The 72,089-nt window shown below is 40.8% G+C and overlaps 1 protein-coding gene and 1 long non-coding RNA gene across 8 annotated transcripts; one reads left to right on the plus strand and one right to left on the minus strand.

The window, feature by feature from the left end:
• The first annotated feature begins 18,431 nt into the window (after positions 1-18,431).
• LHX2 (LIM homeobox 2) lies at positions 18,432-56,140 on the plus strand. 6 transcript variants are annotated; one of them, XM_084649877.1, is made up of 5 exons: positions 18,432-18,827; positions 34,002-34,207; positions 35,439-35,821; positions 45,237-45,442; positions 53,055-56,140. In XM_084649877.1, the coding sequence occupies exons 2-5, from the start codon at positions 34,008-34,010 to the stop codon at positions 53,340-53,342; spliced, it is 1,077 nt and encodes a 358-aa protein (XP_084506003.1). In that variant the 5' UTR covers positions 18,432-18,827; positions 34,002-34,007; the 3' UTR covers positions 53,343-56,140. The 6 variants fall into 6 exon arrangements, with proteins under 6 accessions (XP_084506003.1, XP_084506004.1, XP_084505999.1 ...); XM_084649878.1 differs by having other exon boundaries at positions 34,005-34,207; XM_084649873.1 differs by lacking the exon at positions 18,432-18,827 and adding an exon at positions 30,120-31,120.
• On the minus strand, positions 26,136-29,924 carry LOC311531961. 2 transcript variants are annotated; one of them, XR_014714312.1, is made up of 3 exons: positions 29,687-29,924; positions 27,373-27,698; positions 26,136-26,853 (listed from the first exon to the last, which is right to left on the minus strand). It is a non-coding gene; the product is annotated as an uncharacterized lncRNA (long non-coding RNA). The 2 variants fall into 2 exon arrangements; XR_014714313.1 differs by having other exon boundaries at positions 29,234-29,924.
• Positions 56,141-72,089: the final 15,949 nt, after the last annotated feature.

Consider the following 72,089-nt stretch of genomic DNA (forward strand, 5'->3'; position numbering starts at 1 on the left):
AAAACTCCACCTAAGAAGGCTGCCCCTTGAAGAGAAAATCCCGCCTGAGGTGGTCCAATCACACTAAGATATCTATTTATTAATTAGATTTTTAAAATACACATATCAAATATCTCTAAGTGCATAAAGTTAAAACACATTAATTATATGTGAAATAATGAAGTGAGTCATGGTAAAACAGAAGAAGCAACGCAAAACCCAATTTTAAAGGCTTCAATCAAATCTCCCAAACAATATTCTCCTCCCATTCACTTCCCCAGATAAACACTTGATGAGAATTTGCAGCATCTAAACTTCCAAGTGCTAAACCTATTACTAAATTTTACTAGTGCTGCTTTAAAAGTAAATTTTAATCTATTTCAGTATATTTTTATTAAGAACTTGTTAATATGTTTAAAATGTCTGAATGAAGAACCTAATTCACCACTCTACTACTTGAGTCTTACACCAGTGCAACTCCATTGAAATTGTGGTAACAAAGTGATGTACCAGGCCCTAAGAATTCAGCACCAAAATCTAATTTATGGACTTCAGATACTCAGTGTTCTTAGTTTATCAGCACAAATTGACAGCATAGGATGTATATAATCCTGCCCTTAGGCTTCATGCTGCTCAGAGAGGAATGGTATCCATTTTCTTCAAACCATCAGTCTGACATATTAGAGTAAGAGAGACTGAGACTCCTTATCTCCTCTCTCCTTGAACAAACTCAGAAATCTCTCTGAACACATTTGGTAGCTTCTTTGGGAATGTCAGATTGCTGGGACCAGACAAACACGATGAGCAGAGTCTTCATGCCTGTACTCTAGATCGCCTCAGGAGAGAGCTCATGACTGAGAAAGTGTTTTTCTCATTGTGAAGAGGGACGGAGGCATCTACTAATATACTAGATGTATGTCAATAAAGTGTTAAGCTGTGTTGTATCCCTGCTTATTATTATTGCGTACCACCTAACCTGCACTGTGGTCAAAAGCCATGGTGGGGCTTGTCATGCCCATCAAATCCCACTCTAAGGAATGTTTTGTCTAGACCTTCAGAAATGCCAGACTCCTTTAGCTGCTCACTCTATCAACATCTCTTTCTTTCAATAGCTCAGGACTGTTCTTCCCTCTGGCACTGGAGCTCAACAACTTCTGAGCTCTCTAAAAGGAAAATCCTTGCAGCGGGTCAACTGCTATCAGGTTCCCTCTCTTTGCATATGATGCCTCTCTCATTTCAAACAACACCTCAGACACTTCCATTTTGCCCCCTAAACTAAAACACTGAAGTAGGTCCTACATCCCCTATCTTCATCTATTACGTGACCTCTGTAAGGAGTATATATTGCCTCTAATCAATATCCAAACAGAAGACTATATGTGGCCCTGCATCTTTTTCTTGTACAACGAAGGTGAATTAAATCAGCTTGGCCCGCTCTGCCTGCAATACAGACTCAACCACCGTTGGCAGGACTTTAACATGAGACTTCATACCTGTATGCAAGCTGAAAATGTCCCCTCCATATTTTCATCTCCAGATTTTCTCTTGAGCAATCTTAAAATTAATAGTGAGTTAAGAATCTATACAGCATAGTATAAGATCAACCTTCCTCTGCCACTGGCCTCTCTCTCATCAAACTCAATGTGGGTGTGCTTGCCTCAGCTACCCATAACTGGTCTGCCCTCATAGCCAAATTCTATGTGTTGCCTGCTCCCTGCGCTGAAGCCATTCTGGATTCAATTTCACCCACCAACACTAAAGTAATAGACCTGAGAAGCCGATGTCTACCCAGCTGGCACTGAAGGAGTTTAAGAGTGCTGGCTGTCTTGTACCATTAATGCTGTCCTACAAGTCAAACATCTGAAGCAAAATTGATGGTGCTGTGATTCCAACCGGACAACAAGAGGCTCAGTATGATGATGTGGGACCCCAGGAAATAGTTATTCACAGCTGTGATAGCCCTAGTAGTATGAAGAAAGAAATGAGACCATTGTTGTAGGTTCCGCTACTCCAAGAGACATAGAACAGGAGGAGGATCAAGACAGCTGCTGCAATCCCTGTAGGGTAATGGACTGACTGTACCATACTCTACATCTATCTCTAGCCCTTATTGCAGTACCCTATTCCAGCCTAATCTGATCCCCGTGGTCACTCTCAGATACCTTGATTAGATTAGATTAGATTAGATAGTTTGAAATAGGATTTCATAAAGTACACAGTATATATAGTTTGGTAATGAGTATAAAATAAATATATGATTTTATATTTTGTTGCTATTTATTTAATGCCAGAAATAAAAAGAATACAATCTTGGCATTAATTAATTGTTGGTCCTTTAATTTTTTAATTTTTTTCTATCTCATTGAGTTGGTGGAATCCCAGTTCTGCTGCAAGTTTTTCCATCTTGAATTTTCAATAATAATTACTCCAACAACTTGTTTACACAACAACAAAACATTTTTGGAGCAAGACTTTAAATGTAATAGCAACAACCACTGTAACTCAAAAGACTATGAGCAATGAAAGTGTCTCTGTTCTTCTAAAGAGGCATTTATTTATCTTTTCTGCCATAGCACAAGGTGACATGATCATTATTGATAGTGCACTTCTTATTAAAATCAGACAAGATGTTGTCATACATTATTATTCGGAAATGGTTATTAGGAAGATGTCAGATATCGTTTTTGAGATGTAAACTGATTGTTATGGTAATGGGAAATATCAGATGCTTATAGCACAACTGGACTATATAATGGTTTAATTCAAGAGTTTATTTGATTAACTATTTTAGAAATTTTAAAGACTGGAAACATCAACTGAATAACGATATACAAATAGTTATGTGTCTGAAGCTGATCTCATTTATACTAATTTTACATCAATGTAACTCTACATAACTTCTGTGGTGTCACTTCTTATTCCCACTGGTATGACATAAGAACCCTTTATCTCATACTATTAGTTGATACGCTTAACCTGAAGAAGAGCTCTGTGTAAACTCCAAAGCTTGTCTTGCTCAGCAACAGAAGTTGGTCTAAAAAAAGATATTATGTCACCCGCCTTGTCACTCTTGACATTGTGTTTCTCAAATGTGGCCATCATAGCCCCATGCGGCCACAAAGGGCTTTCCATGCAGCCACACCCTCCTGGGGGTGATGGGGGGGGGGCAAAGCAGTGTTCATAAACATAAAAATATCACTTTTCATAGAAACAGACTTACTAGCTAACGAGTCTAAAAAAAACCAACTAAAAAAGCAAAAGAAACAACAACAAAAAGATAAGAACGTGCAAAGCACATTAGTTGTTTCTATGCTGCTTAGGTCCAGTAAAGAATAGTGACAACTGTACATTATTTTTATTATTTAATCTGCGATAAAAATCTACCTAAATAAATTACAATGATTTGGACATGTATATGTGCATATTTATTTGTTTTTACTAAAGTTAATTAAGTATTAAGGAAAAATTGTCAGAGCAGCCACCAGCAAGAGTTCGTAGTTGCACTCTGAGGCCACTAAAATTTTTCTTGTGAGACCCCAATCTAGCACATATTACAGGCAATGACACCACTTTACCAGACTGATCTGGCATCTGTGCTGAGCATACACATATGAGTGGAAGTGATGGATCACAGAGTCCTCTTGCTGAGGCTTAGATGACATCAACAGAATTCCCCCCCAGATTTGCACTCATGTAAATGAGTTCAGAATCTATCCACATCTATTTACTCTTTGCCTTCACCTGAATGAAGATTTGTACAAGAGGTACCTCATATCCAAATACCTGGGTAGGAATGGAATTTATGGGGTCATTTAAACCATAGTGGTACTTGCTGGTCAATCTAGGGACTGTCTGCCTGCTGCCAGTTATTAGAGTTTGTTGTTTGTGTATGTTTGTAAAAAAAATATTAACTGCACTTAAGAGGTTATATGACGGATGGCTGTCTTAAAATGAAGTGACAGATAGGAGTACTATGCCATAGGGGCAACATCTTCCCAAAATTTTTGTACTGTTTAAGAAAAATACGGGTTCTGCTTCATATCTAGACGTTGCCTTGATGATTCCTGTGAAGTTACTGGTTCTATTCTATATTGGCAAAAAAGAAATCAAAGTGCAGTCGTCATATCATCGTCACTCATTTTATACTTCATAAAAAGTACATTTATTTATTTATTTATTTATTTGCTGACTGACTGACTGACTGCAGCTGTACCACCTCAGGCTGTGATCAGGTAATATTTCATAAGCAAAGTTGGGGCTATTCAATATTTAAATGGGAGACTTCCAGTGGAAAACTAGGGTCTTGCAGGAGGCAGTATTTGCAACTCAGCGAGTAATGCCTTTTCATCTCAGTCAATGCTACACAGATGTCCCAGCATAGTACTGGCTACACTGACTGCCAAAAGTGATGTCTTTCAGATAAGATTTGAACCTGGGGTCCTGACTAAGCGCATGTTAAAGTTATTACATAACATTTATACTGCAGTAATTGTCAGGTACACTCTTACCATGGTAATGGCCATAATACCAAGACAGAAATGAGTATGGAAAAAATCAGCGTTAGGACTCTGCTGTGCTTGGCATATTGCATAGTAAGACACAGTCCCCACCTGCCACTGTTTACAAGCTAAGAAAAGTATAGGAAGTAAAACTTGAAAATATACTCTGTGGGTGTGGGTGTTTGCAAAATGCATATGCATGTGCGTGTGCTCGCATGTGCTAGACTACTTTTTGTTTCAGAAGGTGGAGGAAGTAACCAAAAGGGCCAGCCATTTTAGACTTAATTCTGACTAATAGGGAGGATTGGTTGTGAATCGCAGGCTAAAGACAATTTGGGTGAAAATTGTAATGAAATGATAGATTTCATGATTCTAAGGAAAGGAAGGAGTGACAGCATCAGAATATGGAAAATTGACATAAAAAACCCCAGACTTTAATAAACTCAGAGAAGACTAACCAGAGGCCAATAAGACTCCATCAGGAGCTCCTTAATGACCTTAAAATAAAAAAGAAAGCCTACAAAAAGTAGTCACGTGGACAAGTTGATAAGGGTGAGTAAAAAGTATAGCACAAGCATGTAGGGATAAAATCAGAAAGGCTAAGGTTGAAAATGAGTTACACCTAGTAAGGGACATAAAAGGCACACTGGGAGCAAGAGAATGGGGAAGGAAAGTGTTGGTCCTCTAACTAAGTGGGGAAAGAGAGCTAATAACAGATGACATCAAGAAGGCTGAGGCGTTTAATGCCGATTTTGTTTCAGTCTTCACAAAAAAGGTTAATTGTAACCAGAGACATAACATAATTATTAATTACAAGAAGGGAAAAGGAACACAAGCCAAAACAGGGAAAGAACAGGTTAAAGAATATGTAAATAAATTAGATGTATTCAAGTAAGAAGGGCTTGATGAAATTCAACTGAGGGTATTTAAGGAACTAGCTGAAGCAATTTCAGACCTGTTAGCAATTAAGTTTGAAACTCTCGGAGGATGGGTGGGGCCCCAAAGGACTAAAGAAGGGCAACCATAGTACCTATCTTTTAAAAGGGGAACAAAGAGGACTCAGAGAATTGTAAACCAGTCAGCTGACCTCAAATTCTGGAAAGATACTGGAACAAATTATTAAACTATCAATTTGTAAGCATTTATAGGATAATAGGGTTATAAGGAATAGCCAGCATGGATTTGTCAAGAACAAATTATGCCAAACCAACATAATTTCCTTCTATGACTGGGTTACTGGTCGCACAGATAGGGAAGAAGTTACAGACATGATATATCCTGAAGTTAGTAAGGCTTTTGACACAATTCATTGTGACCATCTCATAAGCAAACTAGGAAAATGTGGTGTAGATGAAATTATTATAAGGCGGGTGAATAACTGGTTGAAAAACCATACTCAAAGAGTAGTTATAAATGGTTTGCTGTCAAATTGTGACAGTCTCTAGTAAGGTCCCACAGGGTCAATTCTGGGTCCGGTACTATTCAATATATTCATTAATGACTTAGTTAATGGAATGGAGAGTATGCTTATAAAATTTGCAGATGGCATCAAGCTGCACTATAAGGTGGGTAGAAAGCTGGCTAGATTGTCGGGCTCAACGGGTAGTGATCAATGGCTCCATGTCTAGTTGGCAGCCGGTATCGAGTGGAGTGCCCCAGGGGTCGGTCCTGGGGCCGGTTTTGTTCAATATCTTCATAAATGATCTGGAGGATGGTGTGGATTGCACTCTCAGCAAATTTGCGGATGATACTAAACTGGGAGGAGTGGTAGATACGCTGGAGGGGAGGGATAGGATACAGAAGGACCTAGACAAATTGGAGGATTGGGCCAAAAGAAATCTGATGAGGTTCAATAAGGATAAGTGCAGGGTCCTGCACTTAGGACGGAAGAACCCAATGCACAGCTACAGACTAGGGACCGAATGGCTAGGCAGCAGTTCTGCGGAAAAGGACCTAGGGGTGACAGTGGACGAGAAGCTCAATATGAGTCAGCAGTGTGCCCTTGTTGCCAAGAAGGCCAATGGCATTTTGGGATGTATAAGTAGGGGCATAGCGAGCAGATCGAGGGACGTGATCCTTCCCCTCTATTCGACATTGGTGAGGCCTCATCTGGAGTACTGTGTCCAGTTTTGGGCCCCACACTTCAAGAAGGATGTGGATAAATTGGAGAGAGTCCAGCGAAGGGCAACAAAAATGATTAGGGGTCTAGAACACATGACTTATGAGGAGAGGCTGAGGGAGCTGGGATTGTTTAGCCTGCAGAAGAGAAGAATGAGGGGGGATTTGATAGCTGCTTTCAACTACCTGGAAGGGGGTTCCAAAGAGGATGGCTCTAGACTGTTCTCAATGGTAGCAGATGACAGAACGAGGAGTAATGGTCTCAAGTTGCAGTGGGGGAGGTTTAGATTGGATATTAGGAAAATCTTTTTCACTAAGAGGGTGGTGAAACACTGGAATGCGTTACCTAGGGAGGTGGTAGAATCTCCTTCCTTAGAGGTTTTTAAGGTCAGGCTTGACAAAGCCCTGGCTGGGATGATTTAACTGGGAATTGGTCCTGCTTGGAGCAGGGGGTTGGACTAGATGACCTTCTGGGGTCCCTTCCAACCCTGATATTCTATGATTCTATGATTCTATGAGAGGGGTTGCAAATACTTTGGAGGACAGTATTAGAATTTAAAATGAGTTTGACAGAGAATTGGTCTGAAATTAACAAGATTAAATTTAATAAAGACAAGTGCAAAGTACTGCAGTTAGAAAGGAAAAATCAAATTCACAATTACAAAATGAGGAACAACTGGCTAGGTGGTAGTACAATTGAAAAGGATCTGGGAGTATAATGGATCACAAATTAAATAAGAGTCAACAAGGTGATGCAGTTGCAAAAAAGCTGATATCATTCTGGGGTGATTAATCATTCTGGCATGTTGTATGTAAAACACACGAGGTAATTGTCCTGCTCCATTCAACACTGGTGAGATCTCAGCTGGAGTACTGTGTCCAATTCTGGGCACCACTCTTTAGGAAAGATGTGGACAAATTGAAGATTGTACAGAGGAGAGCAACAAAAGTGGAAAAAAGATTTAGAAAACCTGACCTGTGAGAACAGGTTAAAAAAACAGAGCGTAATTTATCTTGAGAAAAGAAAACTGAGGGGGGACCTGATAACAGTCTTCAAATATATTAAGGGCTGTGATAAAGAGGACAGTGATCAGTTGTTCTCAATGTCTCGTGTAGGACAAGAAGTAAGGCTTAATGTGCAGCAAGGGATATTTAAGTTAGATATTAGGAAAATCTTTTTAACTATAAGGGTAGTTAATCTCAGGAATATGCTTCCAAGGGAGATTGTGGAATCCCCATCACTGGAGGTTTTTAAGAACAGGTTAGATAAACACCTGTCAGGGATGGTCTAGGTTTACTTGGTTCTGCCTCAGTGCTAGGGGATGGACTAGATGACTTCTTCAGGTGCTTTCCAGCCTTACATTTCTATGATTCTATATATATATATACACATACACATTTGCATTTTATGAATAAAGAAAGAGTCAGTTATATCCCCAGCTGTCTCTCACCCATGCCATCATTAATTGGCTTATGTCTTATGAACTTGTGGTTAATGAAGATTATATGGCATTTCACACATGTATTGGGATGTTGGGTCTGGTGTTCTGACTATAATTCACTGTGGATAAGAGTATTCATTTCCCTACATTTCCCATTTAGTTTCACTGGGATATGGTGTTTTTCCATTTTTTGTCCTGAACTGTTTGTTGGTTAAATATGCATCGGGACATTTTTAAAAAGCAGTTTTTTAGCATCTTAATTGATTGTTTTTTGGAACAGTTCATTCTAGTGCCCACAGAGGAGAGGCTTTTCTTGACTTGGTCCTAAATAATGCACGAGAGTTAGTTTATGAAGTAACTAAAGTTAAGCCACTAAGTAATAGTGACCACAATATAATTAAGTTAAACATCCTCGGGGGAAGGATTGTACCAAAAATGAGGAAGCTAGTTAAAAAGACCCTAAAGTCAAAAGTGAGGAAATTAAAATCCTTGGGCTCAGCATGGTGGCTACTTAAGGAAACATAACAGAGTAACGGAAGGCACGTATAACCCTAAACAAAAAGGGAAGCAGAAATGCAAGAAATAAACAGTATGGTTCAATGGCAAGGTAAAGGGGCTAGAGGAACCAAACAGATATACTTCAGAATATAGAAATCCAGCCCAAGTGAAGCCAATAAAAGGGACATAAACTACAGTAAGTAAAATGGAAATTAGGAGGACAAAGGGCGCTTAGAGGAGCAAATAACCAAAGACATAAAAATAAACAAGAAATCCTTTAAGTATTAAGAAGCCAGCAGAAAAATCGGTAGGTTCACTGGGCTACTTGGGAATAATGGGGGAAGTTAAAGAGAATAAAGAGGCACTGCAAAGAAAGTAAATGACTTCTTTGCATCAGTCTTTTGTACACATAATTTTGAGAAGATACCTATCCCACACCTCTTCTTCTCAGGTAATAAATATGAGGCTTTGTTAGAGACTGGGGCATCAACAGAGGAAGTGCTGGAACACATTTGCAAATTAAATAAAAACAGATCACCAGGACCAGAGGGTACATCCCTGAGTTCTGAAGGGATTTAAGAATGAAGTAGCTGGGCAACTAATAAAAATAAGTAATCTCATTAAAATGAGAAACTATACCAGAGGACTGGAGGGTTTTTATATTTTAAATAGCCAGTTGGGGTAATCCTAGTAATTTCAGAATAGTGAGCATTATTTCAGTATTAAGAAATAATTTAAGATAGAGTTACAAAACATGTAGATGAATATGACATGAGAGGAATTACTCAGCACAACCTCTGTGAAGGAATAACATCCCTCTCCAGTCTTCTAGACTATTTTGCAACTGTCAACTAAATCACAGGTAAAGGAAAACTGATTGAAATAACTTATGTGGATTTTCAAAAACCCATTTACAAATCCTTTGAAAGAGGCTATTAAAGAACCTGAGTAATTATGGGTTGAGAGATAAAGTACTCTCATGGAGTAAAAATAGATCTGATCAAAATTTTTCAAAATTGAACATTTCAACAAAATTTTTAATTTCAAAATTTCAAAATTAAAGAAATAACCAGGATATTTTGACACGATTTTCCTTATTTCCCCAATTTTTCGCCAAATATAGAGCTGTTTAATTGTTTTTAAATTTAATTTAATTTCTAATTAAAAAATGGCTCACAGAAAGTAAATAGTAGGGATAAATGGTAAATTTTCAACATGGCAATATTTTAATAGCAGGGTACCTCAAGATGCACTAACAGCATTATGTTGTTTAATAAATTTATTAATGATCAGGAAAAGAGGATAAACACTAACATGACAAAATCTATACTACAGATGACAAAATTATTCGGGATAATCAAGACTAGAAAAGATGTAAAGAACTTCAGAGAGAACTAACAAAGCTAGATGAATGAGCAGCAAATTGGCAGATTAAATTCAGTATTGACAAATGCTAAGTAATATACATAGAAGGGATCATTTGAACTGCTCATACACATTTGTGGGCTACTAAATTCTCTACAGAAACTCAGGAAAAACATCCATGGGTCACTCAATGAACATCTCTGCTCAGTGTGAAGTAGTGGTAAAAGAAGCATAACTAATGGTAGTAGGTATAAACATGAGGTTGAAAATAATACTGAAAATATGATAATGATATTTTATAAGATGATGGTATGCCCTCCTCTTGAATATTGTATTCAGTTCTGGTTACCACATCCAAAAAAACATATAGCAGATATAGATATTCTATCAGATATTCCAGAGACAAGCATTTAAAATTGTTAGAGACATGGAAAGAATTCCATATAAGAGTGACTGAAAAGATTATAACTAATTTAAACAGAAGACAAATAAAAATGAACACCGTAAAGGTGTGTAAACTAATAATGATACAGCTAAAATTAATCAGTCACTCCTCATACTGCACGAACATTGGACATCCAATATAAATTAAAGGCAACACATTTAAATTTGTTAAAAAGAAATACTATTTTACACAATTTATAAATAATCCAAGGAATTTACTGCCATAAAATAAATTGAATCCAAGCATTTAGCAAGATTCAAGAAAGACTGGACATTTATATGCATAGTAAGAATATCTCCAGTTATATTAATTTGGATTAAAGATATAAGGAATATAAATTCTTCAGTGCATAAGCTAATCACTAACTGACAGGGGCTAGGAAGAAACTTCCTCTATGGGTAGGTTATTCCATAATTGTCCATCCTGAGAATTGTTGTACCTTCCTCAGAAGCAGCTGTTGCTCATCCCCTTTTCAAGAAAAGATACTGAACTAGCTTAAACACTGGTCTGATCTTGTTTGCCATTTCCTATAGTCCTGTAATATTGCTATGTGCTGGTTAGAGGATGCCTGTGTCTTGTGTTTTGGACATTTCTGTTATTTGTTCTAGTAATACAAATACACCTTCTTTTCCTGATTTCGTGGTCTATAGTAGACCCCCTATCATGACATCACCTCTGCTTTTTCCCCTTCTGTCTTCACCCAGAGACTTTCAACTGGTCTGCCTTTCACCTCCTTCCTGAACTCAGAAGAAGTGTATATATTCTTGATGTATAATGCAAAAACTCCTCCCTTTTCCCCTGCCTGTTCTTCCTGAACAGCTATACCTTTCTATTCCAATGTTCCAGGCATGAGATTTATCCCACCAAGTCTCTGTGATGCCAATTAAGTAATCATTTAGCTTATGTACTAATACTTCCAGTTCTTCCTGTTTATTCCCCATACTCCTTGCATTTATGTACAGAAATCTAAGATGCTGAGCAGATTCCCCCACTGTTTTCCCTCTTGATGTGCCTATGACGCTATTGTAATTTTTCATTTCCCCCCAACATCTAGCCCTCTGTTAAGGTTAACTTTTTTATATACTTACTTGTGGACTATTGTGACCTGCCCCCTTTGAAGCTAGTTTAAAACCCTCCTCACTAGTTTGTCAAGTCAGTGCATGAAGATGTTCTTCCCCTTCTTGGGCAAGTGGACACCATCTCTTCCCCACAGTCCTTCCCAGAAGAGTGTCCCATGGTTGAGGAAGCCAAAACTCTTTTATCGACTCCATCTACACAGCCTTGCATTCACCTCAGGATGCGTGTGTCCCTGCCTGGGCCCTTACCCTCAACCAGGAGAATGGACGAAAACATCACCTGCATCCACGACTCCTTCACCCTCACTCCCAAAGCTCTGTAGTCACTGCTGATCTGCTTAAGGTCATATGTGGCAGTATCATTAATGCCTATCGGGATGACAGAATGGCATAGTGGTCTGATGAAACAGACGAGCTTTGGCAACTGTTAGATAGTATGTCGTTTGCAGTCTCTAGGCAGGCAGCACACTTTCTGGGATATCATGTTAGGATGGCAGATGGATACCTCCATCCCCCTGAGAAGGGAATCCCTGACCACTCAGACCGTATGCCTTCTCCTCTTGGGTGTGGTGGCCATGATTCTCCAAGCCCTGTGGGCAGGTGGATCCTCCTCCTCAGTCATTGGTGTCTGCTCCTCTCCTCCTGTTGCCAGTACAGCATACCGGTTCTTGATCTTTGTGGGCTGGGAACCTGTATGGGAGATGGAGTACTGTCTACTGCCCAACATGCCCATCAGCCAATCTCCTCCCTGTGGAGCAGCCAGTTCTCCTTTCTCTTCTGGTGTCGCTGTAGTCATCTGTTGTTGGCTAGCATCCTCCATCCAAGACGTCTTGTTAAAGAAGGTCTCGTGTTTCCAAATGCTAGGCAGTCGAACCATCTCCTCTTGCAACTCTATTGCCTGCTTCCTGAGGGACTCCACCTGCAGACACCTCTCACACCAGGTGGTTCCCCCTGCCTGGCTTTCTTTGACAAGGACATGCAGACTGTATTTCCCAGCAATTCAAGATCAGGGTCTGGGTAGAAGGCTCCAAGGTCAGAATACCTGTCTGGTGGGGGCCCCAACAGGTGCAGGCAGAGGAAGAACTAGGAGTTGTGTTACTGACATGCCATTTTCTTCATCTTCTTTGTAGAGTGCCTGCAAGTTAAGAGGGGAAAAAACAAAACTACCTCCCTGTCTTTTTCCACTGGCAAACTCAACCGGATAACTCCCTTGCTCTCTCAGTTGCCTTTGTCTCACCACCCACATGTCATAAGCTACATGTCTCCACTTTTAAGGCCTTTCACCACCTATCCCCACCCTACCTATCGTCTCTTATTCACTATAAAGATTTCAATTCCCACCTCCGATTGGCCAGTGATGCCAGCCTCCATTGCCTACTTGTTAAATTTTCAAAAAATCATCTTTGTGCTTTCTCCTGTCTGCCTCTCATGCTTGGGTGGAGCTCCCATAAACATCCACAAAGCTTGTACTCCCCCATCTATCTGTCTGTATTCATCTGTTGCCTCTTGTTTTATACTTAGATTATAAGCTCTTTAGGATAAGGACCATCTTTTTGTTCTGTGTGGATCACAGCACAATGTGAACCATGGCTGGGGCTCCTAAGTGCTACAATTGTAATAATAATAATAGTTTTTATTGTTTATTTATTTATTTATTTTCAGGCCTCCAGTAGGATAATTTTACTTTCTTGAACGCCTCTTTACTTATTTTTTCAGAATGTGTTTTTGTTTCAATAACCTTTACATTTTACTATTTTTTTAAACAGGAGACAAAATATTGGTTAAAATATAGAGCAGGTAAAAGCTGTTGTATTGACAAGCCTGAATACTGAAGTCTTCTATCTCCTGAAGAGGTAAAGCAAAGGTAGCAGCAATGTAACCTTCTTCTACACTAACTGATGTGCTTCAGCCCTGACCTGAACGGACCATATCTACATAGGAAAGGGAGTTCAGTTTAGGCCCATTCAATCCTGAGCCTCTCTGCTAAGGCTCCCAGCAAGGGGTCCAATTATTGCCATGTGTGTTGGTGGCTTTTTTGTGCTGTCGACACTTATTCAAAAGAACTGAAATGAGATTCTCAAATTAAATTTACACCGGCCACTGTACAACTATCAGGCCCAGTCTACAGTCCTTATTCAGGCTAGAGTCCTACTAAAGACAACAGGATTTTTTGACTAAGTAAGGATAGCATGAACAGGTCTCATACATAGGCACTGACTCTGTGGGTGCTCCGGAGCTGGAGCACCCACGGGGAAAAATTGGTGGGTGCTGTGCACCCACCGGCAGCCAAGCTCTCTGCCCCACCCCCCCACCTCACCTCACCTCCACCTCCTCCCCTGAGTGTGCTGCATCCCCGCTTCTCCTCCCAGCGCTTGCCACCACAAAACAGCTGTTTTGCGATGTAACAAGCTCTGGGAGGGACTGGGGAGGAGCGGGAATGTGGCTTGCTCAGGGGAGGATGCAGGGAAGAGGCAGGGCCAGGCTGTGGATTGGAATAGGGGCAGGGAGGGGGCAGGGAGGGGCAGAGACTTTGGGGAAGGGGTTGGAATGGGGGTGGGGCAGGGGCGGGAGGGGGCAGGGCAGGGGTGGAGTCTGGGTGGTGCCGGGGACAGAGGGGGGTTGAGCACCCACTGGCACCAGCAGAAGTTGGCTCCTATGCTCTCATATGGTTAAAAACTTCTGATCATCACGCAAATTCTGTTTCTAGCTTTGACATTGGCCTGGTGGGTGACCTGGGGCAAGTCACTTCCCCTTGTTGTTTCCCCATCTGTGAAATGGAGATAATGATGCAGTCTCCTTTGTTCTATAAAGTGCTTTGAGTTCTACAGATGAAAAGTATGATATAACAGCTAGGTGTTAGTAATTATTACCAACCTGGCTTGGATTTGAACTAGCAAACCTAAGGTGAATAGTGCTATACCAGTCCCTTGAACAATCTAGTAGACCCAGTTTCTGCTAGAATAACCCAACAGAAACTAAACACCTGTGCCATCAGGAAGAGATTTTCCCAAGGGAGGTTTATAAGCAGAAATCAAATCAAGTTAACATAAGAAAAAAGAATAACAGGAAACTTGCCCACAATCCTGGCCAGCTCCCAGTCCTGTGACGCCTGGATGTGGAGACCCATGGACATTCTCACTTCTGTGTCACCCAGCCAATTTTCAGACCTTCCCCTAAGTACCTATAAAAGGAAAGGAGAAAGATGAGTTGAAGCTAATCACTTGTCCACAAGTGATTATGTCAGCTTCTTCTACCTAGATAAACAGAAAATACACTGGAAAAGATGCTTAATTCTCTGATTTACCTAAGACAGAGCTTCACTGCTGTTAAATGATTGCTGTGTCCTTTGGACTGAATGTTCTTTAAAATTCAGTAGGAAGCACTAGCATCTTAAAATATTGACTGGTTTTTGTATGACTTCAGGTCTAAGGCAGACATCCCTGGGCTAATTAGAACTTTAGACTGAATTATATAGCTCAGAAAATCATCAGAGGCAAATAATGACATTTGTGAGTAAATGAAATCATTGGTATAAGGGAGAAAGGGATCATATAAAAATAAAAGCAGATTACCTGGAGTTTAGGAGTTGACAATTCTATTTATTTTAAAAGAATAATAATGCAGTGGGTCCTGTCTGGTTCTTGTCTCATCTCAGGTGAGGGGATAGCTCTAAAACCTTTATAGAAAAAAAGCTTCCTAGCCCACACAAATTCATATTCTGCTCATGCTCACCAGTGAAATATTCATTTTAGGAAAGATTGAAGTAAAAGAGGAAATTATTTAGAAGCTGAGGTGGAAAGTGACAAATACCTCAGTGCAGTCAACATGCTGCTGAGTGGGAGAGGGCTCCACCTTGCAGGTGTGCTCAGAAATACTTAAGAGTTCCCATCTCAACCCTCCTGGTGGTCCCTCCAGGTCAGAGTTGATGCATGTTAGTGAGTTTGTGGGAGGCTTACATTACTGCTGCCTGTGCTGGACCTGCTCTGTGGATAAGCAAAGGACTCCAAGTAGTATCTTTCCCTAGCATTATATACAATTTAATAATCAAATCCAAAACCCACTCTGCAATGAAATGTTTATTTTTCTAACATTTCCAAGGAATTAATAAGCAATATCCATCATGTCTCTGTCCTCCTTTTACCCTTCTTCTTGGTCTCTCTTTCTTTTTCTAATCTTTATCTGGCCAGTTCCTGAATAAAACACTGTGACTCTCACAGCATCCTCTGGACAGGGAAACACAGGGCATACTCTATACCTATGGTATTTGCATCTCCGCTAAGCCAACTTGCAGTATATATCTGTATTTTAATTCTGGAAATGGTATATAATTTCCTTATCTTCCTGTCTCCCCACTCCCTCTCCTAATAGCGGAAAGGCACTGGAGGGTCGCATGGGGCTGTGTGTTACAGGCTGCCTGCAGGACCCTGGCGGACAAGGCTGTATTTAATGAGCACATCTTCACTGACAGATTCATTATTTGTGTTCGGTCGCTTCAAGTCAAAACTGATTAGTTACACTTACTGCAGCAAAGATTTAATGATTTTATTGTTTATCTTCAATTTATTTTGATTAACATCTCCGTTCTTTTCATTGCAAGTGCAATTAGGTGTAATATAACAGCGACTACTTTAATTTTGTTGAAATTAAGATGAATAAGTGACGGATTATGGCACTTTGTTTAACAAATAAATCATAGTTAAGAGGATTGTATTAGTAATAAATGAAAAAAGAGACAGTCTAATTAAAATGCATGGATCTGTTAGCTTCAAGTGTACCAAAAACCCAGTGAATTTTCATTTTAAAAATCAACTAAATTTAGGGCTATAACCTGTTCAGTGACAATAAGAAAACAGAAAAGTGATGTATGTTTTTTAAATTATCTGCATTTCTTGTTGTGCGGTATGAGGTGGGAGGAAGTGGAGGCAGTGAAGTGAAGGCTTAAATTATAACCTTTAAGAGTTAGGATTATTGTGTCAGGAAACACCGCAATTAAAGCCTGGCTGAAATAAACAGGCTGAGAGACCAAAAGAAAAAAAATGTCTCATTAGCTCAATTCTCACACGTTCAAACTTCAGCATTTTCTGCAGATGAACACTCTCCAAGCTCCAGCCACAATTCTTCTTTAACTTCACAAGGTGCAATTTGCTGCCATGGCAGAAGTCTCAAGACACATAAAATGGGAGAGAGAGACAGAGCAAGGGAAATTGAACCAACAGTGAGTAAAACAAGATTTCTGTGCACAAGCATCCCCAAATCATAGGGTAGGTATCAGGGCAGCAGTCCTGGAGCCAGCTTAATGTGGGGGTCACATGGACTTTGGCTTCTGCTAGAGAAAAACCAAGTGGAAAACGAACTCTTTGGAATCAGAAACTTTATCCCTCTGATGTTAAAAAGACCTTGTATTTGACAGGACAGCTTTGAAGATAAGACAGAAGCACTCTCCAGCTACAGGCTGTTCAGCACCCTGAACTGCTATCTGCAATACACTTCACTTCAGTTTCACAGAGTTTGCTAGTATTAAAAGGAAGAGAAGGATGGGGTTGTCTTTTGTATATTGAATAGTTACTGTATTTTGAAAAATGCTGCTGAGTCTTGTCCTAGGAGAGTTCAGTCCCATTGGGCTCATCTACATCATCCTTCCTTCTCTTTGCACTGTCAAACTGGCCAGTTGCTCACTGCTAGCCAACATGTAAATGGACTAAAAAAAATTTACATTCCCTTGACTACACATATGCGAGATCTCTAAACTAGAGTGTCTTGGAACTACATCAGGAAAGGGTTGAGGAGGGACTTTTCTCCTATTCTTAACCTGCCAGAGACAAGGAAAAAAATTTCAGATTCTAACAGAAGATTTGGGGTTAGGGAGAATGAGAAAAACTGAATGCAAGTTCTGTGTGCCCCTTACTTTTACTCCCCATATGTGTTTAAGGGTCAGAAAGAAAGAAACAGAGTTAGAGAGTAACCCATAAGACTGCAAGACCTATAGGAGAGTCCTCGGCTCTTGTTTATGCCTCTTACATTTTCTCTATGTGAGTATTTATCATTTTAACTGTTTTATAAAGTACTTTCAGATCCTCAGATGGAAGTCACTAATCAAAGAGCAAATTATTAATTAATTATTAATAATAATACACGAATTTAATTGTTTGTCATTGTAAAGAAATTCTATCTTGGTAAAAAATTGGGTTTGTCTGGCAAACCATAACCATCTGATCATACGGAACAGTTTGGGTCTCTGTGGTTTATTTTGTTTACACTGTACGTTTCTTGGAGAAGGGATTTCATCTTCCTTTTTTCATTAAAATATCTAGAAACATAGGAACTTAGAGGAGCTAAGCCAGTTTACACCAGCTGAGGATGTGTTCCATAAATGGAAATAGGCTCAAAAATTCCTCTTAGCAAATACCTACAAAAAATGATTGAGAGGAGAATCAGGACCATTATCTCTTACTTATACTGATGGAAGTCAGGAATAACTGAAGGCAGTGGACTTGTATCAGTGTAAACTGGTGTAAGTGGGTAATAAACTTCTGAGGCCTCTGGTCTTTGCTTCTGATTATAATACGCTGATTCACTAATCTATCGAAAAAAGTGAGTTTTCTAAAGTCAGTAAAAATCTAACAAATCTGGATGCTTTTCACTCTGCAGTACTTAAATGTATTTACAAGTATTTCTCTGTGTGTTACAGCCACTCTTCTGGTATCTGCTTCCAGTATTTTGGTAAAGAAAATAGACTAAAGGTTCAGTCAGAGAGAAAGGGAGACGAGTAGAAGATGATGCTAATGACCAAATCAACCTGTAAAAAGCAGCCTTGCTCTGACTGGAGCCCCAGTCATCAGCTGAGTGTCATGCAGGAAAGCTGGGAAGAGCTGTGGGAGGTTGGGGAGAGGTTGGCGAGCTGAAGACTGGCAGCATCATTGGTTTGAACAGGCCGTGATTGATTTGTCACCAGAGGCCCATTTGACTGGGTGAAAATCCCTTCTGATCTCAATCTCTCTCTGCCTCCCTACCTTCTCTGTCCCTCTTCTCTCTCTACACTTTGGAGCTGGCACTTGCAGGCTTGGCAAGGGGGCTCGGGTTGAGGCTGACACAGAACTGAAGGGTCGGAGGTCACTGCTGCTGAAGCCCTATAACGAGACGAGGGAGATCCTGGCTCTTCGTACCTTTCACTTTCTCAGTGTCGTCTTTCAGAACCTTAGAGGTTTACAATCCCCCAAAACACACACACACACAGATACACAAACACCCCACCACCACCACCACAGGCACAAAACTGCATCGCCCCTCTCTCTCTGTTTCTCACACACACACACACATTCTCTCCACTCCCCCTCCACCTTCCCATTATCTCTGGCTGAGAGAAACCTCTAGATCTACAACTATTAATTGCAAAAGACAACGAAAGGTAAGAAGGCATCAATTATCCAAAGGTGTTGTGATGTTATTTCAAGTCAATTGCAAATGTGTGAGAGGGGAAGATTTCGCCCCAGTGATTCCTGTCTGCTTGGCTGATAGGGACCGGAGCCGATTCCCTCCCAGAACTGCTGCAGCTATGCCTCAAACCACACACTTTCCTGAAGGAGCCACCAGCATGGGCCTTTCCGAAATCTCTCTTTATTTCATTCATTAAGGGCATTAGGCAAGTTGGAATTTGTATGAGGAGGATCCTATGGGAATACAGTCTCCGGGGTAGGTATTTTCATGACTTTCCACATCCTGAGGCTCTCTCTGTATCTCTTTCTTTCTCTCTTCCCGGTTAGATAGGGTTTTGGAGGGGACTGCACTCAGCTTCCAGTTAAATGAAATGAATTATTTGGAGCTGCAAATGTTGAGTGAGAAAATTTATTTCAGAGAAATGGCAATTACTCGCTAAGGAATTAACAGAACTTTCCAGCTACTTTTGTTAATGGACATTATTATTATTACTATTATTATTATTCCTACCTGGTTTAAGGTTCTTTCCCACACAAGTGTTTTTAATGACAATTGCATTCATTATTCAGGAAAAAGAGGTAGCAAACTGGGCAAGAGCAAAATAATATTAACCAAACAAAAGCATACTTATTAAGTGGGCTGTTGTATTTGTATAAAAGCAGGACAATCACAATACTCCAGCTCATTTCACTTGGCAAAGGGACATGGCACCAATTTTTTAACTTTAAAATAGTTTAATGAACATGAATGGAGAAATAATTTTTCTGTGTGTTTAGCAGTCTATAAAGAAGAGAGAAAGCTTTAACTTTGATCGCCACAATTAGTTCCCTGGGTATCTAGAGGGGAACAGGGCAACCCTGGGAGCCTCAGTTCTTTAGATACAAAAGCATTTAGATCGCTTTAGAGCAGTTAATCCTGAGACTGGCTAGGGTCCCTTTTGTTTTCTAACTCCATTGTGGGTTTTGTTCAGTTTTTTCTGTTCGCATGATTGACTGCCCAATGGATGCTAATTATCCAAATGTCGCTTCTGTCCTTTGAGTGACTTTCTATGTATTATGGGCAACTGTCATGCATTCTGTCATTCTATATCATATTACATGTATTATCATATGAAAATGGTACTCTGCATAAAGAAAGGTGTCTGAACCAGCAGATGCTGCAGATATTTAGAGGACTTGCTTAATTTGTATGGATTTCTTTAGAAAAATCGGTCAGAAAGCATTTAGGGGAAATTCAGAAATGGAAAGTTTATCAGGTAATTATTTTTGTCCTTTTGCTGTTTACATGATCATGTGTAAAACATTTACTATCTCCGCTTTCTGAAATCTGCAACCACCTTCATGCTATTGAACCAGGCAACCCATCTGTATTTATTAGAGTATGACAGCTTAAGCTAATTAAACTGATATCTGTCTGAAATAATAAGCCCAGAAAGTTAGAATAAATATTATGATTATGAGTAAAAAAGGCAGCTATGTAGCACAAACGTTATTTTTTTAATGATAATCTGAAATTTCTGTATGAAAAACACTGGATGTTGAATTACAAACAGTAGATATTAGAATTGCACAGAAATGATAAATTTTCACAGAAAATATTTTTCTATAGAATTTTATCTCTACATGACAATTAAGCAGGATCACAGTCTTGAGCTTTCATATTCATTTATTTTATATGTATGTGAACATATATGTTTTAAAAGATAGCAAGGGAAAGGATTTTATGACAATATTTCCACTAAAATAAACACACCTCTGTGTAACATGCATGCCAACACTTAACAGGAATGCAAGATTTATAACGATAGGGCTTTTTACACATACACTCTGGGGTCCATTGAATCCATAGACACATCCACACTTTCCTCTCCTAAAATGTTAGAACAGTATTTTATGTTTGCTATTGATAAAAAATATTATGGATACATATATAGTATTGTAATTAAGTATCTTGTGCATCAAATACATGAGCAATAAGTTTCCATCAATGATACAGTTAAATTATGGTGCATATAGTCTTTAAGAAACAAAAAAGATACTACAGAATGGCTTGCTCTGCTATACCAAGGTGCTTTGAATTTTTCCAATGATCAAATATACATGATCAAGCTGTGCTTGTTAGGGTACGAGGACCTCAAAACGGTCAATGGTTATTGATCAGACTGTTAAGTATTTGTGCACGATTCTTTATATCCCAAAAGATTCAGGGAAATGAACAGTAAGAAATTGCATTAGAGTCTACCTTTGTTTGACACAGATGTATGAAAATAGTGGATTCATTGCCAAACCGATTGGAAAATGTGTGCTGTATATTATTACACAAGAACACCAAATACTGAGGTTACAATTTCATCTTTTCTACTGTCATTGGTAAATTATAAACAGCAATTTCAAAATTTAGGACATAGTTTTTGTATAACATAAATGCTGAATAATTGATAAGAGCAGATTTACACAGGAAAAACAGAGATGCAATCATAGCTTATCTGATGGCCCTCACACCTTTCCTTGCATTTTGAATTATGCCACAATATATTTCTTTAACTGCACTTGCAATAATATTGGTGTAATAGAATAGATGATAACAGAATTCTTTATTTCTGTCACTACTATAGAATATCAAACCATAGACAAATCCAGCTATTTTCATTTGTTCTGGTAAAAACCAAAAAACAAAAAAATCCTGTTTAGGTTTTTTTTTATAAGAGGTTCTAATTAGATACTTTTTGTTAGTAGATCTGTATATTTGGCAAGTAAACCAGAATATTTAAAGTTGTCCTTTTGTGTTTCTTAATAATTTATATTATGTCCAATAGATAGCTAAAATGTCTTCAAAAATGTATAATTTTGTATCATTTTTTTGGTTTTGGTTTTTAATTTACTGTAGCTAAAAAATTTGTTTTGCAAACCAAATTATTCCACATGGTAAAAGAGAGAGCCTAATGTGTAATTCTTGTAAAATCATATAAGAGGTCTACTTTGAGTTTTATTATGCTGTAAATTAAGTAAATTGACAATCCCTATTCTGCATACAGAAATCTTGTAAGATAAAGTTATTATATATAAAGAAAACTAATGAACCTAAAAATAATGCTCACAAATATTCAGCTTTGAATAAGTCTCAGTATTTCTGTGTCTGTATATATAAACACGCACCTATTTTTTATAAATTTTTTATTTAACATAGAGATATGTTACGTATATGCACATATAAACACACAAATCTATAGCTACAGATTTATATATACAGAAACTGCAACTTATGGAAATATTAACAGTGTACACATTGAATATATCCCGCATATTTTCAATCATTTTCATATTTGGTATATGTAAACATAGCTTAATATTTTTCCAAATTCAAATGACACAAAAAATAACCAGCCCCACTTGTACTTATATGAAAACTTCAGATAGCATAAACTTAGCAAAATGTCACTGATTGCTTGGAAATGGCCTTTCACCTTATTGTGTCTGAACTGCCACTTAATTAATCTGTGCTTGTTTGAGAGCTGACAATGTTCAAGATAAGCAGTATATTGAAGAAAGCACATAACATTTTAAAGGATGCACTATATTCATTTTTTTTAGTGACAGAACTTGAATGAATAATTTCTTTTTACTTAAATAAATATGTCTATAAGATGATCTCATTTTTTTCAGTTTTCTCCTTAGTTCTCCATTATAATTTATTGCTATTGCACATATTTACTTACATATGATATCTGTATCAGCCTTTCCATTTGTACTTTTGTCCGCTCTAATCGCCCGCATTAGTTTTGTAAAGTTTGCATCTGGTTTCCCTACCTGCTTGCTGTATTTTGAAACTGTTTTTCTAAGACATATGGTGGGCATTTGGTTAGTCCAGATAAAGGTTTTTAGTGACAAAATATTGACTGGATTTGGTGTTCACTTATGAAGAATGACATTATTTCCACAGACATCTCAGCCATATACAGGGAATAGTTAATTAATTAAAGGACCTGCTAATTGCTACTTGAGTCACAGTGCAGAGCTGATGAAGAGCGCTTGGTACAAGGTTAGGTTCTCTGTTTTAAAGAACATTTTAAATTAAAAGATCTCTTTAAAGTACATCCTAAAATTTTTTACATTTTTCTTCTGGTTCCTATATCTGGTTCACACTCAAGTGTTCAATTGATCTTCAATTAATGATAATATATAGTCAGGATTCTTCAGCTGGGATAGATTGATGGGAAGCTTTGTTTCATTTGGTGCAGGTGGCACTGTTTAATAAGCACAAGAAAGGGTGAATAATGTAGTGTTTGCAAAGAGAAATAAATGCAAAATCTAGATTTGCAATTAGAGCAGTTCAGAGAAATAGAGAATAAATATTAAATGGCCAGATATCTTGCAAATTTCAAATGAAGTAGTAATCAGTATCTGATTGCAAACTGCCATTTTAATTTATGAATGTTTAAACGTACTGCTTTAAAGTAAATTTGGCGAGCAAGTGTGCTTGCATGAAGCCCACACATTTCATATCTGACATGCACCATAGTTCTCATTTTAAAACACATTGTATGAATTTTTTCTTTGATACTGAAATATAAATTGAGTTCTAAAATCTCAAGTATAAAATCAACACATACTCGAACAATTAGCTTCTGCATTATATTGTAAAGCATCTCAAGCTTTATTTTTATTTAGTCAGGTTAATTATTTATGAGAAAAATTATCCTACAGAAAATCAAAGTATGAAAACTTGCACACCATTGTTCATAATTTAATGGCAAGGGGCTTGCTAATGATTTTCACACATGCAAAAATAAAGTAAAATAAAGTTGCTGATATTTAGGTTTTTTTTAATTAATATAGTGACAAAAACCTGGCCAGGTAGAATCCTTGAAAATGAAAAGCTTGAAAGGACAGATATTGCACATCAAAAAATAAAAACAAGTAGATGTCATTGGAGATGACAAATGACAGAGAAAAGAGAAATGATGTTTGATTTTTAAAAACAGACAAACTTGATTTCCAATGTGTGTCTGCCAGGTAAGAGGATACTGTTATGAACTGATTAACGAAAGAATGTGAATGTTTTAGGCATTTCAGCAACATTTCTGCATCTAAAAATTTCAACTGTAGACAGATTTTCCCACAGACAATTCCCCCCTACTGCTAACTTCTCAAATACACCTATAAAATACAAAATGTTCCCAATCACAACCAATGAAGGAGACTTCCTTACATTAAATGAGTCTAATATTGTGTTAGGAATCTGAAGTACTTTCTGATGAGGTTAAATTTGGTTGTAAAACTGAAAGGAATATACTCAGCTCATCTCTCTAAATATTTGTAGCTGGGTACAAGGTTTAGTTAGCAACTAAGTAAAATACGGACTGAGTCATATTCTTAGTCTCTGATTATTCCGAAGAGGCAGTGCTAGTGGAGTCTTTCACTACAAACCCTATTTTTGTTATGCAGCCGTGTTTACCAAATCCATAATACACCCAATCAGGGCAGCCCCCAAAACATCTAGGATTGGTTGATATGGAACTTGTAAAATGTTTATGAGAGAGTGTTTGCCTGGCAATGCAGCTCTTGGTGCCCTGCTGTCAGAGTAGAATTACTGATACTATTACATAGTGAAAAAGGGCAGTGGGGGAGGGCAGGAACTTTCCCATCTAAACTCTTTATGTGCATTTAGACACAAGAGTTTTCAGTGAGACAAAATACCTTCACCGCTTTGTTAAAACAAAATCTGTCTGTTTATGATAAGCAAGAAGTGTATGCCTATGAAGAATTTTACTGCAGTCATTTGAGCCTTAACTGTACAGTCTTATAAAGTAACCAGATTAGCAAAATGGCAATTAAAGAATTTAGAAGTATTCCGGACAAGATTTTAAATAGATTAACAGTAAGGAGCAGTTGCAGCAGAGACATCTTGTTGCAATATTTACTTTTATAACATACATGGACTCCCATATCCTCTGCATGATATTTAACTTGTATGATCTAGGAACTATGTATTTTGTTAAAATCATACTACTTCAAGTGTTATTTAATGACAGATGCATGATGATTCAGGATAGAAGATTTAAAGACATCAACAGAAAGCTATATTCCCTAAAATAATAATCCATTATTTATCTAAAATACATAACCATTGACCTACCCATTTGTATTTCCTTTACTGATTCACTGTAATAAAAATGAAGATTTTGTCATCACTTTGGGAAACTGTGCCAAACACCTTAAAACACCTGTCACATGCCAACTTCATTCCTCTCCTCAGGGAGTAGATACATCTGGAATCATAATCACAGATAAAGCCTTGACAAAATTGCACATGAGCCCAGCCCCTCTCCCTAACATCTACCTTTTCATCACATTTAATACAATATTAATATCGGTTACTAAAAAGGCTTACAACCTTTACATTTCTGACATATCATGTTCAAACCTATATTTCACACTTCTTGTTTCTGTTTTAAGTTCAGTACACTTAACAGGACTCTGGAGAGAAGATCATGTGGTTGAAGATTCCCCTCCCTCTCTGTATTTTCCACTGAACGCATCCGATGAAGTGAGCTGTAGCTCACAAAAACTTATGCTCAAATAAATTTGTTAATCTCTAAGGTGCCACAAGTACTCCTTTTCTTTTTCTGAAAACAGACTTACACAGCTGCTACTCTGAAACCCTCCATCTCTGACACCTATAAAGGCGTTTTCAGAATTGTTCAAATACCTACGGTCCTATAAACTAAAAATCTAAGACTAAGTATATCTTATTTAGGTCTGAGATATGTGTGTGTATATGTACACACACACACACAGTTACATGGTTGTATTTATTTCTGAAGCCAATTGCCTGTATCAATGACAAAGCAATTTGTATATAACATCTGGGTAAATCATCCTCAATATTTTCCTTAGAAACATTGTTTATTCTTCTTGCAAATCAGGCAAATATAATTAGCTAATTTTATAGAGTAATAGTTATCTGATCTTATTTATCAATGATTGACAGTTTTCCAAATCAGAATAAAACACATTCTTTGCTGATCATCTTCTGGCAAGTGGGCTGCTTGCATGGTCTTAAACTAGGTGTATTGCTGAGACACAGCAAGGGAGCTCATTCAGATTGGAGCAAATGGTGAGATTATAGATCCAAGAAATGCTACCCTGCCCCAAAGATGCTGGGTTTAGATCATATTTAGTTGCTGAGTTCCTGGAATGGTATTTTTTGCCACGTGCTAATATAAAACATTGATCCACTGGGGTTACAAACAAATGCAATTGGAGAGGTTTGTAGAATTTTCATTTATTACTACGCTTGTAATTAATACCATGCTGAAATATCTCAGGCAGCTCACTGTATTGCTTTGTTCATGTTAGACTGGTGACAGCAATACATTTCGATACATAATTAACAGTTTAGAAAGGCAATAAAATTTTTAAAAATCTCCAGCAAATGTAATAGACATCTCTTAAGCAAAGGGCATTTAAATAGGTTGCCAGTTATTCTCTCAACATCTTTATGAGTGAAAAAAATATACACTCTGAAATATTCCTGAGACAAACCACTTTAATAAGCAAGAAATATAATTTCCTATGACTCATACACCAGGCTGCACTAGCTGGATAAGGATAGTGATGGTGTAGCAAAGAAACAGCAACATAAAATGTGCTTCACTCTGGAAAGTTAAAACACCTTTACAAATACATTCATTTACAGTTTAGGGTGATGTTAATATCTGTCCTATTTTTAAATAGTCTGATGTCTTTAATAGGATTATACCACTATTCTCTTTTCCTTTAAAATGACCCACAGTGTCTCACTTGTTACACAATAAGAATAAAACGTGATAGATGAATGGAGTAATCATTTCATTGAATCATTTCAAGTCTGTCTGGAAAGCAACTGAATCTGAAGCATGTTAGTCTTTCTCCAGTGACTGAGGGAGATGCAGAGCTGGGCTCCACTTGCTGTCAAGAAGAAAACTGTCTCACATTTTAGGAGAACAGCATCATTGCCTATAAAAATGAAGAAGAGACAAAATAAATAAAACCAGTTAATGTTGTAGTTAACTTGCAAATCAAGTAAATCTGTTGGTACAGTATTTTAGAAATAAACGATAACAGCATCACACCAAACACACATTTCTGAACATATAAGACTTTTCATTTTGATTTAATGGTATATCAGCGTCAACTATTGCCTTCTTTGCTGGTACACACTTCCTGATGCCTACTGTGAATGGTGCCCATATTTACAACTGAGTAAGATGATTAATTACACCTTGTCAATCACGGTGCATGAAGACATAACACCACAGCAGACAATGAAGAAGATGCCTGAAGCTGCAATTACGTTTTAATTCATAGTTTATTGTATGTCCCGTATATTGCAGTCTAATAACCGTATGGGGCATCAAAAACATATGAGATATCAATCACTCTGCCCCCTGCTCTCTCATGTTTATATTATTCTACAGCCTTTAATTTGCCATAAATAGTTAGTTGTTTTCTGAGCTTTCTTCTATTTTTTCTTACCTTCAGTTTCCATTTATCTTTTATTCGCATTATCTTTATCCAACAGCTATTAAGTATGGATGCAAGTTTGCAGCTCACTTAAATTCTGTAACAGACAACCTGAAACCCAGCAATTAGCAAAGACAGCTTAGACTTGTGTCCCTTTGTTGAAGGAGGCGTTGAGTTCTTTTGTTCTGATTTAGTCACGGTAGCTGGGTAGAAGCTGGTACCTCATTATGTGGTTGGTCTGTTTAGCTGGTAGGTAGCAGATGGTACTGGAGATGACGTTACCAGAGAGAGGCAGGGTAGAGAAACTCAAGACCTGTGATTTGTTCACCTGTCACCTACTACAAAATACAGGTTAAGGGACTTTATTATTAGCTTCACTTTTTTTAAAAATGAATAATTTCCCATTTCAAAAGAGACCCTATTTGATTTTAAAAGATGATTTGTATTACAGTGATTTTTCCTCTGTTCATTATTCGAGAATATCCTGCTTTTTATTCTGAACAATGTAAATGTCATTCATATGTCAGTATGTACACTAGCAGCTTTGTGTTTACAATCTATTACTTTCCTTGTTGTATTCTAGTAGCAAGGGTTGGATGCCTTCTTGTGTTTGTATATCACTTAAGAAGATAATCAGAGATAGTAGCCTATGAACTGGATGTCACTGCCATACCTTTTCAATCATATCACTTCTGTTATTGTTTCCAGCCGCTAATTCAATATAATTATATGAAATATAATCTTTTAGAGATAATTAGCAATGTCTGAAGCCTGGCATTAAGTAGAAGAGGCTATGACCTGTTTCAGCTATAAATATATTTAGAACATGTGCAATAACTTCTGTATTATAGAATTAAACTTGTAGGAAGAAATCTAAGGAAAATACAGTATATAGATTCAGAACACATACAGCAAGCTACCTATGTAAAAGTAATGCAGTTGTGTTCCGTGACAAGACATAGTATTATGCAAACAGTACTGTGTGTAACTTTTTACCTGAGTTGTTTTCCCCCTGTACACTATTAAATGGAGGCAAACCACCCATCGTAGAGAATACTAGTGAGGTCTTGCATGTTGATTAGTTGAGAAGGGATAAATAAAGTGTGGAAAAGAGAAAAAGCCACACAGCCTGTTACTATCAACATGTATGGTGATTCGTCTGTCCATATACATTATAATAAAAATAATAATACATATATATATATAATGGAGTGAAAGAAACAACAGGAATATGAAAACACAAAATAAACTACAGATTGTCAAGAGAAATACTGTACAAATCTGATCATTCTGTTTCATTTTCTAATCAGAATTAAAATACCAGTTTCTGTTGTTTCCAAGCACTGATAACTTTGGCACATTCTCTGGATATATCCCACAGATGCCAGATTAGCCTGCGTTCTGCACGACTCCTCAAGGGCTCTTGAGGTTTTTCTATATAAATCTCTGTGAGGCATAATATGCTGACAACACCTTGTTCCTCACTCTGAGGTGAAAATGTATTTAACCAGTTGAAACTATTCAAAGGGAAAGGTAGCAGTGAGTAAAGTGTATTATAAAGATGTCAAGAAATACATAAAATCAAGAAAGAAATAAAAGGAATAATTCCAACTGTAGCTAAATGTAGCCTTCTTCACTTTATTACACCTGTAAGAGGCAGACCACTACTATTGCTAACAATAATAATGAAAGAATAAATAGTAGTAATAATTTTACTCCATCTGTAAGATGCCAACCACTACTGCTAATAATAAAAACATGTAATAAGTTTTACTCATAGGTCCCAAGTAAATTCTGGGATCTCATAAATAAATTAAGATTTACTTTCCAACCTAATCCCTTTGCTAACATAATTAAAACACTGATATTTGACCTCAGAACATTAAACCTTCCATGCCATCCATCTTCTTGGAGAATATTTAGAAATCTTGAAAGGTTTCCTGTTGCATTTCCTTCGTTTTTTTCTGGGGGATTCCTTGATGTCTTTGACTTAAATTGGGAAGAGGCTTCTCTGGCCTAGTTTTCTTAAAGTTTGCTTGGAAGTAAGAGAAGTGAGAAGGATCAGTTTGTGGGAGACTCCTTGAAGTTTAATGGCACCAATGACAATAGTCTAGCTATGACTATGTTTAAGAAGCAGGGTGAATAATGTTGGTTGCATTCAATGAATTTTAAATATTTCAGATCAGATGATCTGAGTGTAAACCCTTCCTTGGCCTCCTGAGCCTCCTGCCTTGGAGCAGTTCACTCTGATATATCCCGCTTGCAGCAGCCAGTGTAACAGATAAATCATTTAGTGTTGCCAGTTAGTTAATGTGAGTCTTCTTACCGATGCTGATCTGAGTTTGAGTGGCTGCTGTTTCTCTGCTCCAAGCACTCTCTCTTCTGGGTGCGCCGGGCAAGGCAGCACTGGATCTGCAGCAAAGAATAGGATCCCTGCCCGGTATCTGGGCCCCCACGTGCTCAGATGTTAGTGACCTAGAGGGACGGGTCTGAAGAGGATGGGAAGCATTATTTTTCTTTTTTTTGCAAAAGTGGGAAAATAGCAGCAAAGCCTCAACAGCATGAAAACTCCAGCTCTCCCCCCCCCCCGCACCCCACCCTGGCCATGCCTCTCCCGTCTCCACTCCGCGCCTCCATCCCGAGCACACGCGGCCTGGGCCAGGAGCTTTGCAGCCAATGAGGGCGGGCCAGGACATGATGTCAGAGGGGCTGTAGAAAAGGCGCGGAGCCTTGCGCTGGGCTGGGACTGCAGAAGCGCCTCTCGCACTTCAAGGGATTGCGCCGAGCGGCAGCAGCTCCCCCCCCGCCCCAATTACTCACGCGGCGCCGCCACAAACTTATGTTCCTGGGAACAGCAGGGCGCCACAGCCGCTCCTGGGGTGCACGGGCCAGGGGGCTGTGGGGAGACGGGGGCTGCAGAGCGCCCATCCCCACTGGTGGCCGTCCCACTCTTCACACCCCCCTCCCCCGGGTTTCCCTTTCCCAATGAGATCCAGGGGGTTGGGGGAGGAGCGGGGAAAGGAGCAAACTTTGCCCCGGAGCTGCGCCTGCTGCTAGCCCTCTGGACTGTGAGTGCCCAGCCTTGGCATCTGCCCCAGCTCCCCGCGGCAGCAGCCTGCTCCTCTCCGGCTGCTGCTCCCCTGCCCCCGGCGCTCTCCTCGTTGGCTCTGCACGGTGCAATGTAGGGGGTTGTCGTTATTTTCTCATTTATTTTGCACAGAAGATGGCTTAATTGTTTGTATTAAACCCCCAACCTGCCCAGCCTTCTGCCAGCTGGGCCAGCGCTGAGTGCCTGGGACTGCTCCGGGGGCGATGAGCCCTGCTCTGAAGAAGCCTCCTAGAGGGATGTGACGGGGCCACGCAACGGACTAGATCCAAGCCCTGAAGCCTGCAACACCAACAACCCTCCTGCCCCCTCCCCCCAACCGTCCCTGCCCCCTCACCCCCCTGAAGTCCTCGGATCGGAGCCTGCGCTGAGCTCCGGAGAGCTTGGCTGGGTGGCAAGTCCGGAGCCCGACGAGAGACGGGGCGGCCGTGCTAGATGCATGGGGGAGGGCTCCGGTTAATGCAAGTGCTGGGCTCCTGCAGGGACCCCGACAATTGTCAGCTGCAGCCGCAACTCGGGGCCTCCTCCTCCGCGATGCTTTTCCACAGCCTGTCCGGCTCAGAGATGCACGGGGTCATCGATGAGATGGACCGGAGAGCCAAGAGCGAAGCGCCAGCCATCAGCTCGGCTATAGACAGGGGAGAGACCGAAACGGTAGGAGGCGAGAGAGCGGGCGAGATACCCCCTCGACTCCCTAAAAATAACGAACCCCATAACGCCTTCCCTGAACAATAATAAATAGGGGGAAACGTAGGCAAGAATAATAACTAAGACGCCTAAATAGGAACAAAAAATAAGCATAAACGCACCTAAAAACTGTGAAATAAAATCGAGGGGCTATGCATGTATCCGATCATGATGGTTAATAATAACAATGACAGTATTGGAGGGATGAACTGAAAGGCACTGCCCTTGCGAGAACAGGAATAAAGCAGCCGCAGCCTTTTGGAAGAGCCCAGGAATTCCTCCTCCCTCCCTGCCCACAGCCTGTCTGGCCTTCTCCGAAAGTTTTTGGGAAGAGGGCGACATGTAGTTAACGTTTTGGTGAAGCCAGATTTAGGGAGAAGGGAAAGCACCCTGTCTGCAAAAGGAAAACCACAAGCACCAAAGGATCTCTGTCTCTCTGTTTTTCCCAGATGGGATGAATTCGTTGAGACAGTCACTACTACGCGTCTAGTTGCAATGTTACAATCCGTTATTATTGCTACTACCGCCACTGCTATCCTAATAATAACAAATATAATCTGCTCTCGCTACATTGCGACAAACGTAGAAGACGAATTTTAATTATTACGAACGAAGACACAAATTTTTCCCTTCTAAAATATTTTTCAAGGGCTCATTTTGTATTTGGTGATTTATAATATTTATGTATTCTTACGTTTATGTAGTGGAATAGTTACTGCTAAATAAAATAATGTATTCCTTCTAAATGACGTTAACTAACTTAAAATCAAACGAAGAGATTTTCAATTCCTTCAACATTTAGAGGTCTCCTCTTTTTTTTATTAAATAGGAATGAGAACTCTTGCTCGGCAAAAAGATCCGTATTTAGGTCAAATACCCCTCTTCCTATAGAGCTGATATGGCCATGTGCACGAGAAAAGCCTTCCGAATTTGTTTTTAAGTTTCTCCATGTTGTATTATTTTTGTCAGCATTGTGTAGAAAATAACTGCCAATTAGTATGGTTAAGGCTGAAATAACGGCTATAAAGAGAGCCTTCCTCCTGGTTTCTGCCCTAAATATTTTTAGTTTTCTTTTGAAAAGTTTGATTTCTTTTTCCCCTGCAGGTAAACAGTGTTTGAATTAGACAATTGGTTTCTCTTGGCATAATTGTTATGACATTTATATATGTAAGCCACCGTGTGTGTGTGTGTGTATGTAAAAGTAAAATATTATAAACAGTGGCTTAGACTATTAACTTCTTAAGCACCATTCTTGGGTCCCCAAATATTCATGTCACTGGAAGGACAAAGCAGAAAAATACTGTTTTATTTAAACTGGCTTTACAGGAAGCTGCTTTTGCTTGTAAAACGATCACTAATCAGGGTTCGGTTAACTCTTTAAAGACATAAACAGTGGAGCTGTGTGGACAGCAGACCATACATTGCTATACTTTCATATAAATCTAAATTCAGAGACTGGAGTCATTGAAATATAGGCATTTGGGCTATTCACAAAGGATTTATGTGGCTTGTACAAGTGTAGTTGGGCTACTGGATAGTTCTAGTATATTTTGAGACATTCTCTTCATTATCTCTCTATTCTCTTGTTCCCCTTTTAGCTGTCTTCTTTCTTTTTGCATTGCGCACCAGTTTAAGATGCTGAAGGGGGAAAATTATATCAGTCAAATCTGTTTTTTTTCCACAATAAGTAAATGTCTAGGGAGGTTTAGGTGCCATGTGCATAGCAAAAGAAGAGGGAAATGTACAAAAGCCAGTTGCAAGGTCGGCCATAAATAGTGCTTCGCATTTTATCTTGAATATTATTTTAGGATCCAGGATAAAACAAATAAGGATGTTTTCCTATTGGTTTCAATGGTTTCCACCATTATTTTCTCACTGCTTAGTGGAAGTTGGTTAGTTGCTTTTTTTTTAAGGAAGTTTCGATTTGGGTTGTGATCTGATACTAAACTATTAAATTATATAGGGGGTTACATTTCGTTTATTGCTTCCAGCTTTATCCTGGTATAACGTAAAATGCTAAAATAACCTAAAATGCTCTGCTCCGGGTTCTTTCCCCTGTTTTCTGGATTGCACATTTCAGACGATGTGGTGGTTTGGATAAAGCGTTCTACGCTTTGAATTTAGTAATGTTCCTCTCCTCCGCAGCTCTGTTGACTCATCTGTGTAGTGCTTTGGGCTGGAATGCATTTTGTTTGGAATCAATTTGCAGAGAGCTCTTTCCATAACTCTGTAAGTGCCAGGATCTGTAATTCATCATATATATATATATATATATATATATATACACAGAGATATATATACACACACACATATATATATATACACACTCAGCCTTTACTATACACTCTCCGTGTCGCCACTATGTAAATATTCAGGTATAGATATCTCAAATTAACTGTCTGCAATCTGCCCTGCTGTATGATTATTGTGACTGTTAGTTTGCACTGCAGCACCCTTTTCGTTTGCTCTGGGGCTGGCCGATCCAGTCCATATAGACCATTTATTAGATTTAACCCGGATGGCCTTCCCCCTCACCCTGTAATATGTCCTTCTCGCATCCTATCCCCTCTGCCAACAACCACGTCCCTTCGCTTGGGATAGGGGGCAGATATTTTAAGCCTTGGAAATCTTAAGGAAACTTCACTTTCCCAGGGCAGGAGAAGCAGGTCAGGATGGCAGGGGCTGGACTCCTCGGAGCCTCCTTTTCCCTGGTCTCTCTATTAAGCCCCCTGGAGTGGAAGAGGAGAAGCCCAGCCCTGATGGTAACTGGGCTAGGGGGAGGGGGGGTTAGTGGTGCAGGAGGGTTTCTCCCTCTGTCACTAACTGTCTGCAATTGTTTTCCCCCCAGCAGACCATGCCTTCCATCAGCAGTGACCGGGCTGCCCTGTGCGCCGGCTGCGGGGGAAAGATCTCCGACCGTTATTACCTCCTGGCAGTGGATAAACAGTGGCACATGCGCTGCCTGAAGTGCTGTGAATGTAAACTCAACCTGGAGTCCGAGCTCACATGCTTCAGTAAGGACGGCAGCATCTACTGCAAGGAGGATTATTACAGGTAAGGACTGCCCCTCCCCCAGTGCAGGGAGCGGGGGAGGGCTCTGATACCCCCCCCCCCACCAAATCCAACCCCACTGCAAACTGCAGAAGAGGGGTACTGGGCAGACCCTCCCGGCGGGGCAGGCTATGGGCTCCCTGAGCGTCTCCATCCAGAGGGGGGGTAATGAGGTAGGCAAGACAGGCTGCAGGCTTCGGGGGGAATGGGCCAATATCTGGGCACGAAACCCACTCAGCGAAGCTGCCAGCAAGGCGGGCTGGGGACACGTGCCCCCTCCCTCGGTGCCCTGCACGCTTTGCGGCAAAACGAAACAACTGAGGAGAAATACAGCTTCGCTTTCTTCTCAACCCTTGGCAATTAATATTAAGATAATAGTAATCATGACAATGAATTAACGCACCTCCAGTATGACTTTAAATGCACACAGGGCCCCCCCTCCCCCAGGTAAAGGGGGTATGGCATTGAGCCCCAGCTGCAGGGAGCCAGCCTTGGAGAAGGGTCTAAGGAGCGTCGCCAGCCAGGGTGGACGGAGTGGCAGGCTCTGGGGATAACTTGGTTCCGTTTTCAAAGAAGGGCGGGAAATGTTAGTTGCGAGGATATTTCTCCATTTAGTACGCGGGGTTTCCGTGAAGAAGCTGTGATGGTGCCGGGCGATTCGAGCTGGAAAATGCCGAATTTCTCCCCTGGCACCCAAGCTGAGGGTCAGACCCAGTTCCCGTCCTGTTGGCTCGGGTCTCCCGAGCAGCCCCAGCAGAAGAGGTTCCCTGTTGCCCCACGGCCCGGGGGGCGAGCGGGGTTCGCTGCATTGTCTCTGCAGAAGTGAGGCGGGGTGGCAGGCTGAGTGTAAAGTACGGTTGTTGCTCGATGGGAAGCAGAAATGGATGCCCAGCGAACCAGAGCCCTCATGAGCCAGGCAGAGGTGCCCCCCGGGACTGGCCTGGCAGAGCCATAGCTGGTTTTACGGCTTTCCACGGCTTGAATGTCTTAAGAGTTTAGGGCACTGGAAGACAAAGGCCACGTTGCAAACTTTACTGCCTTGTTCACCGATCCTTGCTCATCCAGGGGTCGGGGTCTGGAGCCCAGCCTGCTCTGAATAAAGCCTTCTGGCCGGAGAAGAGAAACATCTTTAAGCTTTTACCGGCGAATGGCAGAGGGGGGTAGTGAGGAGATCCGTGATTAAAAAGGGGAATTGCGGTTCTCATTTGTTTCCTGTCGCGGTTCTGTTTTGCAGGAGGTTTTCGGTGCAGCGATGTGCGAGGTGTCACTTGGGGATCTCCGCCTCCGAAATGGTCATGAGGGCCAGGGATTTGGTATATCACTTAAACTGCTTTACTTGCACCACCTGCAACAAGATGCTGACCACCGGCGACCACTTTGGCATGAAGGACAATCTGGTGTACTGCCGCCTCCACTTCGAGACTCTCATCCAGGGGGAGTACCAGGTGCATTTCAATCACTCGGATGTAGCCGCTGGGAAGGGCCCAGCCCTGGGAGCGGGCTCTGCCAATACTTTGGGACTGCCTTATTACAACGGCGTGGGGACTGTCCAGAAGGGGCGACCCAGGAAAAGGAAGAGCCCAGGGCCTGGGGCAGATTTGGCAGCTTACAATGCAGGTAAGAGACCCCTCCCCGCCAAGAATAATGCTGATGGTTTGTTTCTGTTCCCCTTTAAGGGGGTTTCTCCTTATTTTAGCTTAAATTGGTAATAATAGTTTAGCTGCAGCATAATTATTGAGATCAAGTGCTGTCAAACTGCAATTACAGAAGCTATGTTAGCATTTTTCACTTCAGTTGGAAATAAAATGTTTTGAAGCAAGGTCATCTGGTTAAGGGGGGGGGGGAAAGGGAGACGAGTGTAGCTTGAAATAAAATCTGGAAACCAGATATTGTAAATTAGCACTTCAGAGAGCTGTGAATTTCCTTTAGTAGTTAGTTCTTAAAGGCTGCTGTTGGGTGAATTATTCTGCCACTGCTGAGTTCTTGCACCAAAGACTTTGGTAAAGAGGAGGGTAAAAAACAAAACAAAACACATCAACATGGTGATGTCACTGAGAACTGAACAGGAAGGAAGATGGGGCTGTGCTGGAACTCTGGTGTGGGGGTACAGCGTTTTTATGTTTAGGCACATGGGTAGCGCAATCTGGTGGTCTGAGGAATTGTCTTTAGAAAGCAGGTGTTTGCAGGCAAGCCCTGGACTGTTTGCCCGGTGACCAGTTTGACTGGAGTTTTGTTCATCAACTGTGAATTATAGAAGTCTCAAAGAACTAAAAAATCACTATTCTGACCATGTACTAGCCTCAAGTTACAACTCCCCTGCTCCAAATTTGAGATCAGCAGCAAGGACAAGGGGTCGCAGGAACAGACCTGGGTCCCGGGACAAGCTTGTGTCTTTGCAAAAACCCCTGGCTCTCCAGTTCTTTAAATTTCAATAGCTAATATCCCAGATTGTTTCCCTTCACCTCAGTGTTGTAATTTTACAGGCAGAGGCATTCTAATTGGCTGCCCAACCTATCAAAGAAAATTCTTTCTTTCCTTTACTCTTCCTATAATGTATATTTGTGGCCTGTATATAACAGAAATGTTAAAATTATTTTATCTTCCTGTTTTTGTGGATCCAGGATGAGATAGAAAAGGGTTTGTGCAGAGGAAAAGATTTAGATCTCAGTTCTATTAGAAGTGTTTCCAGCAGATGTGTTGGGAACACGGTTTTCTCTGGACACAAATCTCTGGAAACTCTGAGATCAAGTGTCCAACAGATGTTTGTAAAACAGGGGAGACACTGAAGAAGAGTCAGCATTTGCCAGTTTTTTCAGTAGTGCTGCCCCTCTTTCGCAGCCCTTGAATCCTTCAGTCCTGCTTGGCAGACTGTAATTCTGTCTGGTCTGACGTTCATACATGACCTGGGAGTGGGGGTGTGGTGCAGTTTTGCCTTGAACTTTTTGGGGAGATGGGACCCTCAGGCAAACGTATGGGTTGCTGCTGTTTGTTGCAAACTCCCTCTCTCGTAAATCTCTGGAATATGCTGCTCTGGGCAGCGCTTTACTTTCTACTACTCAATATTAGAAAAATAGAAGAAATAAATCAAGAAAAACTTGTGTATGGCAGCGCAGTGTATGGCTTTGTGAAAATCTCATCTGCTAGAGATCTCGCAGCCCTGTAGATTGTGCGCTTTTTGAAAATCGGGGGCAGGGGGAGTGGAGAATGCGGCTAAGGCTGCGCCTATTTTGCGCGCAACTTGGATGGGAACAATGGGGATGGATGTGCAAAAATTACTTGTTTGGCCTGAAAATAACGAGGAGGAAAGGCGCAACTTTAACTGGCAAACAGGTTTCAGGAACTGTTTGCCACTTGGAATTTGTTTAACCGATTGCTGTATAATTTGGAAAATGTACACAAGTCAATGGGCGTGCCATTGGAGAGATTTGGGAAGGAAAAGTCCTTCTATGCTTTGAAAAGTGTATATGGCGTTTTCCTCAGATTCATTCCGAGCTTTAAAATATATAGAAAACACGAGTTTCACGTTTAAAATGGTATCCTTTTAGGAGGTATTAGCCTAAATTGTCCTTCCGCTGTCTCCCTATGTAGGGCAGATATTCAGATTCAGAGGACCAGTAAACCGAACCGTCAGCATCTGTCCTGGATAGGTGCGCAGCCTGAAAAAGCATTATAGCTCCTTGACTTCTTAAACTCACCACTTTTATTTGCAATTATTTTTTATTCCTTTTCAAAATAATTACTCTCCGGTTTTTATTTTATTTTTTATTTCTGCGTTGATTGTGAAACTGCAGATTAAACAACCTTCCCTGGGAAGGCTTTATCTTCTTTTGCTAAACAATTTTATGATTAAAACAAAATCTCTTAACTGAAGTGACTATAAAGGAAGTAGATTCTGGAAATCTACCCATTTTGTCCTTTGCTTTAAAATGAAACAAGTAACGGATTGCAAAGTGTACGACTTCGCAAGTTTTAAAAGAAAACGTGTTTTAACGTGTGTGTGTGACTGCTTTCCACTTTGAGAGATGCACTAGAAATGAACAATATTTGTCATCCCCTCTTTCTTTTTCTTGCCAATTGGGGTTTGTGTATACTACATCGCATTCTTTTAAAAATAAAACCACACACATGAATTTGGGGAGGAGAGGGGAGAGACACCTAAAACCTGATCGCAGTTTAGAAATAAACTATTTGGTAAACTGCAGTTATTTCATCTGTAGCATAAATTGGATTGACTCTTTTTTCCACTCAAACAAGACCCAGTTTGCAGGGGGGTGGAATGGTTGAAGGATTTTAGATGTGGATAGAGCCTGACAAGTGGAAAATAGCTTAGAAGGAAGCCGGAACTTCAAAAAGATTTTTTTCCCTTTCTTTTTCTTCTTCTTCTTTTCCTTTTTTTTCCTGGTAAGTGGTAAGAGTTGCTCCTATGATCATAATTTTTTCTATCACTTGTTGGAATGGAGTTTGAGAGGGTTTTTAGGTCAGTAAATCAATGGCTGAAAGCTTGCTGAACCCAGGAGCACCTGTAAAGAATTCTGAATAAAATACTCCCTTTGTGAATTGGACCCCGAACCTCCCACAGCCTGGAATATTTTATTCATTCATATCTAGTCTCCCTTTAACGTGAAGACACTGAAATATCCTTAGAAATGATAGATGTACTGTGCATACCAAGGGCCCCACAGACTGATAAAATGCACAATCTTTGCGAAGAGCAGAGTCCCACATTAAGAAATATTTTCTTCCTTTACTAGCTGGACTCTGGAGGATATAAAGTCTATCAATAGGAAGGTGGTTAAATATATAGCGCAGACATAAATCTCGGGTTGGGGAAACAATGGGAGAGGACAGCTATTCCTGAGAAAGGTGTGCACATGTGAAAAAGTTTTTTTTTTCTTTTCTGTTTGTTTGGTTAGTAATGTAAAACGGAAAAGGCTTTTGAGCTAGGTTAAAGCGGTAACTGTTATCCCTAGATTCGCTTTGGTTGGACTTCCGCAGCGCTAGAGTTCGTTTATTTCCTTTCACTATCGAACAAGCATTAAAATAATAAATGTAGAGATTGCGAGGTGTTTTGATGAATCCAGGCAACAACGAAAGAGTCTTTTGCTCTTACCTCCCTGTCCCCCCTACCTCAATCCCCAACAAGATTCGGGGGAGTTAGGAGTGTCTCTGGCGCTGGCTCTCTCTGTTATCAACCAAAAGTTTCACTGGAAAGACAAATAAACCAGCAAACAAATAAAATAAAAAGCATGTAAAGTTTTTGAATAATTTGTTCGATCTCTTTTATTCTAATTTCTCCCATCGCTTTTCTTCCCTCTGCACAAAAATCAAACCACAAATGACAAATTAAAGAAAGATTTCTCCCAGCCACTGAAATGACAAAGCCTGACAAACTGGAGATTCTCAAGCGCGAACGTTTTCCAGGAGGTTAGTGAGAAAAAACACACTCTCCTCCCCGGCGGATGGGCTTCGTACGCTCAGGCTTGGCTTGGGGTTATTTTTAAAGTATTTTGTTTATTGTATTTAGTCCGAAAAAAGTCCGTCAAATACGTAACTGCAGGTACAACTTTGGGGAGCCTGCGTTGCTGGGGCTAGCACCTGGGACACGATCCCTGAAGCGGGCCCTTCCAACGGGAGATTACAGCTACGGACGAGGAATCTCCCCCAGGGACCCCAAAGGGGGCTGGGGACCTGCTGCGCGCTTCCTGGAGAGCCAGGGCGCGGCTTGCGCGCCCGGCTCCCGCTGAATTCCGCCTATTTCCCAAGGAGGCCTCTTAGGAGTGGAACGGGACCAAACCCAATGTGGTCCCAGCAAAGAGGGAACTAATGGGGATTTCCCTCCTGCGCTGCTACCCGGGGACCTGGGGAAGGCTGGGCGGCCCGGCCGGAGGCTGCTTGTGCGCACACCGGGGCCAGGGCTAGGTGGGAGGAGAGTGTGAGGGGATAGATGGGGACAGAGGGAGGTCAGCGCTGGAAGGGGAGGGGAGACGCTGCAGGGACTCTGCTTTGCTTCCAGCCCATGACCCCGGCCCGGGCAGCCCCAGCCTGGCCCTAAGCGGGCGGCGCGGCGCTGGACTTGGAGGGAGGCTGGCCGCGGTAATCACCAGCGCAGGGAATTACTGAGCGCTCGCACCAGCAATTTAGCTTCATTCAGTTGGCTTAATTGAGAGGAAAAACCCTTCCCGAGCCAGCCCCTCCAGGAGGCGGGCCCGGACACCGCCCCAGCCGCAGCCCCCACAGGGGGCTCAAATCCCCCTTTCCTCCCTGCTGGGGCACCCCTTGCACACACGTACACCGGGAGCCCTGATCAACCCCTCACTCCCTCCTCTTGCAGACCATGGCCCCTCTCCCAGAGAAACTTCCCCTGCTGTAGGCCTGTCCCTTCTGGGCCCTCCTCCGGACCCCTTTGTTCTCTCCTCTCCCCCCATTTTAGGCCTGTCCCCTCTGCTCCTCCCTCTCTTTCCCCCAACATACAGCTAGTCCGGCAGCTACTCCGATTTTGAGCCTCTTTCTCCCCCTAGAGGAGTCACACAGGTTGCAATTCACTGGGGTTTGCACCGAGACCTCACGAGGTGCCCTTTGGTTCTGGTAAGAGGAGAGATAAGATCCCTTCCCTGCTCTTGCATCTGCCACTGTCGTGTTCACAGCTCTGCTTCTGAGGTCTAGGGAGGGATCCTGGGATTGTTTCGCTAAGTGAGACTGTGAAGGAATGTGAACCAGACAGAGCCCTGAGCTTTCTTTCTAGCTGGCAGGTTGCGGGAGGGATACAAAGTTCGCTCCACTCTTTGTAATCTCCCCCGCCCCCAAGACAGCTCCTGTCTCCTGTGTTCCCAAAAGCTCTGCTTGAGATTTCAAGGCTGAGGAAGAAGCTCCTGGGTCCCCTACTCTGAAACCTCACAGATGTGGTCTCCCCCTACTCCGTGCACACAGACGTGGGGAGGGACACACACTCCCTGTGCCAAGTGCCCCAGATTCCTCCTCCCGAGCACAGAAGTTGGATCCAAATCCCCCTTTTTTGTTCCAGTTGCTATTAAGGACCCAAGAGTCCGTCCCCCACTCTGGTGTAGGTGAGAGATCCAACCCACTCCATGTCCCAGGTGATATGAGTCAGTGGAGGATTCGCATCTTTTTACCCCCCACAAGGATACAAAACCCTTCCACAGACCTACCTCAGACAACAAACAGTGCGGCTGCTGCTGTCTTCCAGGTGGGAAAAGCGGCAGGTCACTAAGCCACTGAGAGGGGAGAGCTGATGCCTCCACCACATGTCTCTTATCTCATCATTCTCTTGACACCAAGATTTGGTTTGCTTTTTCCTTTTGGTGTTTAACGTGTCAAACATTATCTGCAAAAGTAAAGAGGAAATTTCCTCAAAGGAAGTGCTTCTGCCCCTTGCATCCAGCAGCACATTGAACATTAGTGCAAGGTTTGTTTTGAACCCCAGCTGGTGGGATCTAAGCACCAGGGTGGCATAGGAAAGATCTTTCTGTGTTTCCTTCTTCAAATATAGTTTATAATAACAATACCTTCTTTCTTTGTTCCCTGTCATCCTTGTACCAGGCAGTTTGCTGCATTAATATGTGGAGTACATTCTGTTCCTTAGCACCAAATTCCAATGTTTTTGGCATAGATCATCAGGCTCAAATAGCTGGCAAAACTGCCTGAGCTGGTTTAATGGGGGGAGTGTAGGACTAGTCATTACTCAGAGTGGCCAGCCAGAGATTCATAGGGAGGGGGATATGATGGCCAGCATGAATGTGGTTCGGTGGCTGGTGGAGGTGCTGAGAGGGAGGGCACAGTGGATAGCTTGGGCTAAGTGTGCATTCTGGGAGCTAAAAAGGGACTCAGTGCCCATCTGGGTTTCTTTGATCCCCAAAGTGGGAACCAAGCACTAGTCTCATTCATTTAAGGCTTTCCCATTTGACTGGCATTTCACTGAATTCCATTTCTGAACTTGTCTCATGGCAGGAAGCCCTCAGCTTGCAGTTGAGAGGAAACCTGGAATTTGGATTGTCTAACAAATCCTCTGTGAGATACACAGGGAGGGCACACAAAGAACAGGAGCAAAAGTGTCTAAAAAGGAGATGGGGTGCATAGGGAGTATCTACAGGATTATTTCTTTGCACTGAGGTATTCTATAGGAGACCCCCTGCTCTCCCCATCCCCATGAAAATTCCCCTCTGCCCACTGAGTATCTTTTTACCCACACCCTGGGAGGGAATCCAGATTCTGGGCCCACTGAGTATCTTTTTACCCACACCCTGGGAGGGAATCCAGATTCTGGGAGAGTCATGTATAATTTTTGGCCGAATACAATAGACTGATTTAAAGATGGAATCCTAAGTACCACACCCCAATATGAATGGCTATTGGCACTAATCAGAAATGTCTATCTCAGGCTAAGCATCACGGGGGGTATCCATCCAGCTGGCATAACAAGAGTAAGCAACAGCCACCCCCATGCACTTCTAACTTCTGTTGTGCCATTTCCTTTTTTTTAAAGGAGACAATAGTTCTGCAGGCCCCAAATGGGACATTTTTGTTTTTATTTTGTTTGGGGACTGGGTGAGTAGGGAGAAGAGGTAGGGAAGTAAATGATGAGAAACAAGTTATAATACACATGGGATATTTTCAAAGAGCAAATGATTCAGTGTCTAACTGAGGCTTGAAGGCAAGCTGGGATTTTGTTCTGAGAGGATTTAGAATTGCTATTATTTATATTGGACCACAAACATACATAGCTTTTTACAGAACATGTTAAAAAACAGGGTCCTCAGTCTCACGCTGTCTGCAATCCTGGGGTTTGCTCCACTGGAGAGTGCAGAGCCCATATCATGCAATGAAAGGAAAACAGGTTTTGGTTCTTCAGAAAATAATTTGATGTTTTTCATAATCAGTCACTGACTTGTCACCTCTGGGAGATTAGAAAAGATTTAGGATGATGCTCATGGGTCTTTTCCATCTCTAATTTCTATGAGTGAATTTCTACAATTCTGTGAGTGAATATCTTTAAACAACAATAATAAATAATGTATTATGTTACCTTTTTTCATAGCACCCATTTCCCTGAGCAATATAATTTTAAATAATCTTCTTCCCACCATTATTTGAGGAGGAGAATGTAACTATGAGGGAGACTGAAGTACAAAGGGTGACTCCATGTTTGGCAACCAGACTTCAGTACCCAACGAAGCCAGAAGAAGATTCTAAAGTGTTCCATTCAGCTTAATAAGTGCAGCATTCTGCTGTCTCCTTTTGTGTCTCCTTTTCCCTCAAATTCAGGTGCTGTCAGTTTTTCCATGAGAAAATCAAATTTAAAACTCAGCAGAAAAAATGCCCCTCATTGCTGAAACTTGGCATGAGGTTAGCCTGGAAAGGATTTATATATATGGCTAGTTATTTAAATTATAGGAGTCTAAAAAACACTGAGAGAAGTTTTGAGGTTTCGGATGCTTTTTACATGTCTGTGAGACAAACCTGCCTTTGTTTTTCAAACTGAAATTTTTCAAGCCTTATTCCATAATGTGTCCTGGGCTTTAAAAGTCTGAAATGCTGAAGTTTTCAAAGCAATCACTGTACCTGCTGTACCTGCTGACTAATTGTACCTGCTGACTAATTGCTTTCTATAATGTTTGAATATATTTATTATTATTGGTACAAAAGACACACATGCATATTATGAACATTTTGTTAAATTTGTTTCCACACCGGATTTTTAAAGTTTGTATTTATTCTATGGAACTGAACAGCTCCAATTTGATAAATAAACTGTATTTGAAATAAGGCCATAGCTATCTGCTACATTACATTGTATTGGATCAGTAATGATGGACTATTTTAAAAACCTGTGTGTAGATGTTTGGACAGCTGGATCAATAATTCACATTTTATGGCTCCCAAGATACATATTTATCTGTTTTTTTTGAGCCATTTTGGTAGAGTGGATGAATAATTATCAAGGGAGAGTATAAAATGAAGATTACAGGGATTTTTTCCCTGTTTTAACACAAAACTTTTTAAAAAAACTGAAAAAGGGGATTGCGGGTACCTGAGCACAGAGGGGTGAATTAATGACAAAACATCAGAACAGATTTCCAGGCGTATCACTGAATTTTCTTGTGGGTTTAGTCTTGATCCTTAATGTTATTTTAAGAGGATTTTTTGTGGTTTACTGTATGCATGTATAAAATCAAAATAATACCTTTGGCTTATGAGAATATTTTGCTTGGCGTGCAACTTTTAGTGCTATTTGGTAATTATCGTAATGTTCCTTTGCTCCTAAACATTCTTTGCAAGACTTGTTACTGATTTTTCCAGATCTATCCGGCAGCCTTGTTAAATGATCTCAAATGGATACGTGGAAAATTGATTCTTTGAACCACTATTTTTAAAGAGATTTTGTTTTTAATGAAATATAAATATACAGAGAATAGTTTTTAAAATGTATATTTTTGATTTGGCGCACTACTGACATATTTTAACAGGCTTATTTCTTTAACTAGTCAAATTATAGTTGTAATTTTCTGTCTGTACACACAAACTTTACTCCTTTAACAGTGTTTTATTTAATGGTCTCTCTTGTATTCTACAGGGTTTAGCTTGATGGAGGAAATAATTATAATTTTAACTAGTCTGTTCCATCAAGATTTAAGTGGACTCTATTTAGCAGCTGTCTGTGTACAGTACAATGCAATTTATCGTGATACAAAGTGCATTAAAACACTTTACAGAGTTGAGGACAGCTACTGTCCTACAGACAGAAAGTCATGGAATGGATGTGTGGAGATGGAGAAAAGAAAAAAGGAAAGAGACCTGACATTTTAAAAGCAGTAAAGATGCAGGTGAGGATTCTTGCAGATTAGTTATTGTAAGGGAAGAATAGAAGGATGCAGGAATGGAGGGGAAGGCAAGTAGGGTTTCTATCATTACAACACATGCCATAGTATGTTCTTTTAATTGCTGCACTCAGATGATTTGCAAACAATGCTGGTCACAGAGTGATGGATTTACACAACCATTTCCTTCTTGTCTTTAGCTTTAAGTTGCAATGAGAACGATGGTGACCACCTGGATAGAGACCAGCAATACCCCAGTAATCAAAAAACAAAGCGCATGAGGACATCATTCAAACACCACCAGTTGCGGACAATGAAGTCTTATTTTGCTATTAACCACAATCCTGATGCCAAGGACTTGAAACAGCTAGCTCAGAAAACTGGCCTAACCAAAAGAGTTCTTCAGGTAAGAAGAGCAAAGGCTTCTGCCTTTAGCAGTAAATAAAATATCAATCTCAGGTTTGACAAACCTCAGTTGAAACACCGTGGATAATACCTCCACATATTGCTAATGTCCAAATTTTTCTTATTTGTTAGTACCCTCTGTGATGCGTAAAGTAATCCCAGAGAGTATGAGAAAAGCCATTTCTTTACAGCCTAGCAGAGGAATATATCTTGGGCTCTAATTTTTAGAGCACAGTTGTGTAAATTAGGTGCCTTGCTTATTTTTATCAAACAGTTAGTTACATCTGCCAGGCATTTTTCCTGCAGTATTCTTTTAAGGAGAGGTGAATGATTTTAGCTATCATATTCCTTTTCTAGGTAAATAACAGTATAGGAGTTTAGAAGTCACTATGAATGAATAATTGTATAAAAAATTAAACAGAAATATTGATCTATTTTGTCAGTCAGGACAGATCGGACATCTTGGCTTTGTAGCTGAAGTGAATAATAGATAGATTTTTCAAAGATTAAAACATGTTAATTTCTCATTCATTTTTAAAGACATTTTTCCATTGAATGCTGGATTTTTCTTGACCCAAAGGCACTTGTTCCCTCTGAATATTTATGGGGCGCAAAAGGTGGGAAAGTTGGATCCTTCAGCTCCATCTAAATCTATACTCTGTGCTACACCAAATTGGATTTAGTGGGCTCTTCTCCAAAATGACTTTTGAGCCAGAGGTAAATTTGGGAATTCTGGAGCTCTAGATCCTCCTTCTGAAATAGTGTAAACAAAAGCCTGTGTGGAGTTTGTGGGGAAATGGGTCGGAGCCTTTCTCGGAACCAAATGAGGCACAGTGACAAAACCTGGCAGGGAACGATGGGGAAACGCTAGCACCTTGGCAAGTTCACAGTGAAATGGGGAAGGGGTGGAGAAAGCAGTGCTAAGAGAAAAGATAAGTTCGCTGGAGTCAGCCTCGATCTTGTGGTGATAGGTGAATAGAGAGAAAAAGGAGTGGAGGTTGGGGTTCCTCTGGAAAAAAGCTGTAATGACAAAATTACCGTGACTCCTTCTCTTGCACATCTTTCCTGCTGTTTGACATTGCTTGTTTTTATGGCCCTACCTCAGCGCAGTGGGACAGATACCTACTCTGCTAGTGTTTGCACTTATTAATGCCTGAATCGGTGCCTCTTGCAGCAGCTGCTCCCATATGTGCCTGACAAGAAAGGATTTTCTGCATGTTTCCATGTTCCTTCTGCTACTTCCTCTCTTCCGTTTTCTTCCTGTTTCTCTGGCTTCTCTTTTCCTTTTCTCTTTTCTTCTTTTCCCCCCACACTTTGATTCACTTTAATCATCTCCTCTCTATTCCTTGTACTTCACCTATCACAGAGCTCTCTGAATGCCTTCCCATAGTGCATCTAGCAACGTGAGTCACATATGCCATTCTTGTCTCTTTCTCTCACCATCTTTCTGTTCTCTCATCCCATCCCTGCTGAATCAACCTTAGCATTCATCCCTCTCCATTGTTTTCTCTACTCATGCTCTGCCCTTCAATTTTTTCCCACTTTATTCTTCCCATTCCTTCCTTCCCTTTTACACCCTAGTTCTCTCACTCCAGCGCTCTTACGCTGTGAATGCCACCACTTCAACATCCCTCTGTCATTGGTTCTTTGCCCTTGGTCTATTCTTTCCACCCCTGTCTTGCACACTTAACCACTGAAATTTCTGGGTGCTGAATGCTTGCCCTTCTTTTCATCCTGTCCAGCCCCCTGCAGTTCCACTCAGCTTCTTTATGAGCTTGCTAATGTTATTGGAGAATCAGTCATCTTGCTCCCACAGTGGCATAGGTGGTTTGCTTTGCTGGCAGCACTGTGGGAGGTGGACAATAAGGAGGAGAGGACTGGACCTGTAGGACCATGGGAAATAGTGGAGTAGTGTTTCAAGAAAGGGATTCAGAGTGACACTTTGCCTAATACAGCCATGCTTATGGCCTCTTCTGCCAGTGGTGGAATTGCTCTAATCCACCTTTCCAAGCTACATGTTGGAAATGAATGTGGGCTATGATGTGGGCACTTTCTTTTTGGCTTGCATAGATCAGAGTTTTAGAGCCTCTGTGTCCAATTTGCACTTTAACTAACCAGTGAGAGGAAGCAAGCTAGATTTCTGTGGCCATGGAGATGATTTTCAAACTTGAAAGTTTACTTACAGTAATTGCAAGGTGGCTCCTTGCTCGGGAAGTCTCGTCATGCTTGTTAGCTCCTGGCACAGTGCTGTTCATTAATTCTTTTAAATTGAAGAGTTTGATATCCAGTCCATGTCATTTATTGAACTCAAAGCCATTCATTAATACTACTGAGCTATACCATGCAACATCAGATTTCATCGATCTTCCGTACCGAAGACACACAGACTCTCAGACATACATGGACATGTTCCAGTAGTATTAAATTCCAAACATTGCCCGTGTTATTGCCAGGCATGTCTGTAAACTTACCTTCTTTTCTGCAAGATTAGGTCTATGCTGATTTGGCCAGGGACAATGTTTTTGCCTTCAACATCTTTCTCTTTCTTTATACGTAATTTTTAATAGAAACTCTATATAAGCCTGCATATAGTTGATGAACAGAGAAGTAGCTGTCTCTAAGCCTTGTGGCACTTGTAATGAAACTGGTGAGCTTCCTAAGCATACACAGGTTAGTTTCCAGTGTACCAGGAGTTGGCCATAGTCCTTTTACTGTATGGACATCAGTCCCATGACTACATATCATGGGTGGGTATGCTGATCGACAAGTGGAATATTTGGCCAGATTCTTCAGGGTCTGTGATGTCACACTTGGAAGACCTGACTTTGAGCTTGGCTCAGTCTGTAGTGAGTCATCAATCATCCATGGCCAGCAGTAGTGGGTAGGGGAACGTGTATATACTACTCTCTAAATGATTGTTCCTGATGCACAGACTATTTCCCAGAAGTATCTAAATCAGAATTATGTTAAACTTTTTTCCATAAATTTCCGCTATTTCTGTTTGTTTTTATTTATTTTTTAACCTTTTGATCTACAAGTTCATTCACATACCTAATGCATGTCACAGTGAGAACATGTGAATGAGTTGATTGGAATTCAACAACTTTTCTTTAGGTTCATTCCCCAGCAAATGAGAAGAGGGAGGAAAACCCCACAGCTTTTTGCATCTAACACCTTCTGCAGGTGGTATGAGGAAAGGGGGCTCTCAGGAGGAAATTTTGATAAATGGCACAATATGTTCCTTTTTAGGGCCTAGATTCTGACCTTTGTTGCATAGTGCAGAAGGGGAAGGGGAGAAGATAGAAAAGGATTCTTTCCTCCCTGCAAGTAGCAGGGTAAGATCCTTCATAGAGACTAAAGAGTGCTAGAGGAGGACTGGCAAATGAGCTGGCCCATGCCATCTATAACCTCAAGGAGATGTAATCTGCTTGGTAGAGGTCTGTCCAGATACCTCCTCTCTTCCCAATAGCTTAGAATGCATGCTATTCTGAGGAGCAGCAAGCAACTTGTTGCAGTAGCCCACCCTGTTCTATGCTGCTGTCCCAGGTAAGAACAGGATTTTGCCCTTAATATTCAGGATCTCTTTAACACACCGTCAAGATGATATGACAAAGAAAGTGATATGGGAATGTATGCAGAGAGCCTAAGTGACTTGTTCAAGGAAATCTGTGGAAAGCAGGGACTTAAACGTAGGTCTCCCTAGCCTAGTGCCCCAACCACTGGACAATCCTGCCTAGCTGTCCATCCATAGCTATTCAATACCATTAACTCAAATATAGAAGTATTATTTGTGGTTAAGCGTATAGCTGGTTCTATTTTTCAGTGGTAGTTTTAGTTCATGTAGTTCAGACCTTTAATTATGCATTTGAACAAAGAGACATTAAACATTTCCCACATTGTTGTGATTTCATTTATTTATTTATTTATTCCTAAATACTGAAGACCAGATTCCTGATTATCTAACTGGTGTGAGATGAGCCCTTCTGGAACTGTTATGTGCAGTTGTGTTATTGTTTCCTTGTGTTAATGTAGCCCTGTTATTGGTACAGGGTCTGAACCTGCAAAGTGGGCTTAAAACAGTACCACCGCTGTGCTGAGTGGAGAATTCTGCCTTGGTAGCCTTTTTACATCCTATCTGCAGAGATATAAATGATGACACATAGTGCAAGGCAAGCCCACATTACCAACAGCTCACACAAACAATAGTTTTGCTTCTCTCAATTTCCTTGAATAAAAACATTGGCTGAAAATATTTCACATCGTAAATCTACTCCACAGACTTGGATACAATTTGTTGGGGGTAGCTGTTTGAGGCTATTCTTTTCTGACACAAGGCTAAATATTTTTCAGAATCTCAGTACAGTCAACATCTAGAAGCTTTTTAAGTAGCAATATTAGTACTCGTCATTGTGCATCCCTAATGCATATTATAAGCACTAACCAGTTAACCCTACAACACCCTGTAGAGGGAGGGAGTTAGGAATTATCCCCGTTTTTAGACAGCACCTATAAGATGTTGGGGTATATTTTACCCATAATGCTAACAGGAATGAATCATAATAAAGGGAAAATGCACCCTGTCAAAATCTTTCCATGTGTATGCAGCTCCCATTGGTAGCATTCCCAGGTAGTTGCATGAGCAGCTGAAGGTAGGATTTGATTAAGAGTGTTTCATGACTTTGGAAGATGGAAGGAAATACATACAAACTAAGAGGCTTGACCCTCTCTCTTTTCCAAATCACTAACTTATATACAAAATTAGACATTTAGAGACACTAGTGGGTTTTTTAGCAGCATCCTCCATTGGGCTTTAGGAGTAGGGTGGAAGATCAAAGTAGTTCTAATGTCTTTAGAAATGTTATAATTTGTTTTAACCAGCACATTACTTCATGTTTAGAAACTGAAATTTTGCTAGCATGAGGGGCTTGGCCCTCTTCTGTATGTGCAAGTATGTCTCTCGCAAATATCAGGATGAAGTCAGGTGATGACGTGCACTTGATCGGAACTAGTGAAATGGTGACTTTGGCTGTTTTATTTTCATTATAAAATGGCTGAGTTATTCAGCCTTGACAGGGCTATTCTTTAAACTTTTGATTACCTTTGTTTCCTGCTGTTAAAGGGACATTGTCAGATTACATATATTTGAAAATAAAAATTCCCATACTGGTACTACAAATAATGTATATTATTTAAAATTAAAAAACCCATACAAATTTAAAAATTCCCAGTGTACTTTTCATCATTTCTGATGGCTGTTTTTTACATACTCTCAGCTTGAATAATTAAAATAGACTAATCTGTTTCACCTTTATTCTTTGCACACATGGTTCATGGTCCTTCAGCTGGAATCACTCAGACAGACCCTCACACTCTTTACAGAGCCCTACAGCTCTGCCTGCATGGATCTAATTGCAGAATCAGGGCCTGGGAACGGCAGACATTGCAGGTGAAGGTTTAAGCCAAAACCCTCTTTCCATTGTTTTTGCCCAGTACTGAACACATCACTGGCACTTAACAACTAAATAATAATAATACATCTGACATCTTTAAGGAACCCTAAAAAAGTTAATGCTAATAATAATTTTTTGGGATATTTTTTTTTCTGATTGTAATATACCAAACCTATGCATGGAGCCTAAACTACTTGACAGTGTCCCTTTAAACAAGGGGAATGCCAACATTAAATATTAAAAACACTAAGATGCACAAGCAAGGGCACCAATGGACATAGACTACCCTTGGTCTACGTGTACCACTCTAGAAAACATTAGTAGGAGTTGCACATGAGGATAAAGGGAATTTTTTCATGTTCAAGCTGCCCGTCTGTTCTTAACCCCACTCCTTGGAGTTCAAACCTAAACCCCTCTTCACATGGATTTCCCCCTCTTTCCCTGAAGAACGGAGAGTCTGCATCAGCACCCCCTTTTTCCCTGGGCCCCACAGAGGGTGTTTGGTTCTGGGGATCCATACGTGGGAAATAGATTGGCCAGGGGAGGGAATGGAAGGCTGGGGCACATGCATCATCCCAGGAGTGTGTTATCTTTACACCTCACTCTCCTCCTTTGTGTGGTGGGGATTCCACTCAAAGGGGATTCCCAGGGCTGCCCAAGTTGCAGCAGGACCATACTGTTAGGGAGTTGCGGGGACACACAAGACTTCTGTGTGGATGGCTCTGTCTTCCTTCTGGACCCCTGGGCTCTGCACACCCCCTCTTTCACAACAGACCATCTTGCAGAAAGTTGTGATAGGACACCCTTACCGATATCTCCTTTCTCTTAGCCCCCTTCTGTGAGACTTCCTGCAGAAAGAATGATAAGGCCCTCTGCACCTAGACTGACAGGGACTGATGCTGCTCACTTTGAAATAAGTCAGTGTGAGCTCAGTGAGAGCAGGACAGAGTCAGTTAAAGGTGATAAAACACAATGACTTGAGACCCTGTGGTACCTAAATAGTCGGGCTTCACTTTGTAAGATCAGAGCCAGGCGATATATTATCCCAGTAATGTCTGAGTGTCTGGTATTAAAAGGTTGGCATCTGCCTGCATCAGCGTGAGCACAGGACTTTTAATGCCATTTTAAAATTTAATAGAGATATGTCTCTGTACCTGGATTTGATAGAAATATTCTTGGGGTTTAATATATTTGTACTGATATTTAATTTGAGATAAACTAGCAGAGTATTTTATTTTAAAACTAACCCTTTAGGAATGGGACAGACACTATTACCTTTGGAGAGAAGCCTCAGCAATTTAGCCTTAGGAAATGAACTTTGCCGCTTTTGTCTCTCGGTCATCGACAGAAAGATAGTAGCTAGACAATACAGGAGATAAATATAAGTTCTAGCTACATACAGATAAATACACTTTTTGCACATTGATTTTGTTGCTTCTAAAATTATGTTTTAGTACAATACAGATTGTTTTGTATACCTTCATAACAAGAATGAGAAAACACCTTACAGAGAGGCTGGGGTGGGGAGTGAAGCCAAAACACTTTTGGGGTGGAGAGAGGAAGGCTTCATGGAGAAAGAGTGGCAAATCTTTTAGAGCGAGGGGAAAGTTCTGCTACCTCTGGAGCTGTAGAGGAGCTGTTTGGGGCGAGGGGAAGGGCAGGATGCCATGCACAGGCTCTACATCCTTTGCAGTGCACGATGGGAGGAGGGATGGAGGACCAAAAAATGGCTGGCACTGCTGGATCTAAGATTATACACACTGTCTCATCAGTTCCGCTCCCATCCTGACAAATACTTCTCAGGAGCTGGGGGTAGGCGCAAGAACCACAGCGGCTACTGAAGCCCTAAGACGGTTTTCTCCATTGCCTGGAAAGCAAGATTCCTCTCCTCCATCCCCAGTCCTCTTCATATCCCAGTGCACAGTCTGTTTACTTAGAGAAATGTGGGAAAGCCAGACAGAAATGCTTTACATGCTAAGCAGAGAATACTTCACACAACTGGACACACAACCTGTGGAGTTACTGTAGCAAAGTGAGCTGTTCCACTGATATGCAGTCAATACAAGAATACACGTAATTGAGACTGTATTGAATTTGTGTCTTTTGCTTTTTTTAAAAAATGCTGTTTTTTAAATGCTACCCTATTATATTAAATTATTTCAGGTTTGGTTTCAAAACGCCCGAGCCAAATTCAGACGGAACCTCTTACGTCAAGAAAACACAGGGGTGGATAAGACTTCAGATTCCACACTCCAAGCAGGAACTCCATCAGGACCCGCCTCAGAAATATCCAACGCCTCCATGAGTCCATCCAGCACTCCCACTACCTTAACAGACTTGACTAACCCTACCATGCCTACTGTGACATCTGTCTTGACGTCAGTACCCGGAAGTCTTGAGGTTCATGAATCTCGAAGTCCTTCACAGACAACTCTCACAAATCTTTTCTGATGACTCTTTCTCAATAATTTCTTTAAAAAAGAAATTATTCTTAGTTAAATTCCAAGAGTATTTTAATAGAGGCTTTGAGCAACTGACTAACCACACTTAGGATCTCTCCTGAAAACAGAAGGAAATGTATTGTTCTGATATTACAGATTATGGACTGAGGAATAACTTGGAAGATCTATCTGCAACACAACATTTGTGTAACTGTACAGTTTTGTGGACTGAGTAAGGGAAACAGCAATTAATTTAAGTTGGCTAAAGCTTCTGTAATTTTCAAAGACTGCCATGTGCCTTATATACTGTTTTATCTACGTACTTTGGATTACATGTCCATTTTTCTCTTTTTCTCTCTGTATATTTATAACAAGGGCAAAAATGTTACAAGAGTTTGTTACTTTGAATAGTCCTATGCCCTTCATTGGTTGCTTTGTTGTTTTAGAATTTTAAGGTGAAAGTCTGTTTGAATATCAGAATTTGTAAAATCTAACCAGTAATAAAACCACTTGTGGAAACTACTTGGTAACAGCTGCAGTTACATTTAGCATTAATTTCACAGTGCAGGTAGGCTGACTGTATTTAAATTGATTAGAAAATTGCACATCAAATACAGTATCTGCTTAGAGTAAACTCTAAATACGATACACATCTGCCTCCTGATTCCTAAATATATAGGTGAAAAATCAAATTTGTATAACAGGGTCTAGATATTTTCGTTATAGAGAAATAAATAATTGTTAGTTGAAACTAAAATTGTTATTGAATGTTAAAATTTACACAAACATACTGCTTAATTTTGTTGCTGAAACTCAATTTAACTTCAGTTAACATTGAAAAGGAAACAAATACTGCTTTTATGCAACCAATGGCATCTGTCCTATTTTATGGAGAGGGCAAGCCAGGCATTTGAAAACAGTGTGGCCATGATCAACCTATTTCTGAGACAGACACAGGGTAATGTTGTCCCCTAAAAACAAAGAAAAAGTATTTGTTAGATTAATTTAAAACATTGGCAGATAACATTGAGACAAAACTATGTTTCCCAAACATATATGGCCTTTTTTAATGGTTTGAAGGTATAAAAAAGCAGGTAAGAATATATTGTTATGGATACTAATAAAAATGGCTATTCCTTAAACCATAATGGACCTGTTCAATTTAATTTAATTCCTTCTCCAGTTGTGAGATCTGTGCTCTTCTGAATATCATTTGTGCTGTGAGCTCTTTCTCCCTTTTTTTTGAAAGATAGTCTTTCATTCTTTAAGGAAAAAATAAGTATACCTCAGCAAGGTTTACATTTGAGTTAGAATGCTGTATGCTATTTTCCCAATGGTTTATTTAATGCAGACTTTGAGCTGTATGTACCATATATAAGGTTGTTTCTTTTCAATCTTGTTGCAAGGTTTTTCAGTCAGATGTGTTAGGTTGTATGTGGCTGACTTAGTAAAAACTGCTCTGTTGCTTCCATAGGATTGAAATCAGCAAAAGATTATTCTGAACTAGCAGCAAGATAGGTGCTAAGATTCGTGTTCTTTGCTCCTCTCAGTGTACTGAAGATGATTCATTAGGCCAGGTTCCGTGCAAACAGTGTTTTGGTTTTTGAAATGCTATATTTATAAAGCTTTCTCAGCTGAAAGCTTGCAGACCTTGTGCATGCCAAATTTCCATTGAGGTCAGTGAGAGATCTGGGTGCACAAGGACTGTGAGACTGGGACCCTGACGTATTTAAAATATTTATTAACCTTTCTTGCTCTTCAGTTCTGGTAAATAAAGATGAATAATCTGAGAAACAAGGAAGTCCCCATAGGAAATCATGACTGGATAAGATTTGTGAAGGGGGATGTATTTCCATCCCTAAAAGACAAACAGTTTAACATAGTTCATTAAATTTGTACACACTTACAAATACATGTTTTTTTTAAAAAAAACCTGCAGGTTGAATTAGCAAACTTTACTAGATACCCCATAGCAAAGATGTCTAAAAAGGAAATAATATTGGTTAGTGGATTGTTAAAGAGTATGTTTCTACCTTTTGAAAAGGGTGTTCACACACAGATATTCTGCTGTATGTGGTGTTTTGTTTATTGTCAATTACCTTGGGAATTTTATTTTTGTTAAATGCTTTAGTTGGATCTTTTCTTGATTTAAAAGGCAATGTTGGTCCAATATGAAATGGATACAGGCCATAAATAAAAACCTGTGTATTCCTATATAAACAAAATGGTTTTCAAAAACTTACTATTAAATTCAATAGTAATGCAGCAAAATGTAGTTGTTAACAATTTGAAGAGAGGTGCTGGTTGCGGTTGGTATTTTATTTTTTTGATATTTTGTTTTAACTACCTGAATCCACATCTTTAAAATCAGTTCTCAATATTGCCTTTTCAATAACTGAGATTTATGGAGGGGAATAATCTCATGTTTCTATTATCTAAAACCTAAAACAGGCAATTAAATCAATTGTCTGGTTTAATCAAATCAGGGATTTTGCATATAAGTAAGATACAATATTCTATATAGGGCCTTTATGTAGGGACATTCGGATTCATTCACTGTCTCCAATGACCTATGTTGTCCCCATGATTGTTTCAATCCTGTGGTATTGTTCAGTTGTTTAGAGCTTGTTGGTTTTGAATGCTGTACATTTTTTTACTACTGCAATCCTAATGTTTCTTCACATACTTGTACAGTTCCACATTTGATGTACTAGTCTGAAATTCTGTTAAAAACATGAACAAAAATGGAAATGATATTTCTTTGGAAGTGTATTTTTACTGTATATCTAATTTGAACTAGTTGAACATACTTCTTTACATCTTGCATGATGGGTGTGTAGTTCATTTTTTAAATATGAAAGAGACTTGAGAGTAACAGATCAAAAATATAATGAAAACTATACAAATATGGAAAATACATACATTGATTTGCTACTTTTTGACTCAAGATACTTTTTGAAATACATTTCTCTAGATTATTTAAGATAATGCAAGTATTTTGTCTTTTAATTCGTATCTAATACAAAACAGTAAAATGGATTACACATCAGAGAGTTTTTGAAGCCAGCATGTGAAACACTTGATTGCTCCCTTAGTCAAATAGAGGGAAAGAATATTTGATCTTAAGAATGATGACCAAATCTATCTGTATTTAAGGTAAAGTTCCTTAGCGATTGCTCTTATGAAATATTATCACAATTTAAAATATGTTGATACAGTTAACTTTTATATTTCAGAAACTTCATTCTCTACTCAAAGATTACGTATTGTATGTTTAGGGGATACATTATATTCTTCATATATAACAAAGAGTTTGAATCCCTGCTTTAAGAGCAAAAGTCAATGCAACCTTAAATGTTATGGGTGCCAACAGTGCCTCCATAATAAAACATACTGTTTTGGAAGCCAGGCCTGCAGGTATTTGAAAAGTGCATATTTAAGTATACTTTCTGACAAATAGGTTTGGTATTTTGGGTGCTTTGCAAGATCAATATGTCATATGTTTAAACAAGAAAATAGAAAACAGAATCAGGCACGTGAAGCAACCACCTCCCTTAAAAAAATAAAGAAAGGGAGAGAAATAAGAAAGAAAAATAAAAGTGAGTCTTAGGGTACAGGAAATGCTGCTGATAGAGGACTTAGAACCAGTTCAGCTACAGATGCTTCAGTGTAACACCAAGTGCCCGGACACTACAGTCACAGGGTTTTTAGTAATGCTTAGAGAGAAAGATCTTTAATGAACGCACGTGAATTGAGTTAGTTAATTTGTTACTTTATGACGTTGTATAAAACTCGCATGAACTCCATATGACCATTACTGTTTTCCAAATGCAGTTGGTTTAAAGTTACTCTGTATGGAAAGTCCAGTATGCACAGAAGGAAGAGCCAGAATGTCAACATTCAGTACATTGTGAAGAGACTAGCATTGGCATTGTGAATAAGGATATTTTCTCCTGTCCCCATCCACCTTTCTCTTAATCTCAATCCTGGGTACTGTCTTCCACAGTAAGACCCATGGAGAATTGCAGGTAATGGACCTAGTTTACTATTTCATGAGGGCAGAAAGACCGTTGAGTTTCAGTGACTGATACCCCATTTCTCTGCTTAACCTCCTGCTCATGGGCCTCCTTCACATTCAGACTCGTAAACACTCTTCTCTTTGCATTGATTATTTTGGCTGTATCCACAGCTCTTGGAGTTATTCACTAGGAGTTGAGCACACTGACTAGCTTTGGAATGTCACAAAATGTCAGTCAAGCTGACTTGGGAAATGTCCATAGTTGGTGAAAGCAAAGTTCAAACTACTGTATAGGTTTGGATAAAAGAACTAAGAGATCTGGTTCCATTTGGTTTCCAGCATCCGATATGGAGTCTTCAGCAATAACAACCAATTGGTCAAAAGTTTTCCTTTACCTTGTATGAGGAGATGTGTATTGCAGCAGCAAATGGGATAAGGAATGTCCTGGCCATTTATGACACTGAATGGATGATAGAGAGCAAAGAAGGCCAGTTACGTGTTTTTACCAGTGTTGCATTTCCAAGATAAGGAGTACTTGTGGCACCTTAGAGACTAACCAATTTATTTGAGCATAAGCTTTCGTGAGCTACAGCTCACTTCATCGGATGCATACTGTGGAAAGTGTAGAAGATCTTTTTATACACACAAAGCATGAAAAAATACCTCCCCCCACCCCACTCTCCTGCTGGTAATAGCCCAACTTGATTATCATACACATTGTAAAGAGAGTGATCACTTTAGATAAGCTATTACCAGCAGGAGAGTGGGGTGGAGGGAGGTATTTTTTCATGCTTTGTATGTATAAAAAGATCTTCTACACTTTCCACAGTATGCATCCGATGAAGTGAGCTGTAGCTCACGAAAGCTTATGCTCAAATAAATTGGTTAGTCTCTAAGGTGCCACAAGTCCTCCTTTTCTTTTTGCGAATACAGACTAACACGGCTGTTACTCTGAAACATTTCCAAGATAGTTCAGACCAACAGTTTAAGGAGCAGCTTGACTGGGGAACGTTAGGGGTTTTGCCCATACACAAGTATAATCAATCTCAGACAACATTATTTACTTTTTAATGTGCAAAAAATCCCCTTTGGGGGTCATGTTCTAGTCACAGTTACACTGGGGTGCATGCATGAGTATAACTAAGCAGATATTAGCCTTTTATCTTCTAACATATACTTGACTAGGAGAGTGTAGGTATATTCAGTGTCTGAACTGAAGAAGGGATATTGATGTGTGTGTGTGAGAAAGGGACAAGGAGGGGTCAGATTTCCCTGCCTCTGGAGGAGTTTATTCCTCTCTGGATATAGCTAAACCATTTCTGCTGGAGATGATTTTTATCCTTAGCTAATAACAATACTTGTGAACAAAGCAACCTTTTTTCCACCTCCCCTCTTCTTCTAAAATGCACCAAGTGGCCCCTGTATTTTCAAAGCATTCAAACCCAGATTTTTAAAGTGTAGGAGTATGTGTGCAAAATACCCAATGCACATCAGAAGTGAGGTTTGCATGAGTGCAAATCCTAGTTTCACATCTAGTTTTGGTGTATGCAACTTATGCTAGCACCAAAGTGCACATATGTTTTTGCTTTCAAAGTTTAAAACATAGCTTCCTTCTCGGACCCTTCAAGGCCTTTCTCCTCTCTGCTGCAGATGAACTCTGCCTTGATTGAACTCTGCCTTGTCCCATATTTGAGGTCATTTTCTTAGTCTCCAGTATCTTGGTTTAACTGAGTAAATACATCAAAGCACAACATATACACACAGCAGTTTCATACACATTTAAGCATGGTCAAAAACCTAAGATACTTACTAGGGTACATCAGTATTGGGATAGATAATACTGGTCCCGAGAACTGGTGTCTGCTTTTTTTTTCACATATGAAGAAAAGAAACAAGTATTAGACTCTTCATCTAATTGTAATGAAAAAGTGCTTAAGACAGTATCTCAGGGATGGTTAGTCTATTTCAGAAAGGGGATACAAAGGAGAGATTTTTGACACACAGGCAATTAGAGGGATTACCATGAAGAACAGAAATAATGAGGCAGATGGACTCTGAGCACTCATGCTTTCACCTCCACAAATGGAGAGAAGGTTTTTAATTTTTTGTGGGGTTTTGCTGTTTAAAAACTATTATGTGATTTTGAGTTAAAAGCAGAGAAACAAGTTTGTCACTATCGTAACAATCAATGAGTTATCAACAATCTGAGATGTTAATATGCAGAGATGGCCCTACTATAACACGAGAGTATAATTTTTGCAAGCAAACATGGTACTTAATGGTGCCAGTGAAGCATTCCTCTTCTGTCTTGCTATGTGAGACAGTCCTGCTAGTCCCATATACCTGATATCTCCTTGCCTGCCAATACTTGAGCACTGTCTGAATCACTAAGGAGGTTATGCTACATAAGGAGATTTAGATTAATCATGTAGATTTTTAATTAACTTCAATGTTGTATTTTGCTAGTTTGTCCCATATTTAGCCTTTTAGTATTCCTAATGTCACAGTATCATTTCCAGATTTTGTCATTGCAACTGACTTTGGCCTCATGCCAGGGAGGCAACCAAACGTAAAGATACTGGGGCATGTAACTGAGCAGATTCCAGTTAAGGCTGAGTGTACATTATTCATTACACTTTAGTCTCCATTTTTATCTAAAAGTCAATGTCAGAAATGTCAGTTATAGAAAAGCCTAAAACTTCAAATGCCTTGGGCTGTATTTCTGCTACATTTAGTTGCCCTTTAGTGAGTTTTCACACTATACCTTAAGGGAAGTGTAGTCAACTTAGTGAGTAGGAAAGCCAAAAGAATTATTCCCAATTGCAGCAACAAGTTGAGTTTGTTGACTGAGAGAGAACTCACAATATTTAAAAAAAAAAAAATCCACCAAAAAACAAGTACAGATAGTTCTACTAGAAGGGAATTTGTATTGTCCCCATCTTTACTACAGATTTTCCCTTTTTTCTCTAATCTTTACCACTTGTACTAATTAAACAAATGTTTGTTCTCATGTAACAGCCCCGTCATACTGATTCCTGTCAAACACTGTTTTTCTGTAAAATGGCATTTACCAAATGGTCAATTCTAGCATTCAGTGAAAACACCAAAGGTACATTGGTGCTTTAATAAAGTTCTGATTAGATTAATTCAAGGTTGGCAGCTGTTTCTGGGCCCACAGCCTAGATCAGGGGTTCTCAAACTGGGGGTCATGACTCTTCATGGGGTCGCAAGGTTATTGCATGGGGGGTCCTGAGTGGTCAGATTCCACCCCCAAGTCCCGCACCACCTCCAGCATTTATAATAATGTTAAATATAAAGAAAGTGTTTTTAATTTATAAAAGTGTCACACTCAGAGGCTTGCTGTGTAAAAAGGGGTCACGAGTACAAAAGTTTGAGAACCACTGGCCTAGATTTTTCACAAGTTTAGAGATGTCAGACTCAGTAAGTCTAGTTTGTGATTTGTTTAATCCATTTTAGCAAAGCATAGTATTTTATTAGAATGCATTTGAACCTGCTTATAGTAAATTCTGGTTTACTGAAGTTATTTAGTGAGTGTCAGTGCATTGCAGTATGCAAATTGTAATGTTTCCTAAAGGATTCCACTTTGACAGGAAAGACTTCATTGTAAGAAGCTCTTTTCTGGAGTTTTTTGTTTGCATTGTATTGTAGGTATATTCGTTTATCAGCCAACCTTTAAAGAAAATTTACGTTTTTGCAACAGCTGGAGGGAGTGTGAGAAAATTCATCTATCAGTTCCACTGGTGTAAGTCCAGAGTAACCTACTGGAGAATTTGGCCCAGTATTTACAAAAATTATGAGGACAAAATAACTGGTAACAGTTACAGCTAGAGGGACACAAATAGCAGGACCCTGCTGTTACATCCTATGGTAACTCTGTCTAACTGATAAATACCAGCAGTGACTGTTTACAGGCGCATACTGATCACTATATAATTACAATTTGTGAAGTCACAATAGATTCTCATACTAATCAGCACTTTGAACACAGAAATAACTATGTACTTTTCCCATAATGACACAGAACTAACCATGCTGTTACCCTGCCACTGCATGGTAATTACCATGTAATTCAATGTTCCTCAGTTACTATTAGAGAATGGTGAGAAGATATTTATGCCCCAGTAATTTGAAGTGTCACTAAGAAAGGCTGCTTGAATTTCCATGAGCATATGTCCCTGATAGAGACGAACATGGATAATAAGCTTCAACCTAAGTAATCACTAGTGCAGGCTGAAACCTTTATTAGAGAATTCAGAACCACTTTCTCCATCCCATTTTATATTGCCTGATACAGTATAGAAGTCACATGCTTTGTGTTGATAAATTTTGCAAGTGCCATATGAAATTGATCAATGCAATGAGAAGACAGCACCAGAGGTGTTTAAACCTCCTGCTGTTTACATTCATGTTTAATACACAAACAACAGAAGAAAGTTCATGGAAAGTGAATGTGTGTTGCATGCTGGTTTGCTGCCATGAGCTGGTAAGTGATATGAGTTAACAGAGGCTTTCCTAGTGGAAAACAAGTGCATGTCACTTTATGCTACAGGGTAAGGATAAAGTGAATTGTCATATTTCTGGCCTCTGGAAATTCTGAGGTCAATTTAAGGAAGGGATGCTGTCATTAAGCCTGGAGAACACATAGCTATCAGCAGTTCCATTCCAGCAAAGTCCATAGTTGGCCTCATAGTTCTAGGTATTATACTTTCTCTCTCTTCCATCCCCTTGAAATGGGTGGGGGTTTTCCTTTTATTTTTATCCTATTAAAATATTTTAAAAAAATATTGGTTGAATTGCATGGCAAATTTTACCAAGATCCATAAAACAGGCAAAGAATCATCACCAACCACTATGTAGAACTAGCTCCTTCCATCCAATTTCCAATGCATAGCTTAAACAGCAAATTCTGCCCTCAGCTACCCATGTGTAGTCCCTGCTGAATTTAATAGTCATCCTTCATCAGAGTAGAGAGATGGACCAAAGGGACATATTTACTTTACTTACATATTTACTTAAACAGCTTTGCTGTTGAAAAACCTGCCAGATGTATTTGGCAGATGTTGAATGTCCTGCTTGGCTGAATGCACCTGGCCCGTCCAGTAGCAGGATGCCTCTGGTGCCAGCACACACCCCAGGTGTTAATAATACTCAGCACTTAGACAGCATGTCACATCTTCAAAGTGCTGTACATAGTAGCTAGCTGCACCACTACCTAATTAATATCCCGTAGTCCCATATGCTCTATTGATTTAACTCTCACAGGACAGAAGAGCTGGTGTGACACAAGCAAGGAAAGGTTGTGAGCCGTGCTCTTGACTACAAGCACCTATCCTCCAGAACAACTTTGCCAGTGACTGTTTCATGATCCTCCCTTCATCGTTCCCCTCTGCTTGATGTCACGTTTTTTGCTGCCTCTATTCTGGGAATTAGAACAAAGGGCTATACCGTAACTTAGTTCTGCACACTGAACGGGGACGTAATCAGGCATGAGGCGCACCCCTTCTTTCAGAGCCATAAAAAGGGGAGAGTGGGTTCTGCAAGGCCACTGCTGCTGCCCACAAGGTGGTGGGTAGGGGAAGGGAGTTGGTGGAGCCCTGACTCCAGGCTACCAGTGCGTTGACCTGCAGAGCTGAGCTGGCATGGGTGCCTACCCACCTCCAGAGCTCCTGTGAGGGTTTGTTGGTGTTCACACTGCACTTTGACAGTGCAAAAATGCTAGGTTGCGCCACCCTTGTTATACTGCAATAAGTCTTGTTCTAGATTAATCTCTCCTTCTCGTGGTGTATATTTTCAATTTTCTTGGCTACGCCTGCAGATATGTGCAAGTCACCCAGGGGCTCAAGAGACAGCAAAGTGGTGCCATATTTCATGCACATGAGCCAGCACTGCTCTTCATAAAGAGCTCTAGCAGACCATCTGCAGTGCTCCCTTTTATCCAGGCAGGATTTTTTAGGATTCTGGAAATGTGCTACCCCATTGCAGAGCTGCTGAGTTCCTTATTGAGATGACATTACACGTAAGGAAATAAAATCTGCCATGGGTGTTCCCATCATCTCTTTCAACCAGCCCTAATTAATCCAGATCTAAATTTATCTCCATCCTACACACACCTGGCATCAACTCTCTCTTAGTATAGATTCCAACATGCTGAAGGATGGCACAAGTTACACTGCAGCAAATGTTATTTATGGTAGAGCAATGAACCTCACATCCTTTAATTTTATTTATTTTGTGGGGTTCTTTTTTTTAGTGTAGCCCCTTTTGGGCCCTCATTTACCTTTATGTCTCTTCTAATTGTATCCTGTTGTGCCTATAGAATTCAGGAGTCCATTCTGGATTAATATAAAAGTCATACAAAGTTCTTTTCTATGATGCTTTATCTTTCAGCTACCCAAGTGCAGACTATGTTTCTTGTAATGTTTTGCGTGCTCGCTCTTTCCCTCCCTCTCGCTCTCTCGGTTGTGTCCCGCGGTTATAGCTTGCACACACCAACACCCACTAGCACTGACAGGATTCTCTACAGTCCCCTCTGGCAATTCCAACACAAAGGAGAAGTCGCTGAAAAGACATTTGCTGCTATTTGTAAAATGATATTCTCTCCTCAAAACATCTCCAACTCCAAAGGATCCCTGTTCAGAGAGCTGTACATTTTGCTGCCATTCACGTGCAGATAACATCATTATTAACTGGATAAGAAGAGAATGCAAAATGCAAACCACATTTTTATTAACATATAACAAAGGATTTCATGAAAACATTAATAATTTTAATTAATTAAATTTGGAGGTGGTGAGTATTCGAAGGATGTGTGGTGATGTCAGGGGGGTTAGAAAACAGGGTGCATTTCTGACAGGGATCAAAAGCTTTCTGTTCCTCTTTCTGTTTCTCTTCCTAGTGGTTAGAGCAGGGGCTGTGAAACAGGACTTCCAGATGCTAATTCCAGCTCTGCCTCTGAGTCACCAGGTGCCTGCCTCAGGTAGAATGTTAGGAAGCTTAGCTAATTGAGATTTATGAAGCACTTTGAAGTCCTCAGATGAAAGGTGCTAGAGAAGTGCAAAATGTAATGATGAATTGTTAATTACTATTATATACCATACAAACAGCCACAGGAAAAATGCAAACTGATGTTTTCAAGTCCAGGAGGCTCTCCAGTCACATCTGCCAAGGCCTGACTACTGCTGGGCATAGCTACTCTGAAGACAGGAGAGGGTGGTTTACAGTCTTCTGGAAGAAGCCAGCAGGAAGCCACACTGGGTCCATTTAGTGATCCCGAGGGTGAATGGGAAATTCACAAACCTATTACACAATAAATGCAGATACATCTATATTGGATGGCACTGGATTTCAGGGCAGCCTGAAGGAGCCCTTTCTACTTTATAACAAGAGATTAGAAGAGAGAGCAGCACTTTACCCTTAGTTACCCTGCAACTAAGAAAAGATGGCCCCATAAAACAGGGGCTGTGGAAAACTAAACATGGGCTAAGTGTACAAGGTTGAGTGCACAAGCACACCATCCTTTCTCCTTCCTTGAGACACAATGAAAGTTCTAGGGCTTCACAACAGAAAGCTTAAGATCTATCATGTATATAAAAATCACCAGCACAATGTTCTGCAAGACCATTGGGCCTAATGGTCAGGAGTGCAGGATATTTAGAGATAAAGAAAAGGTAGAATCTAGAGTCTACTCCATCTCTGGTCATTGGTAAGGTTTTTGGTTTTATGAGGAGTTTCTGACTCTAGGTTTGTAGGTTGGAGGAGAAAAAAAGATAAGTGATCATCTAAATTTTATGCAGCTCTGATTATCTGCACACTCACTAATCTCCCAAAGTCCTGTCCCAGCAGGCACTGAACTTAATGTAAAATTTGGAGTGGGTTCTTTGCAGGTTCATTTTTTTTCTTTGGTTTTTCCCAGCTCCTAGTTAGGTGGTGTTATGAAGGATTTGGTCCCAGGATATTACAGATGCTGTCCTTCTAGCCAAAGCTTTTTTTTCACTCTAAGATGGCTCTGTGCATTAAAAATATATACATAGCAGTAGGTTTGGGCATGGTGGTGCATGCCTGGGAGGCTCCTTAGGAGGCTGAAGCTGGCAGATTGCTCGGGGGTTCTGGGCTGCAGTGTACTATGCCAGTGAGGTGTCCAGTGCCCCTGACAGCCTGGCCAGCAGGTGGCTGAAGGACTGACTAGAACAACACAAATGATCTGTTCTGATCCGTGCTCTCTCTGTGAAGGCTGATGGACTGATTGATCAAGGTGACATAGCAGTAGCTCTATTGTTATTTATGAATAATTCTGGTGCAAAAATGTCATGGATGTCACTTACTGCACTAGCACTGTACATTTATGGCACTGTCAGAATTTCAGGTTCAACAATAGCCAATGAAAGGCACACTTGTTATCTTTACTTCATGCCTCATTCCAGAATCTAAACTTGGTTGTGTTTTGGAGTTTTTAAATGTTTTACTTAGTTGGTGAAAGTGAGAATAACAAATACCATCAGACACAGGAAAAGTGCAGCTGGATTGAAACTTGAGCATGAGAAAATAATGTAGAACCTTGCTGGACCCCTAACTCTGCATGGGACACACCCCCCCGCAACCCCTCACACAGACACTCTGAGGGCACCAAGGCCTAGGTCATGCCTCTCTTCCCCAACTCGCATCTCATGTGGCCTTGCAGAAAACTGCAGAGAGGAGCCCCCCAGAGACTGCAGCCGGGGGCCAGAGCAGCCAAAGCCGGCACCTCTGGACATTCCGAAAACTCTCCACAGCTTCTCCTCCCGGTGCTGATTGGCTATTTGCGCCAACCCTCCCCCACCTCTGTCTCTTCCCCTCAGCTCACCTCAGGAGCCGTAAAAGGGAGAAGCCCAGTTCAGAAGGGGCCAGCCAGAGTTCTCCCATTAGCTCCTTGAAAGGGGGCCGAGGATGAAGCAGCCTGGGGGCTCCTGCAAACGCTGCCCTGAGGACACGGAGCCCACTCTGGCTTGTCAGGGATCTCTCCACAGGGAGAGGCCAGGGAAACACTTGGACTATGTTTGGACTGTGCCTTGCCTTTGTCACCTTTCCTCTGAGGCCTGAAGATGGCTGTGGAAGAAAGCCTAGAGGCTGGTTGCAGTAGAAAGAAGCCCAGGGAAGAAGCCCAGGGAAGAAGAGGCAGACTTCAATCGCCGGCTGCAAGGACCTAGGCTGGACCCAGGATAGAGAGAGTGGTTGGGCTCCCCTATGGGCCAAGGAAAGACCTGGGGAAGGCCCCAGGGAAGGGCGTAAGGATTAGCGGGCTGGAGATCTGGCACAAGGCTGCTGGACTGTTATTGCACTTGACTCTGATTGACACAGAAAGAGGTGAGTCAAAAACATGACTGGCCAGGGAGCCAAGTCACAAGATAAAAGGCGCCAGCAGACCTGAATGGACGGTTGCCGGGGGTATGGAGGGGAAAACCCTACCCAGCCACAAGGTGGCGCACTGGCTGGTGAGTGACTTCATCGCAATACCTCTGACATAAAAGACACATAGATTCCAATAAAGGAGACTGTTGACCCTTAAACCAGGTTTGGCAGGACAGTAGAACAACAGGGAAACTTTGGTGCTTCAGCATAGAGAAGAAAATATTAGTTATATAGAACCTGCTTGTGTTGGGGCAGACAGGCCCCACGCAGGCAAGGAGAGGGTTAATGAGGCCCTGTGGACCCAGTTAAGGACACCCACAGCTGATATCAGGCATGGAGAGGGGAGTTAAAAGGAGGAGACCTAGCCTACTTTCAGGATGACCAGGAAGAAGAGCAGAGCTCCACTTCTCTTGGGAGAGAAGCCAGGCTGCAGGCTGAGACTGAGGCAGCTTGTTGGTCAGACAAGTCCTCTTGTGGAAGGGATGACCGGACCCTGGGAGACCAGCCAAAATACTGACTGAAGACAAGCCCTGAGGGAAAAGGTGGGCTCCCACTGAGGGTTCACCAGATGACCCCGTTTTTGAGCTGGAGAGAGCGACCTACCTGTGGAAACTGGCAGGTGGGTGAGTCATGCCTTGATGGGCCACCAGGGGGTACCACAGAAACAAATTGTATATTTTTTACTAGCTCCCTTCTCCAATATTTATCTCTTGGACTAGTGCAGACAGAACAGGTGTGCAGGTATTTAGCAGTCATGTGCATTTTTTTTTTAAAATAGGGCTCTGTGTTCATAATGAGTAACCTCCCTCGCTGTTTGTATAACTGAACACTGCCAATGGTCCAGTGATGGCTGGTCCACGATTTGTTAGTGATGTAATCGAAATGATACTATCTGTGCTCCGGAATAGGGGTCTGTGTGGGTTTTTCTAGCAGATGCATTTGTCTTTTGTAGGCTTGTCTTCTTTTATGAGGCAATGAAACAATGAGATATCAGCTGTTCTCATGGAATTTTCGTATCTGGAATGTGAGAATGCTCTAAACAGACCAGACCTTGCTTAATTTTTGCCCTTAGAAAGGGCTCACTGAGCCAAAAAAGCCCATAAAAAGTTAAAAACAATTATCAAGGTATTAGTCTTATTTGGGTTTCTGCAGAGCCCTATTCAGAAGAAAGATGATTGGCATGACCACTGCAAGGCATGCATCCAACTGTACACTAATGTCAGGGAGAAGGGCGGAGGGAGTATGTGTTCTTGCCTCATTTTAGCCAACGAGGCTGAAAAGCCTAAGTTTAATCCTCCCGAGACTGAAAAGCTGATGTAACAAAGTTACCAAGTGTCCTCATCTCTTGGAGAAGGCTGAGGTATGGAAAAGACCCTGAAAGCGGACTGTACTGTACTGTGGTAATATTAGAGGAGGAAGGGTCTTAAATACAAGTGAAGGTACCGTTATTGGATGATGAAAAGATAATACCTGATCTGAGACTGAAGATCAGTGCAGGCAACTCCAAGTAGGAGGCACTGAAAATTTCTACCCTCAGGTAAATGAAACACTTGAGAGCTGTGTCTGATGAGGAAAATCAGCCAATCCTTTCTGAGAAAGTGCACAGAAAACCATCCATCAAACTGTTGCTGCAAAGGCCTAAAACTTAGGGACAAATACCTTTCTCCTCTTCCCCCCTCACCCCACCTGAGAATCTGGTATTATCCTTTCCTATCCTCCTGTCATATTCTCCTTATTATCTTCACATCTTACCTCTGTTTCTCTCAGTCTTCTATACTTTGCTGTCTCACTTTCACCCCCTCTCTTTAGTGCCACCTGCTCTCCTCTTACCACTAATTTCCTTTGTTTCCTTTCCTTTCCTTCTCTCTCTCTCTCCCTCCCCTCTGGAGGAACAGCGCTAGAATGACTTTGTCACAGGCTGCTTCCCACCAGGGTTTACCCAGCCTGCCTATTGTTGCAACAGCAGTCGTTCCTTGCATCACCAGGACCACTGGCACTGCACCATATGCCTCCCTGACAAAAACAACAGCCAGAAACCAAGGGGAAGCTGGAAAAGCATGGAGCCACAGCAGGCATAATTCCAGCACAGCAACAGCAGCAGAGATGCAAAGAGGAATGCCAAGGCGGAGAAAGTGGGCTGGAAGATTGGAGGAGTACTAAAGAGTAGAAAGAGTGTGGAACTGGAAGCTGTAGCAGGAAATTACAAAAGAGGAGACAAAAGACATTTCTTTTTTTTTATACCAAAATATGTAGCGTGACTTTAAATTACATGAGCAGCTCTATCCTCATCTGTAAAAACAGGATAATATTGCTCCCTTTCTCCTAGCCTCTGTCTGTTTAGACTAAGCTTTTCAGGGCAGGGATTCTCTTATTATGTGTATGGACAGCACCTAGTACAATGGAGCCCCAATCTGAAATGTGGCTTCTGAAATACAAATTATTATTAACAATAACCAGACACACCAATCTCTGGGCAACCCAGGAAATGGGAATTGCATTCCCAGGGACCGTGAATTACAAACTCCAGTCATGGCACGCACCAGGGATAGAGTACCACAATTCCTTTCATATTCCACAAGGAAATACCACTTTGCTGGAGTGTAAATTTGACCTGTGGAACACACTGCTATATCAGATCACTAGGGCAAATACTGCATCTGGATTTGATTAGGAGTGGATAATTGTATGACCGGTAACAACAATGGTCACTATGTGAGCTAAGATAAGGGTAATCGATTCTTATGCTTCAGGTAAGTAAACTGAACACCTGTGTTGCAATCAGGAAGAATTTGTTTTTTTCCGCTACAAGCTGTGTACAATTTAAATGAAGTATAAGGTAAGTGGTTCTGGTTACGATGGGCTACAGATCTGGTCCAGTATGTCAGCTTTTACGTTACTAACATATATTTATAAAACTACATCAAACAGCAAGATAATATACATTTTCCTTGACATACTCCTGTACTTAGCACAGAACTAACTAAATCTCCAAAGAACTTGTATGTACTAAAATAACACAGCATACCTTCTTTAGGCCTCCTACCCCATTCCTTCCCCATATTCCCTAAGTGGTTTTTCCCTCTGGTACCAAGTGCCCCTTTCTTTGTTTAATACAGTTGCACAGTCATGTGTAGTACTTCTCAACAGACCAGAATAATCTAGTGTTTTAAAAAAATGTGAGTTCCAGAATAATTATTGTTAAAGACAACTGAAGTCATAAGAACAGACCCCTTTCCTTTGCAGTCTGTTCTGATTACATGAAGTTGATCTTGCTTGGTCTTAATTCTGATATCAGAGCCATTTGGGTTGTAAGTGTCTGAGGCAGGAAAGCAGGCTCTCTGGCAGGACACTGCCTTCAGCTCCCTCAGATTCTATTTCCTGGGGGTGGCGCTGTGGGCCCTTCCATTGATTCTTTCAAACCAAAAAATCAGTAAATACTTCTGATCAGTTTAGGGATTTTAGAAATGCTGAAAGTTAATCAAAGGACTGGAGTTAAGGTCAGAATAGCCCACATGTGAGAGACACTTTGAAGAGGGAGAAAAGTTTCAAAGGCAGGCAGCTTTATGGAAGGACCTTCACTCTTTCATCCAGGATTAAAGAACTCTGTATTCCTTTCTGTATTTCATAAGGAATCTCATGGAGTCCAAAATGCCTCTATTTCTCTAAAAATAGCTTGGCTGGGAGTTGCTGCTCTCTGAATTACAGAAGCTTTTACAGTCTCATTGCATAAAGTCTGTGTGGAAAAAAAATAAGAAGGAAAGTTCTGAATGCATGAAGTCAATAAACAGGATTCTAGGAATGGCTCTGGCCAGCTTCTCTAGGTTATACAAATATGCAATAAGTTATTCAGCAGCACAAACCTGGGCCCACAGTCAGTGTCCCATAAACCTTCAATAAATAAATGAAAATAACTCAATTCATTAATCCATATTAATACAAACACATCATAAATATTTAAAACCCTGAGCAGCAATAATTTGTTACCCAAATCCCCAGAGAATAAATAGTGTAATGAATTCTGTGCAGGGCCCAGCACCTAACGATGAGAGTCAAGAACTCACTGTGATGCATGCTGCGGAAGGTGCAGAGCCTCAGCCCAAACGGCCTTCCGAAACGTCATGCAGTACACGACATCACTAAGCCCAGCGTGCAGGCGGAGCACCATATGTGGACCACACTCTTCTTATATGCAGCCCTTGGCTACCCGAGTCCAGGGCTCATGGAAGGGGAATTCAAGCAACGAGCATTTCTATCCAATAAAAGCAAATATTGCAGCAGCGTGACATTAGCTTGATAAATTCTGGAAATGGACGTGGATCTGAGGTGCAGTGCTTCCTACAGTGGCGGGTGTCAGATGGCCACCCGTCATGGTATTCCATGTCCAAACGCTTCCCGGTAGCTCTCCATCTGTTTGAATAGTGCTGTGCCTGAGAGGCTGAACTGACCCTTCTTGTATTGTCACACGACAACTAGCCAAACCCCGCACCCCCCCCAACCCCTGTCCCCTGGGAGACAACGGCCAAAATCATTGCAGGATTCTCTGATTCAGCTTGGGCCAGACAACCACTACAACTGGTGGGGCCAAGGGAGAATGTGATAATGTCTAAAGGGTGTTAGCACCAAAAAGGGGGACACCAGAGTGTATAACTGGGAGGACTAGGGTGAAATGATGAAGAAGAAAATGTGAACTGAATATCAGGGAAGCCTTCCCAAGAGCTGCATCAGCCTGTGGAATTTCCTCCCAAGTGGAGGAAGCTCCATGGTTTAGGACATTTGAAACTAGACAGGATGAAACACTAAAAGATACCTTGTAAGGAACAATCCCACCTTGTGGCTGAGGCATAAGAGGGGGCAGGTTGTGGGGGCAGATGATCTAAACTTTGCCTTTCAAACATCAATGGTCCAAATCCCAAGCACCTGCAGCACCTAGAGAAATCACTGGGGCCACTCTGGAGTTGGCCCTAGGATTCCATGAACTATAGAATTGAAAGGAGGCATTCACTCCTCTGCACTAACCTTTCTCTACTATTGCATATTTGTATAACCTATCCTCTGCATAGTACTGGACATCCCCAAAGCCCTGAAAATCCCTAAATAAATGGTGTGTGTGTGTGTCCTATTCTTTTTTTTTCTGGTGCCACTTTGCCCCCGTCAGAAACCCACTGAGGCACAGAGAAGGGGGGCATGCAGAGCCTCATTTAATTACAAGTGCAGAGCTTGCTTCTCTCAGCCCCACCCACATGCCATTTCACGCCTGATTTCTCCTCTGATTTCTTTGGGGAAAGAGAGGGAATTCGAGTGCATGTAATTTGGGTTAACAAGATGCATTATATG

Source organism: Lepidochelys olivacea (assembly GCF_965140295.1).
Source record: "Lepidochelys olivacea isolate rLepOli2 genome assembly, chromosome: 16".
Classification (NCBI taxonomy): Eukaryota; Metazoa; Chordata; order Testudines; family Cheloniidae; genus Lepidochelys; species Lepidochelys olivacea.

Coding starts and splice junctions, on each gene's coding strand:
- LHX2 (XM_084649873.1), top strand. CDS start 30,902: ATGCATGGGGGAGGGCTCCGGTTAATGCAAGTGCTGGGCTCCTGCAGG. Junction 31,121..34,001: donor ACAGGGGAGAGACCGAAACG/GTAGGAGGCGAG, acceptor TTTTCCCCCCAG/CAGACCATGCCTTCCATCAG. Junction 35,822..45,236: donor TTTGGCAGCTTACAATGCAG/GTAAGAGACCCC, acceptor TCTTGTCTTTAG/CTTTAAGTTGCAATGAGAAC.